The following is a 70,567-nucleotide window of genomic DNA, read 5'->3' as shown; positions in this document are numbered from 1 at the left end:
CTGACCATAAGGGATGAAGCCCATCACCTGGCAGGAGGGATTCCTTGAACAACACCTAGAAGCCATGTGTCACTGCAGGGACACAACAACCATCTGTAGCTCCAGTGACACACTTAGAGGTGCTAATCTGGGTGAAAAAGCATTTTAGCAGAGGATGCAGGCACACACTATGGGGACACCAGTGCTGGTGTCAGAGCAGCAGCAGATGTCACCCACTGGCCCCCAGAAATCAGGGGTGTAGCAGGATCCCTATCACTGCACCAGGCTGCTCAGCCTGCTGAGACAGGATCAGTCCCCAGCACCCACCCTGTGTGCCTCTGCCTGCCAGGCTGTTCCCAGGACGCAGCAGCCATACATCCCCTGGGAGACCAGATGCAACATGCTGGGATGTGATGCTGGGACCACTCCTTCCCTGGACAAGTCCCTTCCTGCTGGCTCCTTTGCCATTGCCACCCCTTCTGTTCACAGACCATGGGGCTAAAGACCCGTGGTCTGCACTTTGAGCCCATCGAGCCCTGACCCACCATGTGCTGTGAGCCAGCCGGGGGGCCCCCCATGCCCACGGCTTGCTCAGGCGCTGCGTGGGGATGGCAGGCACAGAGACGTGTCTGAGCTGCACTGCAGTCCCCCAGCTTCTCATCCAGGGATCCAGGCGAGCTAGGTCCCCTCTTCAGGTTCGCACTGCTGGCCTGGTGTCTCATGCAGGGACACTCTCAGCCAAGAGGACTTCACTGCGTCTCTGGGACCAGACCCTCAGCATTAACTGTGCCACATCCCCACATCCCAGCACAGCAGACAGCAAGTGTTAGTGCAGTCTCCGGAGGAAGGGGAGCACAAGACATCAGAGCCCCCCACTACAGACAGCCCTCTCTGCCTGCCTCGTCTCTCCCAAAAAGACAGATCCCTGGCAAAAGTAGAGGGATACTCTCCCCATTTCTGGGGATGGACTCTGCGCTGGTCCTAGTGCCCGGTGGACTAACACAGACCTGCAAGAGAGAGGGTCACAGGCTTTCGCCTGGGAACTCCTGCCCCACTCCCCCGAAGGCTGAGGATATCATATCATATCCCCTACCACAGTCTGTCCCTGCACTGTCTCTGCTGCAAGCGGGAGCAGAGCAACCATGCGACCAAAGGACCCTGTCCCAAACCTGCTCAGCACCGGGCTGCACTCACCTTCCCTTGCGTCCCTCCAGCTCCCAGGATCACACGTCCCTTCAGGCTGCAGGACCGTCCCAGCAAGCACATTGCGAGGAGGAGGAAGGAGGAGGACGTGGCGGATCAGGTGCAGCCAAAGGGCTCCTTGGCTGAGGTGCAGCAGGCAGGAGCTAGACAGCGAAGCAGCGATCCCCGTGGCATCCGCGCTGGAGTCCACGCTCAACGCTGGCCAAGCACGGACGGGGCTTGCTTCTGCTCTGTGTGCATGTGCCTGAGCTCACCGGTGACCACAGGCTTTCTAACCAGAAACAGGAAGGGCTCACAGGCCCCAGCCAACACACATGACGGTGGGGAGACGACAGATGAGTCGAGGGGAAATATGACAGTGCAGGGCATAAAAGCAAGCCCTGCAAAAGTGCCAGCGAAAGGGAGAAGCCGCTCAGTTCCCCGATCCACACCCATGAGGGCTTCTCTGCTTTCTGTCCCCCTCCTCCACCTTTGGATCTCTTCCCTTCCTTGCAGCAGACATGAGACACATTTCATCCCGTAACTGGTTATTTTGCTGTCTGCCAGCTCAGCAAGACCAGAGTCTTCTCTGCATTCATCCCACTTCTTTGCAGAGCTGCAAATCCCGGCTTCCTCTCTGCAATTCTTAAAATACCCATGGCATCAGCTGTATTTTATTTCATTTTCAAGAAAAAATTATAAGGAAGGGTGAGAAAAGAAGTCATATTCCCCCCTTCGGTTTTCAATAACTATGAGGTTTTTTTGTGAAAAAAACCTTAGTGACTCAAAAGCCACCTCTCCCAAGAATTTGGGGTAGTTATGGGAGCCATCTGGCTATATTCTTGAAAACAAAGAACTTTGCAGTGAAAGCACAGTTCACCCCAGGAACTGGCAGATAAGACCATGGTTTAAAGGGCTTTGCAGCCTCATCCTCCTTTCTAAACTACCAGGATGCTGGAGAGAGTAGGACCTGGCTGAGCATCGGGTGCTGAGCACTCCATAAACCCAATCTCAGTGCCCCTCCTCTGCAGGGCAACAGTTAATGGGGACCCAGACGTGGGGAACAGTTTGCGATGGCTGCTCTATTGGGCCAAGCTAATACAAGATGAAGTGTGGTTCCATACAGAGGTGAGGCCACTGGGGCTGGGATCCTCCAGTTTGCCTCTCTCCTCACCTCTCCATCCTCCCAGTGCTCACCCCGTTGAACCACCTTCCTCCTGAGCAGGCGTTCCTCATTTGCATCATGCTCTGGCCAGGCCTGCACAAGGAAATAGTCACCTTCCTCCAGGGTTTTCCCCTCCCTGGTGCTTACAGCCAGGGAGGCATGGTGGGAGACCACACCAATGCCCTCTCCTTTCTCTGAGGGCTGGTCATTAGCAGGACAGACACCAAAGACACTGTGACGAGGTGGGTTTCAGCAGATCATACTTTACCCTGTTTGCTTTTTGGATGTGTCTGGAGGGTGCCAGCTATGGCTGGATGGGCACCACCAGGTTGTACAAGCAGAAGGTCATGGGTCCCTGTAGGGTGATCGGTCCCTACCACACGCAGAGACCAGACTGGGCTGCATCGGCTGCTCTTGTCTTCCACAAAGGAGGATCCATGCTCACTCAGCCCTTGTTAGATTGTTTTAATTATATGATGGGCTAGCACCCATATGGGTGTCAGGATACACCACCTGCAGCCCCAAAGGGCCCTGGTTCAGGCTCAGCACTATGCAGTCCCATGCCAGCGGAGGGCTTGCCTGGCCACCAGCCTCTATGCACCCCTGAGCCATTGCAGCCTGAGCAGAGACAGGCAGAGCAAGGTATCGCACAGTCACAGCCTCACCACCAAGAGAGCTGGGGGATTTTCAGAAGTGCTGCCAACACACTGCCAGCAAATAGCCAAGTGCCTCTACGACTTTCAGGGGAATCCAGCCTGACCAGGACCAGAGCTGAGTCCCAGGAGGCTGCCTGGACCACGTCCCACCCCACAGCAGCCCAAGTCCCCCAGCCTGCTCCATTCTGCTGACCATTACAACAAAGCCAGGCAAACTTCCCAGCGAGCACGTGGCACAGCAACGGGATTGCCTCCACAGCTTGGTGTACCCACTGGAGGAACAAGTCCAGCTGTACAGGAAAGCACGTCCCTGTCCCAAGAAAAGGATATTTCCCTCTAAGCTCCAATCCGTGGCAGAAGTTAAAGCTCAGTCCTTTTTAAGCCCTCAGTATGTGAGGATGCTGGAGTGGGTTTGAAATCCCATGGCAGGAGGATGGAGATCTGTCCATCCACATGAGTCATCTCAACCCCATCATACTTAGTGGAGAGAAGTGACTCAGGCTATCCCCTGGAAACATTCAACATGGGGATGCACAGCCTCCCCAAAAACCCTCTGCTCTGTCTCACAGATCATCAAAAGCTGGAAGAAATCACTAAAATCCAGAACCCCTAGACTAGGTGAAACACATGAGAGACAGACCGAGCAGTGCAGAAACATCTGAAGCTGTGAAAGAAAACCTAAACCCAATGCCTTTGGTGGTGGGAGCTGGGCTACCAGCAAACAGGCAGGCTCCCTTAGGAAGCCTGGTCGTGCTGCCCTGCCCCAGCTCTCCAACATGCCCAGGCATCCTCCGCTGCCCAGCACACCCCGGCTTGGGTCCCAAATGTCATTGCCTGGAGCTGTGCTGACCATGGCCAGCCCTGGGGATGTCCCCTCTCCCACCTCCTCACTTTGCCTGAAGGACAGCAGTGACAGACCAGGGCAAGCGCAGCCCATGGTGCGCACACCCTTGCTTTCTCCGAGTTATATTTAGTCCGACTCCAAAGCCAGCCTCTCCACGCCTTCTGCAGCCCTGTATTTAGTTACAAATTCACTACACGGGTACGTCTGAGGTTTCCTGTGGTTGTTTATCAGCTCGACTACAGACGCTCGCAAAGAAAAACCCATGTATTGCACAGGAACGAAGCATGGAAAGCTGTTCCCCTGCCCGCGCTCCTCCTCTTCCCTCTCCCCCATCCCACCACCAGTTACCGCCCCGATCCCAACTCTTCCCAATCCTGCAGCGGACACCCCAGCTTGCTCCTGGTGCGAGGAAGGATCGTACAAATACCATCGGCAGCGGCGAGCGAGCTGTTCTGCGCCAGAGCGTCCTGAAGGGAGACGTGGCAAGTCCTCAGCCGTAGGGAAGGCACATGAGCACGTGTACTTGCAGCTTTTCATCATGAGATGACAGATGTCCTGGGGAGCAGACCAGAATTTGCCAGCCCCTCGTGCTGCCCTCCCCCTTCTCCCTGCAGTTGCCTTCGAATGAGATCGGTTATGAAAGTAGTACATCAGAGGCTTCGTCTAACGTTACAAAGCTCCGGGGCGGCTGCCCAGCCCGCATTTCCTTTTAGCTCTGGCGAGAGTGGCTGCAGCACAAGTATCAGATGTGAGCCAAAGGGGGATTTCTTCACTGCATGTGTTGAAGGGCCATTTCCCCCAAGCCAACCTGAGTATTTGACATTGCATCCTCTGGGCTGCTCAAAACTGCAGCCGACAGCTCCCGAAACACCGTGCAATTGCTCCTCTGGACTCAGCATCATAGCTTACACCAGGAGAAACTGGTGCTGCAGCAAAATCATCCAGGGGAGTCCATCAGAGGCAGGTTTGACATCCTGTTTGCACCTTCCTCCCTCTTAAACCATGTCCGTCTGCCAGTGGAGCAGCCGCTATTTTCGGCCCTGATCCTGACTTCCAGCCCAGCTGCACAGCCCAGGTAGGAAAGCAGGACAAATGCAGCTTTCCAGCCTCCAGCCCTCCTTACTGTCCAGGCAACAGCAGCTCCAGGCTCCCCTGAGAACCTGAACCATGGCCAAGGATAAACACTGAGGGCAGGGTCTGGCTCCATCTCACCTTACATCAGCCGTCCCCGAGCAAGGTGTCTCAGTTAAAATGAAAACTAAGCAAAACTTTTGTTAGGAAACTCAAAAACCACATAAAGATCACCTGCCTTATTTTTGGCCCCATTCAGACAGGTTGCTGGGATGGAGGTGACCTGCAGAAGAGGCAGGGGGACCACGCATGCTGTGGAGCAGCCTGGAGCCCTTCTGGACTGATTTTCAGTTTCAGCTCAAAACCTGGCAGGGCTTGTGGTTTCAGACAGCTCTGATATGAAACCAGATGCTCTCCCTCAGGCTCTCACTGCCAAGGAAACGCATCTCAAGCTCAGACTCTGCTTTCCAGCAACACTTCGCTGTGCCACTTGCCTGCTGGCTGCTCTGGCAAGGCACGTGCCTGCCAGGAGACTCATGCCCATGGAGGGAGAAGGTGAGAATGGCTCTTACAGCCATTTCACTAATAAAACACCTTCACAGCTCGCGCTGCAGCAGACGTTCATCTGCCCATCAGGACTGAATGAGCCCCGAAGACCTTTGCTAAAGCTGGCGTGGAAGTTGAGCGGCTTCCTGGACACTAACGACTCTTTGGAGACTTCCTTGCCAACGTCACATTTCATTCTTTCTAAGGAAAGAAACGAGTTTTCCGGAAGCATCAGCTTTTTAGATTTAGCATCTCTTTCCATTCCCAGGTCAGCTTTGGAAAAAACAATCAGAGGGAAAAAATAAGTGCATTTTGAAAACCACTGCCAGGTTTGCTCATGCAAACAGCCCAGGCAAGTGCTGTCCACCTGAGGGGGAAATAAGAGCGGGCAGAGCTCAGGCTCCTAAATGTGGCCAGCCTGGGAGAGGCCAGGCAGTGAGCCACCTGCTTTCATGAGGTGGAAGGGGCTGTGGGATGGCACAGCTGCTCCCTTTCTCCATACAGTCCCATTCCTTGAGCAGTATCTCCCTTGCCCAGTACCTTCACCAGCACAGTCACTGGTGGTACAGCCCCTTCACTCTATGGACATGCTCTGTGTCACCAGCTGTCACCAAATCCTTTACCTTTCACAAAGAAATTTGGGGTTTAAACAGCAGTTTCAGGGTGTGTTCAGCATCTCGTGCTGTGGAGCAAGCAGCTCCCACCGGGCTGCAGTGAGATGTGCTCAGGCAGGAGTTCATGAACACGGCTGAGCCGGTGCCACGATGTCACATCGCTGTTCCTTGCAGCGCTCTGGCAGTGCGGCCGGCGGTCGCACACCAGTACCCACCAGCCTCGCCTGACCATAGGCATAATCTGGAGACCACACCATAAGGGACCACCACGGGTGTACCTGTACCCAGAAGCCTCAGTGGTGAATCCAGCACTGTTTATAACTCAGGTCTTTTCTCCCCAGGCAATGCGACAGTGTCTCAGTGCCCAGCTGTGCGCAGGGACACAGTGCTCTTCCCCTCCATAGCAGAGGAGCTTTCACCCAACGCTGCTGGAAGCTGCACTCAGGTGGCCACATCTGCCCGACAGCAGAGGGGAGGTCCCTGGGGGGCCGGGGGGGCGAGAACAAACTGCCCATTGGCTTGGGGGGGGGGGGGGGTCACAGGAGGAGGATGACCAGAGCCAGAGTGACCCCAGCATGCTGTGCATGGCACCTTCCCCCGCTGTCAGCAGATGACCAGAGGTGTGCCCCTGGCGTTGCTCTGGCAGTGGGCAACGAGCAACGCAACAACTGCTGATAGGGAGCGCAAAGAGAGGCAGATTAGCAAGGAAGGGGCAAGTATATAACGTCGCACCAGGAGGACAAGGCCAGTAACGAGATTTAATTACATGGTGCAGGCAACAACAGAAACCACTGCTCTCAGTAGGACCATGAACACCCCCCAGTAACACCAGTCTGGACTGATGAATCACTCTAGAGACTCGCAAGCCAAACCCGTCCCAGCACAGATCACTCACAACAGCAGCTCCCTCGGAGCCCAAACTATGTTTGATGGACGGTGCTGTCTTCAAGGCATGTCACACCTCAAAATAGAAAGACGTGACTCAGCCAACACGGCATCTGCCTTCAGAACAGCCATTAACACCAGCAAAGCTCGCAAAAGCAAGAAAGGAACTGGGAAAGCAACGCTTGAGAGCCTCCACATCTGGGTAGGAGTTGTGGTCAGCGCTAGGAAAGCTGGACACAACCAAACTGAGAGTCCTCTTGGGTCAGCTCTTTCCCATACACTTGGAGCAGAGAAAATCAGAGCTCACCTCTGTCACCAAATCCCCACCAGGGCTGGGCACACGGGGGGATGCTGGGGAGGGGTGCTGCTGCTGCCCACATCCCAACAGCCAGCTGCAAACTCCTACGAAGGTGACTGATAAAAGGTCATTATGGCCCTGCCACAACAGCAGCTGTGCCCACTCCATGTATCAGAATGCAGTGGGTTGGTGGGAATTCAGTACACCCCAGCAAGATGGCACACAGGGCAACCCCTGCCAAAGGGCCCACAGACAGGTTTTATGTCAAGGTCCCTGTCACTAGCGGAGCGAGACCATGTCCTACACAAGCAGGACTGCTCTGAGGTAGCATTCACAGGACTCCCAGAGGGAAACCATCTGAACACAAAGGAGAAAATGGAAACTGCTCCAATGGAGATGTACAAGTTGGTGCCTGGGGATGGGGGACAGTGGCCAGTCACCTCCCCCACAGCCCTTCCATGAAGCAGAGATCATTTTATTTTTGAGGCAAAAAAGAAAGCCATGTTTCTGTCATGCAATAACTTGAACATTTTGTCCCCTAAGATCCAGGAAACTCCAGTAAAACTATTGCTAGCTGCCCTGTGCCATCTCACCCAGTGCCAAGAGGTCTTCTCTTCTGTCTGATTTGGGGCCACCCAGCCAGGAATACAGGCTATCCCAGAATGACGGACAGGCAACAGACAGTGAAGTCTCATAGCTCTGTCTCTTTAGGAAACAGGACTAAAAGAACCAAAACATATGGCAAGCTATTTTAGGGCAGAAACACCATCACAGCTGATCTTCCCAGCAGTCCTCCAATACTTGATGTCAGGAGAGCCCTGTGCCAGCGCTGGAGCCCCAGCACCTCACGGCTGGCGGGGAGAGGCCGCAGGGCAGAGCCTTGCAGAGGCCGGTGTCTGCTGCGAGCAGCAAGCTCCAGTCTTGCCAGAACAGCTTGAGGCTTTGAGGACTCAAGCTATTTCCTCAGGTCAAATTAACATTTGAGAGAAAGCAGTGCAGTTGAACAGATCCATGTGACAGAGCAGAGGCTGGCTATATATTTCACCAGACTGACCCACGTTTTCTTCCATTGCAAATGTAGGACATACTTTTAGACGTTCTGTAGGACCCTAAGCTGTAAAGGCTTAATTAATGTCTTGTGGATTTGGGCCATCCACAGAGGAACTCAGAAACTGTTTGAGAAAGCCTTGGTAGCCATGTACTTCGCAACCAAAGTACCAAACAACTACACAACTAAAAGTTTGTCTAATACTCGGAGGTGATAAATTAATCCTTGAAGCCCAGATGAATTTGCTTCTGTGTTCAGGCTTAGTCGAGAGACAGCAAGACAAACTGCAGCTAAGTTGCATAGACACTCAGAGAGCTTCCATGGGAGGGCAACAGCATCCCAGGGAGGTGAGCGGTCCTGGTGCAGCCAGAGGTTGCAGAGAAAAATACTCAGCAGGGCACAGGGGGGAGGAAGACTAAAACCTGCCCATTGCACAGAGTTGGCTCATCTACATTTTTCTGAAGCTTGGCCCCAAGCACTCCCCTTTTTATTTCCTTTCTGGACGGGGCTGCTGCACTCTCCTTGTTATCACCACGACCATCGCTGTTTATTGCCATGTCACTGCTGCAGCACTCAGAGCCCCCAAGAGACAGATGAGGCCCCAGGCCAAGGGGAGGGGAAGCCGGGCAGCCACAGGACTGCACAAACAGCCAGTGCTGGAGCATGCATCACCCCAGCCACCCCCAGGCTGCAGCAAAATCCAGAGCACAGCCTCCCTCCGGGGCTGGATGCATGAGCACTGCCTGCCCTATGGGACAAGGAGCTGGAAGGTGGGAGCCCCAGCGGTGCCAGGGCAAGAGTGGGCGATGGTCAGGACCAGCTGCAGGCAGGTGACTCCGTCCCTTGCAACTGGGAGTTGTTTCACACAGAGCAAAATGAATAAGCATGAGCTAGTGCTGAAACAGCCCCAAGTCAGTGATGTAATTCACTCACCCCATCTGGGCTGAGCAGCAAGCAGTTGCCGGCTGTCTGCGGGCCGTGCACGGGGGATGCGTGTGCAGCGAGTGGCTGGGGGCCTTGAACGAGTGCCAGAGCGGTAACAACATCAAAACTACCCACGTCTGCTCCAGGGGCGCAGGCAGCAAAGTCTCCACGCTCCTCCCTGGGACAGGCTCCAGGGCAAACTGCGTGTTTCCCACCAGGATCCTGCTCACTGGCAGGGTGCAGCAGGGGAAGCTTGCACAAATATTCCCTTCCTGCAGAGCAGCAGCACGTTCCTCTTCTCCAGCACCATCAGTGCCCCCTCCCTTAATTCACCCTGAGAAAGGAAACCAAACTGACCCTGTTCAAGGGCTTTCCAGGGTCTTTCATCCACAGGGATGCAGCACCCACACACACACGCTGCCAACCACTCAGACACTAAGCGCTCCCCAGTAGAAGCGCAGCACTGGGGACCAACAGAGCAGCAGGCCCCCTCAAAGGAACGGAAAGAAGACAAGACAGAGGGTGAGCACTGCACTTCCCCATGCACGGACCCGGGAGCAACACACCCTCCAGCACTCTACCTGCTTCTTCAGGGCAGGCACCGGGGAGCCCGGCGAGTCACACCTGCACCCGCGGTCCCATCCAGCGCAGCGGGGACGGAGCTGGGTTCCGGAGGAGTCATCGCAGGGTCTGCTCTGCCTGGGAGGAGGTCGGTGAGTGCCGGGAGAGCACCGGGGCAGCTGCCAGGCTCTGCAGCACACTTCAAAGTCTGCAAAGCGAAAAGGGAAGCGCTGGAGCTATTTCAAGACAACTTCCTCTTTCATCAAGAAGTCCCTCAAGGAGAAAGCTGTCCCCGCACGGGTCGCACTCGCCTGGTGCTCTCCAGGCGTGCAGGAGCAGGCGAAGAGGGCTCAGCTGTGCCCTGCCTCTAATCCCCAAAAACCAGCCACACAGGTCAGGCTGCTCTGGACGAGCCTGTCCCGGGGCAGACGCAGTGAGCCCGGGTGCTGGCACAGCCCCTGCCGTGCCACCGACCACCCCGCGCGGGGGCAACTCCTGCCGCGCTGCCTTCTCCCAGCCGAGGCAGAGAGAGTGCCTAAGGCTGCACACCCAGCACCTCGAAATAAACAGTGTTGCTACGAGAGACAAGGAGGAGTCTGTCCAGGAAGACACTTTTCCAGCTCCCCGTTCCAAGCGCAGAGTTTTGTGCCTCTGCCAGCGCCTCCCGCCCGGATCATCTCGCACACATCTGCTTTTGCTCAATGCCAGCGCTGCCCCCGCAGCTGCGCAGGGCAGCCCCTGCCTGCTTGCTGCCAGCACAGGGATGCAGCCCGGGCAGGGGACGCCTGGCCTTTTCTGGAGTGCGTCCTCGGGGAAATTTGCCATTGTTTTGACAGAGGTGTTGGCTGTGCGTTGGTCAGAGCAGGTCTGGCTGTGCTCAGCAGGGCATCACGTTGCCATCCCTCGTGACTCAGCGTCAGGAGTGCGGCTCAGGGCATGAACCCAAACGGGGCCCCAGGTGAGGCCGCTCTGGGCTGCTGAGGTCTGCCAGTGCCCTGACACTCAGTTAGGGTTGAGACCCGTTTGCACATTGGCGTAAGCCCAAGCCGGCACATGGGAGAGATGTGTGAACCCAGCTGACCCAGCCCAAATCAGGAGATAAATGTTTATTCCTATGGGATGCAGGTGCAGGGCTGGGGTGAACGCACCAGCTCTGTCAGTCCAGCCAGCTGACAGAGCATGCGCATGCCCCACACTTCATCTGTGCAAAGTGCTCAGGAAAGCTCAATAGCATGGGCTGACCCCTCCAGCTGGGTCACTGCCACAACCAGTGCCATCCCCGCTTATGGCCAGGGCCCTGATGGATCAGCTTAGCACCCCAAGTGTTACCTTGAGCAACGCTGAAGGCTCTGAGCTTCTTTGGAGTAAGTGGGTTGGGGGGAGAAAGTCTCCATAGAGGGACCGTGGGAACTGCAGCTGATACTATAGCACTTCCCATGTTCTTTGACATGAGAAAAAGCATTAGGTATAGTTACATACCTGGGCCCCAGTTTTAAAAATAACCTACTTCCTTCCTGACTGGGAGAGAAAGGCAGGAGGAGGCAGTTTAACTGGTTGTCAGCGTTACTTGCATTCAATTCCCACTCGTTGCACTGGTGCCAAGTTGCTGCGCTGAGCAGCATCCCCTTCCCCTTGCAGGCTGGCCGCCCCGTGCAGCTGAGCAGCCGTCCTGCGGGCAGGAAGGCTCCGGGGAAACAGCAGCAGCACACAACAGCAGATGATAACATCCTCATTTCCCCTGTCTTGTTTTCATTCACATTCGCTCCCATTCATGAAGGACACGCGCACGTGTCCTGGCCCCGGTACAGAATCACTGCAGAGCCCAGCGGCGCCAGTGGCCCCCAGCCCAGCCCAGTGGACAGCATGGTTGTGGAATATGCACGTGGGGCCCTGTTTGCAAAAGCTTTGTCCCTGCTAGCATCAGAATTAGCTTCTTCAACATGAGCGGACTAAGGTTTTGGGCATCACTGTTCAATAGCTTACTGTCCTCCGCCTGTCCATCTGTCCTGATGCCGTGTTGCGTCCGTCCTTCCTCAGCAGGAGTTCCCCAGCATGCCGGAGCTCCTGACAGAGGCAGGAACCGCCACACAGATACTGTTTCCCATGCAAATGCCACAGGAAGGTGAGCTGTGAAACCCACGCACTGACAGAAGTGGGGGTATGAGCCCCATGCGGTTGCAAAGGAGGAGCAAAGGGTGGCACCGGCTACACAGCAACCCTTTGTCGGCTGTGCTCTTGCTTTGGTGATGCTTCACAAGCATCTTTCGAGGCTGAGATCTCCCACTTGCTGCTGGATATTTTCACTCCTCACCTCTCAGCTGGCCACTACAGGTCCCAAACCTTCACCCTCCCTCTCATTTTCATTAGAATTGGACTCTCTCCTACTGCACAGCTACAGAAGGAGGATGCCACTGAGTTTCCTCAGCTGGTTCCTGTAGCGCACACCCAGCACCCCCCTCATTGCTATCAACTTTGGGATCCCAACCCAATATTCACTTAGCTAAAGGGACGTTCTGGAGACCTTCCCCTCTTGCCTTTTCTGTACATGCCATCTCTTGTCATAGCAGCAGCTGGATTTCAGTGTCAGCCCTCCTCTGGGTGTAGGGTCATATTCTCTTGTGGTAACACATGTAACAGGGAGGAAGGGGTTGGTTCTCCATAGTTTCTGTAATGAGCTGCTAGTTAGCAGCTGATGTCATTAGACACTGAAACATGTCCAACTGCCACCCTGAGAACAGGATGGGGAATTGCCAAGTCACCCCAGATAACCTTGCATCTCTGCCAACCTATGCTGGCAACGGTGAGAGGAAGAGCCAGGTATGACCCTGCTCAAACAAAGGCTTCAGTCAGAAGACCAAAAAAAAAATAAATAGGAAAGAACAAAAATAGAGAGAGAACCTCTTGTGTGGCAAGCAGCATGAACCAGGTACAAAACAGCTCTTTGTCCCTGCAAACGCTGTCCTCCGTGATTTACAGGAGCACCGTAAAGGGCCAAGCTTGTATGCTTCTGTGCACGGATGGGATACACAAGAGTTTTGAACCGATCTGAATCCCTCTCACATGGAAGAAGTCTGTCTCCCGAAAAAAATAGAAAGAGCTCACTTGAAGCACTAATTCAGGAGGGGCTTTCCAGCCCAGAGGGGAACTTGCTGCCCAGAAAGGGGCTTTCCTACCGTGGGAGCAGCGCGCAGCCCTCTCTCCACTCGAGATACTACAGCTGCCGGCACCTGAACTCGCGCCAGCAGCAGCAGCTCCCTGCCGCAACGCACATCGCGCAACCGCCGGGCCGTGACGCGCCGACGCCGGCTGGGGCTGGCTCCCTCCCTCCCGGCGGTCACGCTCCGGCACCTCGCCGCGGCACGCGGGGGCCACAGCGTCTCGCAGCCCCTCGCTCGACACCGGCACCGGTGGGGCTGAAGGAGCGCCGGTGGTGATGCCAGGGCTGGCAGCAAGTAGGACCAGTGGAGACCGGGGTTTCTCCTCCCCGTCGTGGCGCTGATGTTCGGTTCCCATGTTGGCCCCTGCTTGTCCTGGTTTCAGCTGGGATAGAGTTAACTGTCTTCCTAGTAGCTGGTACAAATGTTCCTGTTGAAGGGGAGCTCTGGACACCCCTCCTCCTGCCTTGGTTTCTATTCATGGATGCTTTAGTTTTCCCTGCTTTAATTTTCCATCATCATGTGGCTGCTTTAATAACACACCTAGCAAGTCAACCGAGTTTTTGAGGGAAGCAAAGGTATTTGCGTGAAGATGATGCTGTTTGAGCACCACTCCTAAACCACCCATCCTGCAGGGAAACCTCCTCTTGGCAGATGTCCACATGTCCAATGCTTTAGTCAATGGAGGGTTTTCTTACAGTTTATAAGGGAACAGGTCATAAACCAAGCAATATTTTCAAGTCACAACTCTATTTTCCACCTGAAATTCAACCAAATTCTAGTTTTACTCCAGCTTTAGCAAATACAGAAGATGGGGGATTTGGGGGAGAGGGAAAGCCAAGCAAACGGCCAGTTTGATGGTCTTTAAGGTGCCGTTTTCATTTGTCCAAACTAAGCCATCTCCAACACTTTTTTTTTTGTCTCGAAAAAATCCATAATAAGGAGGCAGAAGCAAGCAGAAGATAATAATAATAATAATAAATCATGGACTTTTCAAGTCTGAGCAGTGTCTCAGTATGTCCTGCAAGGGTGGAAAATGTCATCTTATTTGATAAAGACTATACCGGTACTAGAAGTAGAAGACACGACTACTAACCTACAGGTTAATTACAGGTTTGAAAAATCCAAGCAAAGTGATTGCGATAAGTGTGAGCAAACAGCAGATAAGAAACCAGCAAGCTTTGTCTTTTTGTCCCATCTAGAGACCAGCTCCCACCATCCTTGGGGCTGCAATTACACACCTGGTATCAACACAACCGCCAGCAGTGCAGGTGATGGAAAAACCCACTGCAAGTCAAGGTTACCCACTTGTGAGCAGGAAACTTTTGAGGCACCTGTAGGAAATGGGTCCGGCACTGCTGGTGGGTGCTGCAGCCGTCTCATGCCAATGAACTGGGCACGCCTGTGCTTGCACGGGGGTGTCAGTGATTTGCCCGTGCTGAGGAAGAAATCAGCTGCTTGAAATGGTGAGAGATCAATTTTTGTCCAAATCTTAAGTGCTGCATGCACATATTGCAAGGGCTATAGGTTTCTGCTGCCCGCTGCTTACACCTCCCAGGATCTTTTTCCCAGAATTTACAGCTCCCCCATGGGTACCAAGGTGACGGTTTTGGAATGAGATCAAATCCTCAGCTTATCGGTTCTGCCAGCAATAACATGCAACAGGAAACAGCTCTTTTTAATCACAGACACTCTGCTCCACTCGTTGAGCTGATAAGCTGAGTGGAGAAGCTGTTTCTACAGTTGTTTTTCAGGATAGACAAGCAGGGCTTTTGAAATCCTTCTTAAGCTTCCAACCTGCTGCGTAAGGCAGAGAAAGGGGCAGGTTGTTGCTTAATCCCAAGTCTTGCTTATGTGGAGAATCCCAGGACAGGGCTGGACCCAGAAACCAGCCCCCAGTGCATGCCCAAGGCATGGTGACCACCTCTGCTCCCCCTGCATGGCCATCCCTGCCCATTCACCCTGCCTAACCTCAATGTGTCCTGCAACATCCCCTATCATCAGCCTTCTCCAGCTGAGTCTATACGTTACATCTCCTCTCATAGGCCACATTGTCCATCGTTTGGCAGTTTGCAGAGGAAAGAGGGTGGACCTGGCTTTTTATGCCAGTGGTGCTCCTCGTTATGCTGGTAAAGCCTGGTCTGTGACACCTGGGTGGGATACAGCAGCTCAGAGCCAGCTTGTGACCCCCAGCATCCCCACAGCTTTTCCAGCAGGACAACCACCTGTCCAGCTGCTCCTGCTCCAAGGGGAAAATTGGTGCTTGTCCCTGTTGAACAGCAACCTATGGAGAGGTAAAAAATCTGGACTCAACTCAGTTCACTTTAAATTCCAGTTCTCTAGTACAGTCACCATCCTGCACAGCCTCACCTATGAAGGTAATTCAGATGCTTTTTGCTCCATCTCCCATCTCATTATTAAATAGATTGGAAAGCCCCACCAGCAGGACAGGCCCCGCACAGCCACCTTCCTCCATCCTCCCAGCTTGGCAATGAACCTGTGCTCAGACATGGACACTGGCCTCCCATCCAGCTTGTGCTGGATGCACCAGGTCTGCGTTTCCCTAGTTCCCTTACAGGCAGCACAGGAGAGGTGGTGGCAGAAACTCCACCAGGCTCAGATGGGTCCTCGATGTCCTCAGGGTTTGTTGTGCTGCCACAGGAGCAAAATCACATCAGCTTAAACTCAGTTTGGTTCTGACAAATCTTTCACCTCCCTGTTGTTTCCAGGTACTTGAAAAGGGTTGGTTGGTTTGTGCTGGCATTTTCCCAGCAGTTGAATTAAGCTAAGAGAGCTCCAGCTCCTTCCCCCGTTCTAAAGGCTCGTCCTTCACTTGTCCTTCTCCAGTCTTGCAACCTCACTTTTTCTCCACCCATTCCCAAAAGTCACTGCAAGAGGGAGCCCTTAGCTGAGTCTCAAAGCACCTTGGCAGTAATTTCTTCATGTCAGGTGATTTAAAGCATTTAACATTCCTGAGTGCACCTACCTACCTTGCATAAGGGGACCTGGCCCTGTGGCTGACAGTTATACTGAAGCCACCAGCTCCCAGCTGGGCTTTTCCCAGTTCATGCAAACATGCCTTTAACACTTTCAACATCATCCACAGATAGCTCTCCCTCTCCAGCAAGAACTTGAGCAGCTTTTCCTTGTCTCTCTCTCACTGCTAACATGCTCACAGGGTGAACGTATGCTGCTGTTGTGCTCCTGGAGCCCAGCGTCTCCTTTTCCTTTCCTAACGCTGAGATGCTCCTGTGTTTGCTGTTTGTCACCTGCTTTCATCCCAGCACCTCAGCTATGTCCTCCTCATAACAGGTCAGTGAGGAGCTTGCAGCTTAGCCAGGCGGGTTGGGCACCATATGTCCTTCTCTTCCTCCACAATGGGATGATCTGCACGTGTAGGATGAGGAAAATGATATTGTCCTCTTGGGTGAACCATGGGGAGATCTACTGATGTCAGGCAGTGAAAGCGAGGGATTGCTGACGCTATCAAAGATACAGAAAGTTGCCTCCTGAAGAAGCAAAAGTGTTTGCTGATACTAACCACTCTCTCTCACCTTTGTAGTCGTTAAGAATTTTTGCACTGGAGTCCCTTCACTGGCATTGACCCATCCCAGCTAGGTCTGTCTCTGCTTCCCAAAGCAGCTCCACATTTCTTAAACAGGGACATCACAACTAGGTAAAACAGGTTTGGTTTAAACACATGAACAACATGACAAACTATTTTATTAATTTACTATTTCCTTTTTCTCTTCCCATTTCCTCACTGCTGGGGATCTTTTTCGTAAAGTTCAACACCTTTGGGATTTTATTTCTTGGTGCTTTTTAAAGCCAGGGATGGAGAGCTGGGAAAAGACGACAGACAGGAGAAAACCACAAAGGAAAAATAAAAAAATTCATGACAAATGAAGCTTAAAAATTCCCCAGAGAAAAAACAGAATTTGGAAGGAATAGCTGAAGCATCTATTCCTAGCACCGTGCAATGTAATGATTGCGCCTTTACCCTTAAGTTATTTTCCCAGTTTTTTCAGTCCGCTCCATCTGCTGGCAGCCAAAATTCCTCTTCCCCCTCCACCATGGGAACACCCTAGCAGTCTCGGCGAGAGATGCGGCAGCTCCTCCAGGGCATCTCCGCGGGGTGAGGAAGCACCAAGCCCCGACACGCATGGGGCTGGCTGCGGTTAATGGTGCAGTGGGTGCAGGCGTCTCTGCCCCCCAAGCACCCACGGGGCTAACGTGGCCCCCACCTACATCCCGCCTGCGGGGAGAGCTGAGAGTGTGCTAGAGCAAAACCTTCACGGTTCGAGGTTTTTCACTGCAGGCTGCGGCTGCTCACAGAGCAAGGGGCTGCTTAGATTTCTCTTTTGTTTTCATGGGTTTATTGAAAGAGAAACTTTACATAAAGAGCATGCCTATGCACGCGCACCTACCTGCTCTATCTGGCCACCATGTGTTAATAACCAAACCGTACCTATCTGTATCATATTACATACTATACTTAATTATATACCTAGCAGCAGTGGAACTGTTTAAGTAACAGAGGTTCACACTGCACACAGACCCACACACACATCTATACTTTTTCACCATAGAAAGTTTGTGGAACTATTTTTTATGCTAAAAAGAAACGTGCAGTGCATCATTTATATTACAGCACATATATGCGTATACATACACACAAGCTGAATATGTATGTTATACAAATGATTCATTGATAGGTAGAGATAAGCAGGTAGATGGATAAATACAGTTATGTATATTTCCTGGCATGGTTTTATGCACAAGGGGTATTCAAAGGCTTTAAAATAACTAACAGACGACTCAGTTCATGCAGACCCGAGTCCCACGGCTTGCATATTTAGACACATAGTCATACCGGGAGAGTTCAGAAAATATCTCTCACTGACTTAAACTTTTGTAAACACATTCTAATAGAAAGTGAGAAACACAAAGATATCACAACCTCCTTTAGCTGTTTTGCAATCACCGATCAACAGCTGTTATCTACACCCACTCTGCCTGTCAGTGAATAGCATGACTTACGGGCTGTGTCCACCCGGTGGGTGCCCATCTCCACCAAGGGACCTCCAAGCTCCAGCTAATATTCACATGGTTGCTCAGAGCCATACCTAGGAAGAGAGGAATGGAGGGCAATGTAGGATCAGTCTGTTCCTCCATCCTGCATTGAGCATGCTCCTTGTCACAGGGGAAGGAGCCCCACTGCCCAACCCAGCCACCATGGCCAAGCTGGGGGGGGAAGGGGACAAGTGGACCTGTAGCCTAGCCACAGTGATGGGCTCCAGTTCTCAGCACACAGCCCACCAGGCTACTCAATCGCTGCAATGGAGGTAATTTGTCCTGAGCATCCCAGGGGCAGAGGACAGAATGGGAAGGCTGCTGGAGCACCTCAGCTTGGTGCCACAAAAACTGTTACAGGAGCATGAGGCAAGTTGCTCCTTACTGATGGCTTCCAGGAAACAGAAGAGTAGAGACAAGGTAGAAGCCAGACATCTTCACCCTTGCTTGCAGCCAGCCCAGGCTACAAGGTCCATTTCTCCTCACCAAAGTGTCTTTCCTTGGGCGATTTCTGATCGGGATAGATGCCTCTTCTGCTCTTCCTTCAGCAAGCAAGCAGAGAAAGCATCGTGAACACCAGCATCCCCCCCAGTTTTTTAAGGCTTCAACCCTCCTCCTACATCTGGGCAGTCTTTGGCCTGTGGGACTGGCACAATTACCCAAATGGTCTTGGTTACACACAGCCTTGAGTCACATGTTAAAGTACAGATGGCTCCTTAGAGTGGGAAGAGATTGGCTTCTAACTAAAGATTAGTACGTATTTCCTTTTGCGATGGCTGTGAAGTTAAACAGAGGAGGAAATCTCAGCTGTCGCTCAATCTCACCTCTACCCAGATTGTTTGCGATGGTTCCAGTGTGTCACATCTCGGAGGAACCACACAGCTCTCAGTCACCCAGTCCGTGGCAGGAAGGGGTTCTGATGATGGTCTGGAGCACAGAGAGATATGAGACTTTGCGTGCACTCAGTCCCTTCTTTCACCCATTGCCCAATTTCCAGGGACTGGCTGCAGAGTGCTGCATTCGCCACCACAGCTGGATCTACCCCATCGCTTCTTGTACCCAGTGCACCATTAAAACTAGCCATAAGACAGCAGCAAAAATTTAATCAATGTCTTTATGATTACAGTTCAGCTGACCACCTGGGCAGGAAAACCCTTAATAGGCTCAACTTTCTTCTAGGAACCTCTCACAAGAGCATTCTGTCCTCAAGCAGTTTAACCTGGGCCACAGTTGACAGTAAGTCAACACAGAGACCAACTATTGGAAAAAATGTGCACTGTTGCACAGGGAAAGTACTGATGATTGAGGGTCTCATTTTTTCCCTGCAAGTCAGCAGTCAGCCGGTGCCCACAGGCAGTGCAGAGGGGCAGCACTGCGTGACCCACTCCTGGGAGATGGGACAGAGCCTGCCATCAGCAAAGATCTCCCAGTAGACCGGAGTGTGGACCCAGGTCCTGGGTATCCTGACAGATCCTCCCCAGATTTCTGATTACAGGAGCAACATCTCAGCCTGCACTTCATGGGTATCTTACTAGAAAGTCACTGCAATCGTCAGTGCACGGGCAAGGTGGACTGAGCCAATCTACATCTCATCACCACTGAAAACAATGTTTGCATATGCATATGTCCCAGCCACACCAGGTCCAGACCTTTTCACCAGCCGTTCAGCTTCCTAAGCCAGTGGGAGACTGAATCAACAAGAAGAGAATTGCTTTGGCCATAGAGCGATCAGACAGGAGACCTGATGCAAGAGGGGACATGGCCAGAAGCAGGACCAGTCCTTGTGAGGACAAAGAGTGTTTGACTAGCTGAGCCACCCTGCTTGAGGTCTTCTCTGCGGATGGAAACACCAGCTAAATACACTGCATTACACTGGCCCACTGCTGTCCAGAAAGTTTTATGCAGTCAAGCCCAAGTTTTGGTTATCCTAGAGATGGGTAAACACCAAAAAAATATTTTTCATGCTTGCTTTGATTTGGAGTTCAGTTTTTACATGTACTTGCTCTGGCTGCAACCCCCCTTAGCCTTTGCATTCCCTTCTGCGAGTGCTGCAGAGGAGGTGCCTATGGAGGGGAGAGGGAATTACAAGGGCACAGAGGTGAATATTGGAAGAAGGCGAGTTCAGGATTGGCACAGAAAAGCCCACCCTGTTCCTCCCACAGTCGGCTGTCTGCACCAACTGGCACAGGCATACAGGCTGTAAGACCTGTGCTGCATCCAAACACACTGATAATTATGCAACTTTGCATCGTTAGCACACCATTACTGTTCTTGAGTGAATTTTCCCTGCTAGGAAAACTGTTCCTCATGCAGGCACAGGGAGCCTTGTTAACTTTTAATTGATCATTGATTAGCACAAGTAAGTTAAGGACAGTGGAGCAGCAGGCATTGCCAGGAGAGATAAAAACCCACCTGCAGCCCAGAAATATTTCACTTGTCCAGATTTGCTCTCATTAGTCCTGAGCATAGGTCAGTCCTGAGACAAACAGGGAGTCCGATACCCTTTTCAGTTATGGGTGCTGGACAAAACCCCTAAGAAATTAGCAAAATTCACAGAAATTTCCAATCTTGTCTACTTTACAGGTGCCTTCGTAAGAGCAGCTAAATCATGCACATGGGAAACAGCCTGATCTACCAGCCCAGAAACCTGCAGCCGCAAGAGGGAACTAGGGGAGGGAATTTGGCAGCAGAAGATATTCCCTGGATTTTCTTCCCCTTCTCCCTTTTCTTCTGAAAGTGCTGGATTATCGGTGGGTGTCTCAATAAACCCCTCTGGGTCAGGCAGATCCTGTCACTAGTGGAGGGCTGAACCTGGCTGTCGTGCTGTGGCTCAGTTAGCCCGTCACCAACCCGCAGGCAGGGAGCCAAGTTTGGGGCTCGCCGGCTGCCAATCCTGCCTGCAGGACCTGAGCTGTCCCCAGGTACCTCTGCTTCGGCTGAAGGTAATTTAAGATGCAGCCATGGGAGCAGACAGGCAGCCAGAAAGGAGGGGACGGTGCTTGTGGGGCTGTGACCTCTAACCAAGGAGACACCCTGGGTACATTAATCTTAATCGTGTAATGGTATGCGGGGACTGAGAGCTGCCAGGAAGCCTGACTCTGCTCTTTGCTATCTCTTGCTACAGCTGAGAGAACAGATGAGCACCTTTGAAATACCTCCTTGCAAGAGATCTCCTGGAAACAAGCCAATTCAGGTCCCATAACCCAAATCCCCAGGTTCTTGTGGGCTTCCACGCCCCATGTTGTCCCCCATCTGCTGGTCTCTTGCTGCGGGGCACCTAGAAATGCCACCCATTAAACTACACATTTGTCTACCAGGAAACAAAAGTATAAGAGGAAGGTTTTCCCCAGCAATCCCAGCAGACTAGTTGAGCACGAGGAAGGGACCAAAGGTGCCAAGCTGCACAAGCCTGTGGGCAGGTCCCTATGCCCAGGTGAAGTGCCCCATCGCCAACCAAATGCTTGGGCTATTTTTGCCCCAGCACACCAAGCCTGGGTGCAGGTTCCAGCTTTCTCCAGGCAGCCGTCCTCATTCTGGGCCTGGCAGACCTCTGCTCACCTCTGGCAGACCACATGAACTTTGCAAATAAACTTTTTCCCCAACATGACAGTAAAGCTAAAGAAAAATCAGTCTAAACAGACCACATTTAGGAATGAACGTGTTTTTTCCTCACCCAATGTGCTTCAAGATACAACTGTCATTATTTGGGAGTATTCATCATGTCCCACAGCAATGTCTCCATTCAAACAACTTGATGATGATCTACATGGACCATGAAGGTGGGTTCGATTGCCCCACCTGCCAGAAGAGGAGGGCATGTGTGTTTTCTTACTTTTAGGGGAGTATCTTAAACCCTGCAACAGTGAATCCAGGACAGGCAATCGCATTCCTGCCTATCGATGCTAATTTATTCTATATGTTTCTAATTAGCTGCCAGATCAGGAATGGCCACTTAAGGACCCCTTCTCTGGATGGGTGTTGGATCACATTGTTCTTCACCTCGTGCACTAGAACACCTCCGTCCCTGAAGCTATTCAAACATTGCCTGGACCCTGAGCAACCTGATTGACATTGCCTGTATGTGCTAAGCTTTGTGCTTTCTGCCAGCACTGAGCCACGGTGGCTCTGGGGTGTCAGACTCAGCTCTCAACCACCTCCTGTGGCACACTGGTACCTGACACAGGCATCCACACCAAGATGGCTCCTTGTGGAGCTGACAGCGAGAAGCCGTGGGGATCACACCAGTAAAGATGAGGAGCAGCTATGCACAAAGTGCCATTGGAGAAGAGTGGAGCATGGAGGGTCACTACTGATGATGGGTGGTGAGAAGTCACCCCGCAGTGTGTCCCCACACCACAGCTCCATGTCCCACCTCCCCGGCAGTGGAGCATGTCCCACTCCAGCTGTGCTGAGTCCAGCAACTTCGGCTGAAGTGGCTGTGGGGTGACAACCCCTGACAGAGCAGGGGACTATCTGAAACTGCCACTGCACCCTGGTAAATTAACACATACAAAAACCCCAAGGCACTTTTTTTTTTTTTTTTTTGCTAAAACCTATCTCATTCGGGAAGCCAACATAAGTTGGTGTTCCCAGCCTGAAACACTGAACACACCTTATCCAATGTCTTCCCATCTCTCACAGACACAGATGGACCACAGACCAGCTCACCTTTGATGCTTTGAGAGTTGCAAAAAGCCCTGTTGAGTTGATTTGACTAAGAAGCAAAACTACAAGAAACAAAACTAGTTTTGTTAAATAGTCTAGCCTTAATCCAGCCTTGCTTATTTTATCAGCGGCTCTTTGCTAAATCTTTTGTACTTACAAAACCAAAACCCTTAGCTATGCAGCACTTCAAGGATGAGACTTGAGCCTTGATCCTAAACTTTTCGTCATGCACGTTTTAGAACAAAGTACTTACTTTCTGCTTTGGATTTAAGCATGCACCTGCCTCCTTCCACTTTTCTTTTTAAAAAGAAAAGAACAGGGAAGGGGGATTTGGGCATTTTTGTTGTTGTTGAGAACAAACAACAGCAGATTATGATTCCATCTTGGAAAATAAAGTATTTTCCTTATTTGCCTTTTCAAAAGACACTTTTTATTTAAAAAACACGTTTTGTTATTCTCTAATCAGAGTGGAAAAATTAATACATAAAACAAAGTGCTGATTAACAAAAGTTATTCTCATCTGGTTTTTGGCTCGTCTGAGCTAAGCTGACTCTTCCCATGTTATTTATTTGATTATGACACCTCACACCTACCAACTAAGCCTCTTTCCTTGAATATCCACAGGAAGATAAGGTGACACTGGAGACAGTTAAACATTTGCAAGTGTCATTTCATATTTCAGAGTACTTCCAGTAGCAACAGCTCCATCTGCAAAGTCTGCATCCCCAAAGATGCAGAAGAGATTTCCAAGTCACAAATACCGTAATACCCAGCTGCTGGGCAAAAACTTGCTGCCCCCAAGCAGTCACCCTTCGTCCCAGGGCTCTGCTGTGCACTCTGGAGCTGGACCTTGCCCACAGCCCCAGGAGCTGCCAGGCACCCAGCTCTTGACATAACTCATATTTCTCTACAAAGCAACACAGCAAAGGGCAAGGAGCCTCCTAGAAAGGAAAGGTATGCACAGATCTCACCTTGCACACACAAGCTCTGCTAGTTTCTGTTCTCCTTAATCCAGCATGAAGCCAATTTTGGATTTACAACATCAAAACCGGCTTTTTGCTCACAGAACAGAAGCAGCTCAATTAACCTCTGCAAGTCTCCCTGTCGTGCCCTCTGGGACCAAGCTGAAGAACATAATGACTTTACGAGCCATTTCCTGCTCTCAGGTCAGCTACTCTGCAAAGGACCCCGGTGCTCCCTGCTCTCCTCCTGGAGATACGGAGCCTCCTCCTGCACCTCTTGCCTGCTCAGGAATTACTTGACTCAAACGCTGTATTTGTACTCGAAATAAATCAACATTTAATATTTTACAATTACTTAAAAAGTTCTTTGAACAGTATTTTACAGATCAGCACAGACATTACACAGATTTGGTGAGGCTGCACATATGTACAAAGATGACCTGAAAGAACCTCAGACTTCTTCCATTTCCAGAAAGCATCAGAGGTCAAAACCTTAGCCAGGATTATGAGTCCCTAGAGTTTGTGCTTGTTTTTCTCTATGAGATGGAAATTCTCCTCTCTAGTATTTCTGTAGGGCCAGCTGAAACCAAAGAGGTTTATATCATTAACAGCAGCAGGGATATATTTAGCCACGGATATCAAGTTCACAAATAGCAATGGTTTGACAGGATAAGGTGCTATTTTAAAGTATTAAACAAAAAAAACAGCGTCAAATTTCAGCCCCATTTGAGAAGACGCACACAAACCTGTTTGGGAAATGAAAAGTCAGTGGGAAAACGTTTTCCAAGTGCATGGAAAGAGCTATTAAAATCTGTCTGATCCATTGAGCCTACTGGACTTAAAATACTGATGTGCAGAAGTGCACAGCAGCGACCTCAGAGCACGCTCCCACATCGCCCCGCAGGCACCCTGTGAGCAAGGGGACAGCCCACCATGACCAGTGTCTTGGTGTCCCTGCCAACTCCATACTGTGAGCAAGGGATGGACGCTGCTCCATGCACATAGGAAAAGATGGGTGCTCATGGAGTTGGTGGGTGGCCGGGGAAGGCGGGTGCTTGCCAGGAGTCCAAGCTGGCTTCACATCATGGTGGAGCCAGAGCGCCTGCTTATGTTCAAGTGATGCTTCGCCCCGCACGAAGGTCTTTTCTTGGAGTCCACAAGGCAACACCATCCTTGGGATGGTTTATTCAAGTAGAAGGATGAAGCACAGAGGCCTCGGGAGCACGTTCACGTCTCGTTTTTGCTCATCTCTGGCCATTGGCAGAAGCTGCATCCAGAGCTGCTGAGGACACCAAAGAGCCAGCTAGCACCTTCTTAACCCAAGATATTCACCACTGGGCCCAGACCAAGCTGTCCCCAAACAAGAGAGGCAGTGGGAACAGAAGGCAGGTCCAGCAGCCAGCGGGGCCAGGATCAGAGTTGATGGCACAGGAGGGATCCACCAAACACTTCCAGGAGCGATGTAGAGAAATCCAGCAGACAAACCTGACCCACACTTCTCTGAGACAACCGAAGCCCCAGGGGCTCTGGCCCTTTTCCTGGCAGATTTAACCTCAAATGACACTGCTGCTGTGCCACCAGCCCTTGGGGACAGAGCCCAACCATGTTGTAACTAGCGCTAAGAGCTGACCATGTCCTGTTTTCTGGAGGATTAAAGGACCCGCACTGAACTGATCACGCTGTGGCTGAGCCCTGCAGTCCCCACCAGTATTAGGGGTCCCTTCCAGACGTTTACAGGGAGCACATATCCTTGGCATTAAGATCCTTTTAGCCTGCAACAGGCAGCATGCTCTTCTGCCTGTTACCATTAGTGCAATCACCAAAAACTACTGAGGAACAGCTTGATGGCTATGAAACTAGTCTCTTTTTTTTTTTGCTCATGGGGTCAGAATACCTCTAAATACCCCCAAATATTGCACCTTTCTGTACCTACAGCCTTGCAGAGAGAAGGAAGAGGGTGGAAAGCCTCTTTGCAGGGAAGGGGGAATCTCAAATCCTATTGTCGCTTGCAAGCGTCACTAGTGTTTTTGGTGCTGGGTCCTTCTCTAGCAAAGCTGCCTCTTCAGGTGAGCTTAAGGCAATCCTAGTGGTTTCCCTAGTAATTCCCTCCCTCCTATGAGTGTGAGCATGGTTCCTGCCATATTTCAAGCAACCATTGAGGATTCAGCCACTGGGATGTATCTAGCGTACAGTGCTGGGAAGCGAGATGCAAGAACGTGGGCTGAACAGTGAGTACATCTCATGGGTGGACTCAGAAATTCTGCAGAAATTGGAAGTTCACCTGCTGCAAGTCCTGGATTTACAGTAAAAACATGACAAGCTCTCCATGCCCTGGTATGGCCTATTGCACTCAATTCACTGGAACGCAAGCAGCAGTATACAACCCATGCTGGGGTCTTTCTGGGCCTCAGCTGGGTTGCTCTGCTCTGAACTATTTCTCTGCAAGACACCCAAGGTTCATAATTTAAAGGAAACCTTGAGAAAGCCTGTCCCCAAAGAACTGTCCTGAGCATCCTCGACCTGTCACAGGTGAAATGCCATCAGGACATCAGTTGGGTGATCTGCAACTCCACATGCATTGAAGGCCACCTACCACCACTCAGCCAAGGACATCCATTTTCCAAAATGTCCCCCCATGATCTTCCCCCAGATCACAGTGGCCTTGCAGTCACTGTCAAATACAGCCACAGCACCATTTGCTGGCAGGAAAATATCACTGTCTTTGCCTTGCCCTCCCAATGCCGGTGTTGGCAGTCCGCTGAACCAGGTGGACATCTCAAGAAAACCACTTTCCTCCCATTGCTGAGGAACCCTGAGAGATACCAGAACACAACACCAATGTTCCCATCTCCCAAGGATGGGCTAAGCCCAGACCAGGAGCAGCTCAGCCACACTAACGCTTTGGCTGCAGGATGTCTTGGACAAGAACAGCTGGGTCTCCAGCCCAAAGGACAACAGTCAGCTTCCTTTTTCTGAGCCTATATTGGTGTTGGATGGGAGTCTGGTCTGAGAGGACACAGGGTTCTTCTATGGCAGTGCTCCACTGAAGGTGGCAATGGGTAAACACAGGAGAGAATGAAACTCGGAGGGGTCCTGAAGAGGCAAAGAGGACCTTCTCAGTGCAGAGAGATCACTGTCCCTGGGTTTGTAGCACACAGAGATCTCACACCTGCAAGGGAACAAAAAGAAACCAAGATATAAGTAAGGTGTGTGGCTGAGAATCACAGTCCTCAGGTGCAGCAGAAATATCTGCAAACAGGAATCAGTGCAATCTTTAACAGGACTGGAGTATGAGTGCTGAGAGTTCAGGTCTTTAAGCTGGCTCAGATTGAGACCTAGAGCAGAAGCATTCATAAAAAGTAATTTCTGAAACTCATTAGGGAAAATGAGAACTTTTGCATCCCCCAAGTTTTGGGGAGAGGGAAGTAGTTCCTTTTCCATTTCATGCATTGAACTCTCCCACTGGCCCCCTGAGTTGCACAACAAACAAGTAAAACACTTCTCTTTGGGGTTATTTAAGAAATAAGATCCAAAATCTTTTTCCATTGGAGGCAGCATAACCTTGCAAAGTTCTGCTCTCTCTGAGGGAGAAATTAAAATGCTTGCACATTTTTAAGATTCGTGGATCAACTGGTTTGATCTCTTTGTGCTCATGGAATTATGTTGCCTACAGTGAGTTTTCAAATTCCATCACCTGGGGAGCCAACTTGATGCCCTAGGGACATAACTGCTGGATGAACAGTCAAAGGAACAATTCTTGCTCTACCCCAGTCCCTCCCATGAAGATCACGGGTTCCTTCTGCAACGGGTATGCCAAAAGTGGTGGAGAACCCAAATGAAGTTTAGAAGTTGAAGGCTCTGCTCATATGCCCAGTGCTTTTCAAACACCTCATTTAAGCTGCATAGCTTTCCTCTGCCTTATGACTGGTCTTGCTGAAAGAGCTGTCTTTACAGAGTTCAACAGTTGACTGGGAGCCACCCTTTAGACTGTGGCAGTTATGAAGGTAAACTACTGCTGGGATCTGAGCAGAACCATCCATCCCACCCGAGCTCAGCTGCACTACAGAGCCTGGAGCTATATCACCCAGCTTGGGCATCTGGCATAGATCCACCATGGTGCTCAGGACCTCGTCCCCCAGTGGTTTCATGGACGAGTCCTTACGCACAGGATGCACCATCCCAGGAGTGCTGACTGCAGCAGGCGGCTGGCCACGTTGCAGTTCCTACCTGGTTACACTCTGCAGGATCTTCTGCTCATCCTGGTCCAGACACACGGCGAAGGAGGACTGGAGACCGATAATCTGCACCTTGTCTACTTTTATCTGGGACACACTGATCTGCTGATAGAAAAAGAGTTCAAATGAGGGAGCTGCCACGATCAGTGCATTATCCCTGTGCAGGGAAGGAGAGCAGGGGAGATGGACACCCCTAAAGCAGGTCTGGTGGCCAACAGCAAACAGATCCCCCAAGGAGCTACTGTCTCCTGCCCTGCTTCCCTCCCAGCTGAGTCAGGCTGACATCCTGTTATCAAGTGTAAAAGCACCATGATTTGAGTTACCTGATTGAAACTTTTTTTGGATTTGGAGTTCTGCCTTTTGACCACCTCTGTCATGGTCAAGTTGAGACACTCTGTCTTTGAGGCTGTAACAAAAGAAAACTGTTATCACTTGGGGCTTCTGGGCCACTGGTGGGAACCCAAGTGGTCCCTCCACCCCTCAAAGCATCCCAGAGACAGTGGTTGTCAGCAGGACCTCACTGTCAAGGAAAATACAATATTCCTTCCCCAGTGCTAACCTACATGAAAAGAAAGCAATCAGAGAGGCAGAGGTAAATTTCAGAGTAATTTCCAACTGCTTTCCAAACAAAGCAGCAAAATGTAACTATCCTAGGACCTAGACAGGAGAAAACCCATTGGCCCATTGTCGCGAGGAAATTCTAGCTCTCCCAGCGTGGCCCTTCCTGCAGTCCACCTGGAGATGCTTTTTCGTGTCTGGAATTACAGTGACATCCTGTGGTCAAACTGCTGAATGTGAAAAACAGCAGAGACAATCAAGGGGACTGGGTTTCCATTGGAAGGAAGAGATTCATGAAGGAGAAGCTTCTCCCCAATGGGGAACTGAGGACACCCCCTGAAGCAAACCCACAGCATTGGCAGCACAAGCAAAGCTCCTGAACTAGCACAGAAACACCCAACTCAAAATGTATAGAGGAGGTGAGAAATTAATTCCTGCTGGTTTTTTTCCAGAGTTGTCTGAAAGGCTTCATGGATGGGGTAGCAACAGGAGGGATAGAGGTTTAGGTCAAGCTCTGGGAGGCATGTAGGAGCTGTCTCCTATTTGGCAGATCACCCGTTTGCCTGGACTACTCTGCTCACAAACCACATACCTACCAGACACAAAGCACACAAGGAGAGGAACTTAAAAAAAAAAACCCTCAGTTTACTCAGACCTGGGTGTCTGATGGCCAAAACAGCAGTTCTTAAGCAAGAATGAACAGGTATTGCTTCTAAATATACACACAGACTAAAAACCTTGCTGCTTTTAAATCCTTTGCAAAACCTTTGCTGCTTTGAGCCTTATTAATACCCCATCGGAAACTTGATTAGGAAAAAAAAAAACTTATGAAGCAAAATCACGTGGCAGCCAGCTATCTCTGAGTTGCAGGAAAGAAAACAGGCTGAAGCATCAGCTCAGCGAGAGCCTGCTGAAAGCTGCTGCAGACAGCAGGACAAGCAGCCTCTCCCTTGGGTCCTACTTCATTTGACAACAGTTTTACCTGTCTCTCCTTCTCCTTACTGAAGGACCGTTGCTCTGGAAAGCACCACTCTCCAGTGACCATCCTGCTGTTTGGACTGTCCCAGCCCTCTCCCGAATGGACATCCCATTTCTCTGGCTGGAAGCTTTCAGACAATGGGAAATCAAATGGCCTTCATCCCTGATGTGGTGCTAAGGACAGCCAAGGACTACAGTATACCTCAGGGAACACCAGGCACCTTCCATGTATTTTCTCCTGCATTCACACATCCCTGCTTTGCTCCAGCGAGAAGATCCACAGTATCCTCTTGCTCCACCAGTCCCTCCCATTGTTCCTTATGCAAAGCCACAAAGACCACCTCTACCCACCTAGTTCTTCATACTTCTTGCAGGCTTTGCTAAGGTTGACAGATGTGCAGACCTTCTCAACGTCATTCCAGTGACTTCTTCCACTGATGGCTGTCTGCAGAGACCAACCAAAGCCCGTGAGATGCCACGCTCCAGGCTGATGTTACCCTGCCTCCCACCCCTAACCATGTGGCTGAACTAGCTCAGATCTGGAATTACCTGGAGCTGCACAACATTTGAGTAGGCATTCAAATTGATTTAACCTTGGATTTACAAAAATTGCCCAGGCTTAACACTAAATAACTGCAAAGGGACCACCAAAATAGGAGGACTGCTGTGAGCAGCAGCAGATTGCTCCTTGGAAGCAAAGTCCACCAGTGTAAAGTGGCACCCAGTACATGTTCAGTCTATGGAAACTGACTGCACGTTCCCTATTTTACTGGGCTGAACAGGAGTGGAATGCCACCCCCAATTAGCCAGTAAGTAGACAATTAGCCTGAGTTTGGCTCGTCTGGGCTTGAATTCAGGGTCCTCCAGCACGACTGTCAGCATTTGCCTCCCTCAGCCCCCGGCAGAGAGAGATGTTTGCCCAGCACTGAAGTGGTTTTCTGCCCCATTTGTCTTTGTGCCAGTCCTGTGCACTCACCTTGCTGTAGGCGATCTGTAGTGTTAGTGGGATTGCTTCTCTGTCTCCATCTATGCCCAGTCTTTTGCTGCCTGGACCTGCACGAAACAAGGAGCAAATGTCACACAGTGGCCTTTTATGCCCATTCTTCAGCTGGCTACTGATACAGCAGCACACTCAGTACCTACAGAAAGGGAGAAAAAAATGGTTTGCTGAACACAGCTGTGGAGCAAAAAGGCAAAAAGAAAAGATGGCTTAAAAGCTGCCAGAAAGCAATTAATCCAGTGCACAAATTTCAACACAAAGCACAACAAGCAGCTCTGCAAAACTGAAAGCAGTGCTGGCTAAGCCGGTGCAGAGGGGTCAGTGCTCCAGGGAAAACACAAAGCAATAAAAGGCTGCATTGCTAACCCAGCTCCTGTTTTTCCGGGCATATTTCTGCCCACATTAAATTAGCCTTGAAATACTGTGCCTGACACTTAGTAACTTTTTTTTTTCCCCTGGATAATTTTTTGCAGATGTTAAGTGGTGTGCTGCCAGACAACCCAAGGAAAAAAAAAAAAAAAATCAAAGTCAGAAGGATTGGTGGTTTCACGAGTTATTGGGAAGAGGTCTTGGCCAAGCCTGTATTTTGGGGGAGCAGGGTGGTGACATTTCACATGGAAGATATTTTATGAGCTCTGTTTAGAAAGACAAGGCGAGATCACAGAAAAGCAGTTGGTTAAAAAAAATTAAGTGATGAGTTTAAATGCAGTATTATTGGTTGGCCATGAGATGTCTCTGCGAGCTGCACTGCACCAAACAGCATGTTGTCACTGCTACCCAGGAGGGAGCTGGAGACCATGCTGCAGGCGGATGCTTCTGCCATTGCCTCTTCTCTCTGATAATTTTATAAATTCCTAGCATAAAAGCTCATGGATCTCCCTTGCAGAAAGGCTCCAAGCACATGGACAAACCTTGCTTTGCCCAGTAAACTAAGGAAATGGAAAGAGGGATTTTATAAATGATGCTCCTGGACAAAACATAAACAACAGAAAGCAGCAAAAAGAAAAGATGAAGAGCTGCATTTGGCCAGGTGCTGATGAAAAGAGGGAAATGGACTTGAAGCTGTTTTATTGCAAATACGTTTTAGAGTTAACAGCAATAAAAACAACACGGCATTGCCACGGCTTCTTTGCTGAAGAGGAATGCAAGAATTATGATGCTTTACTTCCAAATTTGTGAAAAGATGTCTGGAGCTTTGCTCATTATGCAGCCTGGGGTCAGACACCTCTTTCCATTTATCTCCCAGCCCAGTGGTTTGCAGACCTCCACCCTGAGGCTGCAGGTGCAGAATCAGCTACAGACCTGATGCCTTGATGGCTCTTGTGGCCGCTGAGTGGCCCAGCTCGAGGGAATGGATGAAGACTTCAGTCATCTTTTCTCCCCCGATGAAGGTGAGCTGCCATGGGGAGAAGAGTGAAGACATGGTGGTGAGGAGACCCAGCCCGTGCCAGGCAATGTTCACCCCTCTTACTCCTTTCTACAGGAAACAGGTCAGTTTGGGAAAATCCTTTCATGTTTTCAAAATACACCTTTCAACAACTGCCTTGGGTGACACTTCCCTTTAGCTGTATTTCAGACTGTTTTAACAGACCACCACCAAGTAAAACAACCCAAAAACCTAATTTTTACTTAAAGAAAACTCCCTAATCCACTGGAAAGAAAACCCACGATGAGCCTAACAGCAGGATCTGGGCATCGCTTTAGGTGACACAAATCCCATGATCAGCAGCAACTCTGCTTGCCACATCCCCATTGCAGCCGGTCCTGTGCCACAGCACCAAAGCAGTTGTTGCAGCCACGCATTCAACCTTCCCCACCACGTCGGCTCCGTGCACACTGCAGGGTGTGGAAAATAGGCTTCATGGAGGGGCTTGGTTTGGAAAGCAGAGCCTAGAGGGACTTCCAGCAATGTAACCTGTCAGCACTGACAGGAGTCGCTTTGTGTCATGGGGAAAGGTGTTTGGATGGAAAATTGCTTGTGTGACTTAAGGGTCGTCTGGGCAGGACCAGCACGCTCTCAATCCCAGAGCCAGGAGCATCAGCCAAAGCACCGTGGGCACCCGGAGAATAAGAGGAGACCGAGCTCCACCGTACCAGCACGTGGTGGCTGTGCCACACTCCACCGCTTCACAGGCAGGTCCCAAGTTGGTGGCACAGGCAGAAGAACCCCTCTCTCCCCCTCGCCAAGATGGGGCTGAGCCCCTTTGCCTACCTCTGTTTGGTAGAGCTGCAGCAGGACGGGGCGCGTGGCGAAGCGGCAATAGTAGAGGATCATGTCTGCCAGGATGGGCAGCTGCTCCTGGGAGTCCTCCTGGGGCTCAGCCTCTGGCTTGGCAGACTGTGGTGAGAGAGTAAGTCGCAAGCCTGATGGGGTATGTGGTAACCACAGCCCAAGGGCAAGAACTGGCCGTCCCACCCCATTGAGGACAGAAACCTTCCTCCTGGCCACCAGGAATGCCCCCATCTCCATCCCATGTCCCTGTAGCACAGTTTCCTGTACAGGATCGTGGTGGTCCAGTGCTAAGCAGAAGCTCTCCGCTCTGCTCCCCTGTACCTCAGGGAAGGGGGATGCCAAGCCCTATCAGCTGGCATGCACGTACCTGACACAGGACATTCATGGGCAGGTTCATCAGCCCAAGAACGTTCCGCTCGTACCATGGGTCCAACATGCCGATGTAGTGGGAGACGTCGTTGGTGCTGCTCTCCATCCCAGACAAGGTGGGATCCTGAAACCAAACACACTGGGGTCACTCCAGGAGTCCCCCCAGGCTCCTCAACCCACATTTGGGGCTGGTGGAAGGGACACCAATGCTCCCCTCAGCCTGCCCCGCTGGCCTCCTCACACACCACTCTCGGGGCCAAGCAGAGCACCGGTGGCACCACAAGCCCCGCGGCGAGCAGGACACCTACCGTCTGTGCCGAGGCCCGGAGCTGTGGGTCCCCCAGGGACGGGGAGGGATGCATCAGTGGGGTTGATGGAGCCAAGCAGCTCCTCTTCACGGGGACGTAGAAGAACTGCAGCTTGAAGTACCTTGTCAGTGAAGGGCAGGTGCTCTCCTTGAGCCTAGGAGAAGGTGGGAGAGGGCTGGGTGAGCAAAGCTCTCCGGAGTGTCCCAGCAGGCTGGGTACCTGCTGCCAGATCCCCCGCACCACCCAGCTCACCTGAGGTTGCTGTAGGCTCGGGCCACTTTCCCCGAGATGCGGTCGGAGCCGAAGACCACAACGCGCAGCGTGGACACCTTGGCGTCCTCGTCGTAGCTGAGGAAGGGCCGTCGGTGGAGGCTGAGGTGCCGCGGGGTGAGCGAGGCCGGCAGCCGCTGGCTCAGGACGTGCTGCGGCAGCGAGTGAGCGCGCCGGGAGCGTGCCGGGACGCGGTGCTTGGCCTGGGGGGTGCACAGGCTCTCAGCCCGGCGCAGGGGCAGCGAGAGCGAGCCCATGTCTGGGCAGTCCTTCAGGTCCCTCCTCAAGACCAGCTGGCTTTTGCTCTTGAACAGTTTGTAGATCTTGTTGGTCAGCGTGTGTCTGTATTTGTGGTGGGTCTTCTCTACCTTCAGCTCCGACCTCCCCACCATGTCCAGGGAGCTCTCGTCGCTGTCCTCCGCATACCCGCTGTCCATGCAGTCCTTCAGACTGGAGACGAATGACTTCAGGGACTTTCTGGAGACCACCGTCAGCTCCGAGATGGAGTCCTTGGAGGTGGTGAAGAGGGACATTCGTGAGGGCTTAGATCCCTCCTCTGACAGCGCCGAGTACACAGAATCTTTGGAAATGGCACAGATGGGGGAAAGCAGTGAGTCCCGCTCGGGGAAACAGCCATCAGTTTCCACCTCCTCCTCTTCCTCTTCATCCTCCTCGTTCTCGGAGGCCATGGGCTCAACAACGCTGCACTCTTTGCTGAGGACATCATTGAGGATATCTGAAAGTTGACCAGAGGGAGATCAAGTCTGATACGGGCTCCAGCACAACCACTGGAAATGCGATGACCCCAGACAACAACACAACTACAGCGTGGCCAATGCTGTCTTTGATCCTGCATGGTTTCAAACAAGGAGCTGAAAACCTCCTACTGAACATTTTTAGATTTCCATAAGGCACTCAGATGCAATGCAAAACAAAACGTGTTTCTCTCCTTGAGGTCACATTCTGTTTGGGTTCTCGAAAGACAAACACCAGTTGGGGTTTTGCTTTCTTCCTACACATATTTCACAACGTGCTCACGTCTGATTCGGGTTTAACCAGAGGGCAGGAGGAAAGCAAGGTATTTGGCTAATCGAACCCCAAATCACCCCACTGCGGGTGGCCTCCTGGCAAGGCTGGACTCACTGCAAAGCCCAAACCAGAGCTCTGGTCCAGCTTGCTGGGGCCAGCAGGCAAAAAACACTAAACCTACACAGGAACAGAAAAGGTCTTCCAGGAATGGAGAAGCTGGAGAGACCAGCTCAGCAGAAGGAGAAGCCGCTGCTTCCCCTGCAAAACTGCTGCGGCCGGGCTGAGAGCACGGCAAAGGCACCTGCTTCGTGGCGATCCCTGCTGTGGGTGGGGGAAGAGCTGTAACAGCCAAGGGATCTCAACCCCACAGAGCCCTGACATCTCAGTGTGGTCAGGCTTTTTTAGCAACAATTATTTCCAGGGCACGAGCAAGGTTTACTCCTTGCAGACGAGCTTTCTACCAAACAAGGTCTCCCTTCCTACCAATATCGCCACAGACTCGGGTGCAATGCACCTCTTCCAGCTTTATGCAAGGCACAACTTTGCCCAGGAGATAAAGCCCTGAATGATTTGTCTCTGGCAACATGTGTTTTGGGGCCACCAGTGCCTTGTGCCTACTGCTCGGATGAGGTCTCTACTTGTGATCACAGCAGGCATCATGCCCAAGCTGACATGTACATCCTTTCCCATCTAGGGGACGCTGGCATCCACTGCGTTATCTCTCCCTCCAACACCAACCATTTGTTATCAGCTATTCCAGGCTCTGGCCACAGTTTGTGTCATATACCCGGCTGAACGTGGGAGCCCCAGCCAAGCTGAAATGCTGCTCAACAACCTCTGTGATGGGGGAGCAGAGGGCTACAGTCTCACTAGGAGGGATAGGGGATCCTCTCTGCTTACCAAAGTTATCCTGATCCCAGCTGTAAGTGTAGCAGCGAGCGGTGGGGATGGGGATGGTGTGGAGCTTGCGGGGCTGAGCCTCACCTGGGAAGAGAGGAGGGAGAGGAGTTAGTTTGCAGGGACCCCCAATACCGCTCCTGACAGCGCTCCTGGCCGGTGGGAGATGCCATCCACCCCACACACGTTTTGGGCAGCCCAGGTCATGCAGAACACCAATGCTGCTGTCGTTATCCCCATGAAGTTGCATGCAATTGGGACGAGGGGACATTTCACACCTCTAAGAGCCATCAGACACCACTGTTACCATTGGTTTCTGATTAAAGTTTTCATGTCACCCACAAAGGCTGGAGAATTTTTTTGTTTTGTCCTGTTTTAATGAAGGATGACGAACCATTTCTGGTTCATCATGTGGTTATGAAACAGGACCTGGGTTGGTGGTTTTTTTGCTGTAGTTGTTGTTGTGCTAGGTTGCAACTTTGCGAAACTGCTCCTCACCACTGCAGGGGCTGAGCTGGCAGAAAACCCTGGAGGAAAAAGAGGAGTATGGGGGGATTTCTCACCGGCGATGACAGGAAAGGATGCGGCCCCAGCGATGTCCCGCAGCACGGACTGCAGCTGCTCCCGGGCCAGGACAGGGTCACTGCTGGTGGCTGCAATCTCCTGTGCGTCGGCAGCACTGGCATAGATCTCCGAGAGCTCTTCCAGCGTCTTGGACTAGGGGGAGCAGAGCCAAGGCGAGAGATCGAGGGGGTCCCTCCACAGAGGCAACACACAGGTCTTTGGGCAGGATCACTAACTACCACTGAGTAACTCACTTCCTCCTACCCCTTTCATGTCCCCCAAAACTTTTGCAAAGAAAAAAAATGTGTTTGAAAACACCTAATGCGTTTTCTTCACAATTTTTTGCCCCTCTGCCCCCCAAACAGCAAAGCAAAGTGTTTCTCTGGTCAAATGAACGCTTTTGCTGCATTTCAAATCTGGGGGCACTTCCTCTCTCCACTTAGAGATGGGGAAAAGAGTAAAAGGCGAGTGACCCCCCACGTACTTCACAAAACACAAGTGTAGACCTCAGGTCTAACCTAAGAAGAGAAGGAAGAGACACTTTTTCCTACAAGAAGTTACCAAAACGTTTTTTCTTCTGTCGATCAAGTATTATTTTGGTCAGGAAATCCATCAGCCAACTGCATGAAACTGGTCCCAATGGCATCGCAGCATTACCCAAGTCAAAGCTCTCTGAGCCTACCTTCAGGAGGCGGTGTAGGCTGTCCAGGTCACAGCGGGTGCCAAAGTTGGCCTGGTAGAGGTGTTCCAGGAGCACGACGAGTGTGGCACGCTGCGGGTGCTCACTAGCGCTCAGCTTCTCAGCGATGGAGAGGAACTCGCTCTGCACCTCAGAGCGGTTGAGCAGCAGCACCGTTCTAGGGACAAGGGGACAGCGGTTAGACCGGGACAGCCAGGCTTGGATGCTGGTGGCACATGAAAGTCTTGGACAAATTCACATTAGACAGCAGCATCCTCTTGGGTTAGCCGGAGGGTCTTGGGGCTGTGCAGGGGTGCCAGGCCCATGCTGCAGTGCCAGCTATGGGCAGGCAGCGGGTAACAGATGAGCATCCTCCACCCTGCTCCTCGGCACCATCCCTCCTACCACATCTGCAATATCACCAGCCCAATAATTGTTCAATCAACCCCAGACACGGCTTTGGCCCAACAGCCAGTTGTCCTAACCGGACATCCAGCACACGCAATGAAGCAGAGGGTAGAAAATGCCCCTGAGGCATCTTCCCCCTGCAAGATGCAGATCAGAGCATCACTTCTGGGCTTTAATGAGAAGAGCCACATCCTTCAGCTGCATTTTTGCTGTGGACCACAACATGAATATCCACAGGCTTTGAATTCCCAAACCTGCAGCCCATCGAGCATGTGCTTCTGTTCATGGATGAGAGCAATCCAGCTCAGTGAGCAAAAATGGCTCTGAATTAAGGATGTGCTGTGGTGTGCTTGGTTCTAGAAAGCTCAGGCAATGGGCACAAGCTTTCACTAAGTGCAAGGTTCAGCTTGTGTACGGCTTTGTGCCAGGTTTTCAGGGCTTTTTATGCAAATACAGCCATTCTGCTGTAAGTCATCTGTGGTTGCACTTCCACCTGTATAAGCATGTAGAGCAGCAGAGCTGTACCGGGAAAGCAACACAGCAGCACCAGTGCAGCTGGGTGGGATACAGGTGCAGATCCAGAGCTGCACGGCATGAGTGGACAAGCCAAAACAGCAGGACACCCCTCCTGCACAGAGTGGAGGCGGCTATGCACGAAGGACTGTCCCTGCAGCTGGGGCTGGCACGGCAGCCAGGAAGGGCACACGCTACCCAGGCTCATTTTCCTATTTACAAATGAGGAGGAAATGGCAGGAGGAAAGGTTCGGCCCTCAAATAAGGTGACTGTGCTCAGAGCTGGAAGGCTTTCATTAATCGTTGTACTGGGACAGACTCGCTTCTGACCCCCCTGGGGTGGTGGCTCCCAAACACGCAGATCGAAGTGTCTGCTGGCTGTTCTCCAACATGTGCCAAGATCAGCAACTCCCTGTGGAGGAGACTTTGCCTTCCCCAGCTGTCTTCACCCAGATCTGAAGCCCTGCAGTAAGCAGGGCTGTGGGAAAACCGACACGGGGAGCCCACACACCCTGACCCGCAGCTGTGGAAATGCCACAGCCACTTTCCTTGCCTCTTCCCACAGCTCAGCCCAGCTATCCATCTTTCCTCCCCGGCACACCGTTACATCTTAAGCAGCGTGAGACTGGGGATGCTACAGAGTGGCACCAGCAGCGCCCATGGCCACACTTACACTGTGGAGCTCTGGTAGTTCTTCACAGGCAGCCCCTGCTCTGTCCTCACCAGCCTCTGGAAAGAGATCCCTGGGGGAGAGAGCAGAGGACATGAGACATGGCACCACTGCAGACCGCTCTGCCTCAGGAGCACATCGAATTTGTATCCTAACACGGTGCTGACCTGGCTGAGCTGCTGCCCAGAGCAGACATGGCAACACCAAAAGTCCTTATGGGGACAAGGCATGGCCACCATGTAAGGGCAGCAGCCCAGGAGCAAGGGAGCCATGGGATGTAAAGGGTGAAAGCCCAGAGCGACGGGAAAGCAACCAAAGGACAGGACAGGAGAGCTGCTACATCCCCAGTCCCTTCTTCCTCACTGCTGATGTAGAATGTGAATTGCATGGATGATATTTAGCAGCTTCTGCTACTTGCTTTAGCACCCCAGGCCCTGGATCTCACTTATGGACAGCAGGTCACCACCACCTTCTCTCCCGCAGGGATGGAGCCCAGACTGGCCCCAGCAGAAGACAGGCTGGCATGGGCAGCCCAAGTCCCTGGATGCCTCCCTGGGACTGTCCCCAGGACGCCTTAGGGAACCCCACCCAGGTGACATTGGATGGACCTGGACTGGGTGGCAACAGTGAAGCCCGTGTACACCCCAAACAGCAGGACTGGGGTACATCTTGGGAAAGATTTTATGGTGTCCACAAGATCCAGCACCCTTATTACTGCAGGCAGCCACATCCGAACCCCAGCTGCTGCTCAGCAGCCTGGGAGCAGCACCCAAGGCGGGGGGGTTGCCCAGCACCCACAGGCACCTCGTGTTGATCCACACAGGCCCCCTGCTTACGGCAGTGTTCACCCCTCTTGCAGAGGCATCAGCCCCTGTTTGCAGATAAAAGCTATTGCATTCTTAGCAAATATCGTCAGCAGCTTGTTTTCAGTTAATATTTACCCTCATCTCAATAAAAACCTTTTGCTTCAGCCTCGCAGCAGGTCACAGAGGCCATGCAACAAGCGTATAAGGGCTTGGCCAGCTTACCAGCAGAGGACACATTTTCATTGTTCCTGGCTCCAGCTGCGGGGACAGGCTGGGGCGAGGGGCAGCACCAGGCTGCCCAGCCCAGCAGGCCAACACCTCCCACATGGCATCTTCTGGCAGGGGTGGGGGAATCTCATATGCTTGTAGGAGGGGAAAAACTTTTGGACCAAAGTCCCCAGCTCACACAGCCTCAGGCACCAGTGACAGTGGTGATGGCACAAGAGCAGGATGTAGCAAACCACCCCCAGCACTTGGGCTTTCCCAGGGGTCTGTAAAACACAGCCTCAACTGCTGTCACAGTAATAAGTGACCAGGAAGGAGCTGAGAAAGTCCACAGCTGCAGCAGCAAGGGACGAGCATCCTCACGTCTGCACTGGTCCTGCAGCTCTGAGCTGGAGGCTGGACACAGCACAACAGCCCAGCCAGACCTTGCCTGGTGGCCATGGCCATTTATGCTGGTGGATCCTTGAGCTGGGGGTAAATCAGCTAGTCCAGTGCCAACACTGCAGAGGGTTTGGGGGCTTTTTTCTTTAATCTTTTTATTCCTTTGAAAGCATCTTTCATCCCACCTGCACCTAACAAGGTCCCATCTCCGCAGGATGTTGCTGCCATGACAGAGACCCTATGTTTCACATCCCCGTCAGGGCTCTCCAAAGCAGCTGCCTGGTTTGAGGACATGGGGAAGCACCCCCAGCCTCAGCCACAGCCCATGTACACATCCAAGGCCTCCCAAGTCCTGCTCAGAGCCAGTCTTGCTGCCATGGCCCTGCGCAGGATTAAACAAGGGCTGAAATCTGCTCTGTGTGATAACAGCTCTCCATAAGCCACCAAAAGACGGAGAGATTAGGAGAAAGGGCCTTTTGTAAATAATTGGAAGACCTGCTCCATTGGGAACAACAGGACATCTATGAGGAGTCCTTAATTAAAAGGAGCACTGCTGCTGCCGATAGATGTGCCCAAAGCCGTATCACAAGGTAGTGTCTCAGCTGTAAAGAAAGAGCCAGGGAGTCCCTCAGCCCTATGGAAATCTCCACGCAAGGGCAGGCTCGAAGGCTCCAGCCACCTTGATGTCGATGAATGGACCCACTGTTATCACCCCAGTTACACCACTGAGCATCTCAAACCGAGCATCTCAAACAAAGCCCAGGGCTGGGCAGGAGCAGCCAGCACGTGCTTTGCCATGGAAAAGACCCACCAGACTGAAAGGCAGCCAGGAAATAGTTACACATTTTGCTAATTCACCCTGGTCCAGAGCTGAGAATCTCTAGGAAGCTCCCACCACCTTGCACACAAGGCAGCCACCAAAAACACAACCCTGCCCTGCTCCTCCAGAGGAATCTGGTCTCACCCTGTGCTGGACCACCAGGGAAAATCATCCAGAGGATGGAGGGCATAGGTCCTCACCTCCTAGAAAAGCTGGGATGCACAAGGTAAGCGTGGACATCACGCTCAAGAGATTCATGAAGCAAGTGGGGTATGAGAAAGCAACACCAGGACAGTCTCAGGAACAAACACGGGGCACTCATGGCAGTGAGCGTTTTTGGAGAAGCAGGGCCAGCAGCATGTGAAAACCTCACGGCAGGGCAGGAGTGCTTACCGGGGGCCTTGAGCTCATTGCTGATGAAGGTGAGCAGCTCGCGGAAGATGTCGCAGTAGGGCACGGGCCAGGTCAGGAAGCTGTGGTATATGCTGGCGGCTTTCAGGAGCAGGTCAGAGCCTGGTGGGAAGTGAGGAGCCTGTGGGGGACGGGGAAACACGGTTAGAAAGGCAGCAAGGACACAGGCCTCGAGCGCTGTGTAAAAACTTGAGGGTTTAGGCTGGAAGTGGGAGAAGGAGAAGTGGGATCGGAGCAGAGGTTCACCCTGTGACACCCCGTCCTCTCCCAAGGAAGGGTCAAAGGATCCCCACTGGGCACAGCTTTGAGAAAGCTTCATCCGCTCTGCACCCTCCCAACCTCCTGGCTGCAGCTCACGTGCCAAAGCCTATATATAAATTTCTTTTTAACAACCACAGATCCATACAGATGAATCGCATTACAGCCTGTGCTTTTGCAAGATCTGGCAGCAATGATTTCCTTGGGATAATGATGCATTGTGCTAATAATAATAATCAAAAAAAGTATTTCCTGTGAAGGCTCCACTCCTCCTTTTCATTAGCGTTGCCCATATATTTTGCACAAGTATAAAGGGTAATGAAAAAAATTTGCCTTCTCTGCACAGAGATATTGTCCGTCTCCCTTTCTGATTAGCCCGTCTTTAAATAAAAAGCTTAAAAACAGTGCAGCTCATTTTTTTCATCTCACAGCTTGTGCAACGGTTGCTTGGTCTTGATCCCTGTAGATTCGTAAAGGATCTTTTTTTGAGATGAATTGATCAAAGCAGACCATGATGGTTCAGACGAAAGCCACCCCGATTTCGGTGACTGTTCTGTGTAGCTTCACGGGGCCCCAGACCCCATGCCTCCCCAGGGGCTGGGATCAAGCTACATGCAGCAGCCTCAAGACTTACATACAGGACCGCATAGTAGAACAGCAGAGCCAGGGGCATTACGAGATCGTAGTCGCACTTCTCCTGCACCTGTAGGAAACAGCCCGAGGGCAGAAGGATAAACTGGGTTGCTCACCATGAATGTTACCTGAAAGCATCCTTGGAGGTGCCGGGAGGCTCCCCGGCAGTGCAGCCGAGCGCCCAACCTGCACCGTCACACCACCGGCCCCAGCAGATTCCCTTGTCTCCATGGGAAAATAACCCCTAAAGGCCCAGTAACCCACATGGATAGGACAGGCAGATCTGCACAGGCTGCCACTCTGCCTTTATGCTCGAGAAGCCAGATTTGGCCAAGCTCCCAGCCCTCCAATGCTCCTGATCCTTGCAGAGTTGCATGAAATTCTATGAAAGTGGCTCAAAGCAGGCAGTTTGGAGAGTCAAGCAGGCAGCGCATCCCCTGCAAGAGGCTAGCAAAGCTTGGCCGCACGGTGCAAACCACATATTTTTGGCCCAGCCTTTGCCAGTGAATAGCCAGCAGAATTATTTCATCAATGGACACAGTGATGACTCAAGGATACACTTGCAGACACTGTCTCCCCGTGCTCATGAGCACAGCACGAAGTGCAATAAACCCTAATGTAATAAAACACTATCTGCAACTAGATCAATTCCAGCCATTAAAAAAAAATATAAATAGATCAAACCAAATTGTGCTATCTTAACTAGTATCAGCTCCGCAGCCTGGCAGCTAGACAGCCTTTCTTTCCCAAAAAATGAAAGGCAGCATTTACCCCATCACATGAATCCCAGTGCTGAGGATTTAGGAAACACATCACTGTTTCCTGCCACATCAAGCGATTCCTCTGAGGTCTTCCGAGCCGCAGCCTGGGGTGACCCTGCTTGACTGACGATGCCTTGAGCTTCTCCGGCACATGACGAGACCGTGGCAGGCCAATACGATCGGCCCCACTGCCGTTTCGCCTCCCTGTTCTGCTTGACCTGACTGTCGCCTGCCGGGCTGCTACATGGCACAAACCCTGCCTGTGGTCCCCAGCGTCCCAGCTCCACTCCTGGCTCTGCAGGAAGCCCGGCAGAGCCGCAGCAAAGTTTCCATCAAAAACAACAGGAAACCTTCAATTTGCTCTGATTTGGACTAGCAGCTCCCAGTTTACGCCAGGGGAAGGTCTGGGGAAATCTGGCTCCATCCGCGCAGCCCTGTGACCCACACTGCCCCTGCACGGTGCCAAGCAGCACTTTGGGAAATCAAAACCCTTCCCTGTGGATCTGCAGTGGTACCCAAAGACCAGATATTGGAGCTGGTTTTTCCCTTGTAGGTCCCACATGCTGAAAGCCAGCAGGACACACAGGGTTGCTCCCACCAGAGCTTCAGACCTGCCAACCCAACATCACCCCACCTCAAGCTCCAGTGCTCCAGCAATACCTTACCACAACTCAAAATCACCTACCAAGCTCTGCAAAACTCCATTTTGGTCAAGCCCCAGAGCTGACACCGCCTCAAAGCCCACAGCCCTTCTCGGAAGCCTCCCGACTCACCTCTTTGGCCTTGCTGAGGATCTTCTCCACGAGGATGAGGTAGTTGCCGGCGTCTCGGCTCACCAGCTCCTGCAGGCTCCAGCAGTTCAGGCACAGCCCGGCTGCAGGGGAGACAGAGCCACTGTCACTCACAGCCCCATTCAAGAATGTTGCAGGAGGGACCAACAACTGGAAGGGGTCAGGGCAAAGGTATTTGCCACCTGCATCAGATCACAGTGGAGGAAAAAACCTCATGCCCTCGTTCTGGACAGATGTAATCTCACCAAATGGTGCCTATCTCAGCGGCATCGCTTCGTACCTGAGCACCTTCGTGCTCTCGCTCACGCAGCCCAACGCACTCGGCTAGGTTGGATGCCTCTTCCCCAGGGAGGCTGGGTAGCTAACATGACTGCGCTGCCACGTGCGTGCTGCAGAGGCCGGAGGCATGTGCCTGGCAGGGGTGGACACTCACCTTCATTCTGCCTGAGCACAGAAAACCCACCAGTGTGGCCCCTTGCCCTGCCTCCCCCAAGCTCAAATGCCCCAGATGCACTATCCCAACTATAAACTCACTCAAACCCTGCAAAATTCAGCTCCCCATCAGGCACACATCCAACCCCCTCCAGCTGCATCGCACATGAGAAAAGATGCTGCATCCCCCTGAACAGCTTCCCCACACCCTGGAGATGCACCATCACATCAGCATCATTGTTAAGGGTGCCCAGCATTTATTCCATCTCTTAGCACCTTCAAACTATCATTAAATGTATTAAAACCCCACCAGAAGATAGCCAGATTGAGAGAGGAGAATTGCCATGCAAAGGGATGGAGGGTCCTTCACCCCAGTTGATTGAACCCCTCCTGGCCTCCGTCTCCAGACATCTGCCTCTCGCTGCTGGGACCCAACCGGTGACAATGGCCCAAGGTGTTTCCCGAGGCCATCGCTCTTCTTAGCGGTCAGGGCCACCTCCCAGATGGTCTTAGAGGAAATGATCTGCGCAAAGGCTGCCGGGTGCCTCCATTCATCCCGGCCCTGCATCCCAGGGGAGGAGGCGGTGCTCGCCGGCTCCGGCAGACCAGGATCTGCAGACCAAGGAGGGAGCAGCACCTCCTCCTCCTCCCCCCCCAGGGACCTGGGCACCACACACAGCCCCGTAGAAAAAAGTTAAGGGGAAATTTCGAGCAAACAGCCTAACAAATATCTGAGAAGGGTCCATGTTTGCATCTCCCCCATCCCACATTGCCATGGATTTTTTCACCAAGAGTGGATGCAGTGCAGACACCACATAGCTCGGCTACAGCCCATAGCATGGTTCAGGGGGTGCTGGCACCGGGGCTCTTCCAGTCTCAGTCCAAAAGCAAAACCAAGAGAAACAGAGCATCTCTTACTGCAGGGAAGTAGGGCTAATGATCAGAGAGGAAAAATAAATATAAAACCAGCTGCTTTTCACTCACACGGTCTATTAAGCAGCACAGAAACATAAACATCAACCCACGTGTGTTGGCTGTCGCGTTGGAGCTAACAAGGAAGAAACGATACCGTGAGCTGGCAAGGGGACAGTGGTATTCATCACAAATCTACAGGCCATGCTGTCTGTCCCTCAAACCTTATTCTCAGCTGCAGAGGCTAAAAATTCATCAAACATACAGACATGCTATAAAAATACCTTTACACACCTTCTAGGTGTTAAAACAAGATGAATTTGAACCAGGGGAGAGGTCTGCCGTGGCACAGCTGGGAGAAGGTCAATGCCAAGACAAGCAAAACTAGCGCTAAGGTTGCAAAACCAGCCTTCACTTGTCCCCCCGCCATAGACAGGCATTTGCTCACCAGGACACACACTATTTTTCTGTGGCTTTATGCCCAGCTTGTAGCTGAATAAACAGGGCAGGAGCCTTCCCCCATGGGAAAGCTCTCCTGCTGCCACACAACTTTTTACTTTCAATGAATCAACATTTTCCAGCGGAGAAGGATCCTGCTGGAAAGTTTCCAAGAAGCTCAGAGGCACTCGCTGTTAATTACAGTTGCGATTTTTAATTTGCCTCTGGTACTCTGGCACCTTGCTGGGTTTGCTGACACCCAGAGCGCAACCGTAGATTGTGGCATCTTGTCAGCGAGGGCATAGCCACAGCAACCCACTAAGTCAGTGATGCTCCAGTTTTCCTTCGAGCCACTTTCACAAGCCAGCACGATGGCACAAAGCCATGGCTCTGCCTAGGATGACTCCGGCAGATTCCTCAACTAAATCAATATTGTCACAGAGCATGGCATCCTCCAGGGAAATCCCCAGCACCTGTGAGATAGTCAAGAAAGCAACCGGCCCAGCAGAAGCGGTCAACGCTGGCGGGAGCTTTGCTGACCTCGGCAAGAAGCACCTGGGCTCACACGGTGCCTCGAAGCAACCCGTCCTGCTTCGGCCGGGAGGATTAGTTCACCCGTGAGAGCCCAGCCCCGCTGCGGCTGCCCAGGGCGAAGCCTGGCCACGCAGAGCAGGATCCACGAGAGCAGCGGAGCCGAGCCTCGTGGGGGTGCATCGCCAGACGAGGAGAATGCCGCTTCCTGCGTGAGCGTAACCACAAATACAAATAGCCCAGCAAGACGCAGGCTCTTTCCTTCCTCTCACTTCTAGTGAGGGAGGAGGAAATTGCGGCAGCAGCGGCTCGCTGCGTTATTCTGCGCTGAATGGGGCAGAGGGAGAGGCGCTGGGCTGCTTCCCTGCGGAGGAGCTGCGGCAAACCAGCTGGGAATGGGGACGGGCAGGTAGCAGGGACAAGGGCAGGGCTCCAGGGAAGCATCGTACAACTATAATCAGACCTGAGGTCTTCTGACCCATTTTGGGGTCTTCTACGGGAACTGCGAGCCGAAGCACAAGCATGCAGCCAGGTATATTTGAATAACATTGCTATAAGCAGAATTTCTGCTTAACTCATGGTCATGGCAAGGCACTGGGATTACCCTGGGATTAAGCTAAACAGTGCTGGGAAGCAGCAGGCTGCCAGGGTCTGAGCTCCTAAATTTGGCAAAGCAGCATTAACCAAAGACACACCAAAACAGCTGCATCCTGGCTAAAAATAGTCTCAAGAACAAAATGCAGCTCGGAAATCATAGACACAATAAACAAAGACCATGCGGCAAAGCAAAGTGTCTGGCACGGCCAGGCATCAGTCAGGACAGGGGATCCAGCCATGGGTGGGAATTCCCTTCCCTCCGCACACTGTCCAGGTCATGAGCATCCACTTTCCAACCACTGGGAGCAGAGTTAGTCCCTGCAGCCATATCCCCTGCATCCAGACTAAAAAAGGTTATTTGGGCATGGACGGTGATGCTACTAATGTGCACAGGTCAGCAACAAAAGCCCCAGATGATATTAAAAGCAGAAAGGAGCCACCTGCCTGCAAGTGTGCATCCCTCTGCAGATGTCCTGCGTCCGCCTGGGACACAGCTGGGTGCTGCGGTAGCACCAGGGGACTTTTATGAACTGCAGAGCAGCACTTGGTTTATTCCCAGGCCAGGGAGAGGCTGCAGCCAGGTGAGAAGCCAACTCCAGAAAGTTTTATTTGCAGCCACTCCTCTGTCTCAATGCACGCGAGCAGATGCTCCGCTGCTGCTTTGCTGTGATGGTGAATCGTGCCACCTCTCCAGGTCAGGCCACAAATCACAGGGACAACTCAGGAGCAGTGTTTTACACCAGGTCAGAGCAGCACAGAGCATGAAGTCCAAACTGGGTTCATTCCACTGTGCCAGGCATGCTCAAAACCAGCAGCGCCAGACCACGCCAGGCACCCTCCCTGTCCTGGGGTGGAGAAGGGTAGGATGCGCACAAGGGCATGCAGGAAGATTGAACCAGGCTTTCTTCTGGACTTTGCACTTGCTCTTTTAATTGCCAAAAACCTATTTCTCACTATGGGATGCAAGGGAGGCCCCAAATCTGCATGGAGCATGCAGCTCCGGGATGCCTTGGGATGTCCCCAAGGCGAGTGGAGGGATGCGCCCTGCCATCACTGCAAGCAGGAGCTGTGCTCCCTGTTACCCCCACTCTATAGAGTTGTGCAAGCACTGGCAAGTCTTGTGTTGGTGGGGAAACGCTTCACCTCACTCACCTAAGCCCATAGCAAGACAGAGTTTGCAGAGCTCAGGCACATGCCTCTTGGCTGCGGCAAGTGAGAAGTAAAACCACGCACACAAACCGCTCAACTCCTTTAAGGAGAGCGGTCCATGCGGGAGCTGCTGGGTGATCTCCGGCTCTGGAGGTGTTGAGATCAGCTTTTAAAGATGCACCTTGGGCAGGCAGCACAAACCAGAACTTCACCTTCCAGCCCCTAAATCCTATGAATTTGTCACAAGAGGCACCAGAGGCCTCCCAGCAGGGGAGTGGGAAGCCCCACAGCTAAAAAACCTGCTTACATCCACCCTGCCCTCATGCTCATCCATCAGGTTTTGCTCCACTAAAACAGCGACCCAGCACTATTTATTTTTTCTTTATACATGGAGAATAAGTCAGATTTATCTGCCAGCAACATGGGCAGCCCAGAGAATATCATGGCCCTGGCTCTGGGATGCTGGGGCTGCTACACACGGACCTGCAGCAAAAGCAGGATTAAGCTGTGCTTATCCCAGCATCCTACACAGCATGCTTAGACTGAGCCCAACGTGACACAGACCCAAAAGAAAAGTCTCCCTTTGGGAAAGCAAAAGCCACAGCAAAGCCTCCAAGCAGGGACCCAGCACCGGGCAGAAGCTGCAGCGAGACCCCCGCTCCGGGAGGGAGCTCAGGCGCAGCGCACACTCTCGCTTTGATCACTATCGATGTCGATGAGGATGCCTGCAGCGTGCCAGGAGCCGGGCAGCAGCGGCCCCGTGGGCGGCCTCGGAAGGATGAGGCTTCGCGATTTCTTTTCTGAGAAGTGCACCGAGATACCCTCCTCCCAGAGCAGCTCCTTCCTGACCTCAGTGGTTGATATTTCCCCTCCACCGCTTTTCATAGGGGCAACTGTCAAGTCGGAAAAAAAAAAAGAAATAAAACAGAAATACCACATGCCCAAGCTGCCTTCGCCCACGGTGCCCAGGATGGGCATCAGCTCCTCGTGCCATCAGAAGCGACGCAATTGGAGGGGTGAAAAGCAGACACCTCCATTTCCTCCCTCCCCCAGACTCACTCCCACCATTTCCACTACGTCCTCACCAGAATAAAGTGGTTTTCTCCAAGGGACTGCCCAGAGGAAGGGCCGACTCGCAGCAGTTTGTAAGTAGGTGGGTTGGAAGTGCCCAAAGCACAGGAGACAGCAAAAGCCCCGCAGTCACAGCATCCCGTTGGGATGCATCCCACACTGAACAGCAGTCCAACCCGCAGCTTCCACATCCTGCTTAGAGCCCCCTGAGCAGGGCACAGCGGCACCTCCCAGGGCTGGAGCCACCCCAAGTGCTTCCACCCAGCCTGGGCAGTGATTTCAGCAAGAACACCCACCACAAGCCTGGAGAAATCAGTTCAAAGGTTAAAATTTGCAAGGTTTAGCAAGGTTTAGTGCACCTTAATTCTGCACTTAATGCTGGAAGCATTTCAGACACTGAATTTCACTACTTGGTGAGTAAGTTGGAGAAGCCCCACACTAGACTTCTGTTCATTCCCCATGCGGGTACTTAGATGACTACAATTGAGCAGGATCTTAAGCTTCTCTAGATCTGAGCAGACAGAACTCCCTGGGCACCACATGAGACTTATCATCGAACACTCCTCTCCTTCTCCAGCTCACCAGTGACTTTCATCCATCCTCCCTTACCAGCATCCTTCATCCTCTCCAACTTGTGTGCAGCCCCGTGGCAGAGACACAACAGCTCCTTCCCATCCCTGGGACCTCTCAGGCACTGGGCTGCCCTACAGCCTCTCCAGCAGCTCCCCATCCACCACGATCCTCCAGCCCCTCTCACACCTCTGACACCGCAGTACAGCATCCCCAACACCGCCAGCAGACAGACCCAAGCCCAGCACTCTCCTTCACCAAAGGCTCCCTGTTTCACTGCTCACCAGCAAGAAACAACATATTTTTCTTCCTTTAGCACACTCTGATTTGACTATCATCTCTCTCGAGCAACACAGAGGAAAGCAAACTCTCTGAAGAGGGTCTCCGTGAGGAAAAGAAGGTTGCCTTTCCTAGCACTCTTCTAACAGGGTTTTTTGTGAGTCAGAGACAATTTTTACTTGGTTCCTCCAATAAATGCTACAGTTCAGGAAACAGTTTCTGTTTAGAACCCAGAGCTGACCACAGGCTCATCCAGGGTATAAATCTGTAATGGCCAAAGCACTCACACTTCTCCTCTTTGCTGACTTCACAGACCTCAGCTATGCAGTCACTTATGCAAGGTGGAAGCAACGCATTGGAAGCGATTACTCACCCACTCTGGAGCAATCTCCTGCAAAATTATCATGTAAAAATAAAGCAGTAAATAATTTAAAAGTGAACAAAACTCTAGCAAGATCTCAGCCCAAAAAGCTGCAACATGGTGTGGATTATTTTTGTGTATGGAAATGGTAAAAAGGAGGGGAAAGCAAATAAATTGGGAAATAGAAGTGATATAAGAAGTTAAAAACGAGAAAGGAGAAGGCTATGGTACAGTTAACAACAAGATGGAGGGATTCATTGACTATATGAGGCACAGAGCCCTGCCATAAGTAACAGCCTGGATCTGACACAGGAGAGCAGTAATTAATCCGTTGCTTATAACACAGGGAAGGCAGAAGAATGTGAAAACATTTCTGCTCTGTTTTTGAAAAGAAATAGGATACACTGTTAAGGGGTGTAGGTACATCTGCGCATTATGCTCTGTTTTCCCTAAATCGTCTATGTTACTGCAATAACGAAATACTTCCTACTCCAACTGCAAGGGGGTAGGATGTGAAACAGCAGCTTTTCAAAGCAAACATGTTAAAAGTCAGCAGGGCTGGACAGCCCACACGGAAGAGCACTAAAGGCGTTGGCCAAGAAGTGCTGCCCTGGGGGCTGTCCAGGAGCAGTACCCTGGGGCTGGGGCACAGCAAAGCTATTAATGTCACATCCACCAACGACTGCAGAAACCAGGTTCGCCAGTCACACTGAAGATTTTTGCAACAGCACAAGTGCTTTTGATGAAAGGGAACTTTCTGATGTGTAAAACGCCTGAGATTCTCCCAGGAATGCCAGGTCATTCTGCCAAACCCCACAAAACCCACATGAAGAAGACTGAAAGCCAGCAGGCAAAGAGATGGGGGAAATTCATTAGATATGAGGAATCACTGGGCAGCACAGCTGCTTCCAACAGAGCCCACCACCAGCCGACCCCTGCCCCATATAGTCTGGTCTTTGCTAATGAGCCGGAAAAATTATGAAGTCGTTTTTTAAAGACTACCCTAACACAAACACCAGCGCTGAGGGGCTGGGATTAGAGAAGGGCAGTTTGTGAGTGACACAGGAATTGATTAATTATAATTACAGGAAGAGGTGAGTTATGCAGTGCACAATGAATTGCTTGGCGAGATGAACTCCTTTGGACACACACTGTGTAACAGTACCAAATGCAAGGTCGCATTTCCAGGAACCAGGAATGCAGGTCACACTTCAGGGCCTGTTTCCCAGAACGTGGGGAGACCAAAAGGACCCAGGAGTCCTGGTCATAACTGCATGAACCAAGACCCAGGGTGATGCTACAGCATGGGAAGCTGGCATCACTCCGGTGGGTGTGTGGAAACAGGCACAGCGAAAGGGATTACTCCAGTATTTGGCAGCAGGTCGGATACCATTTGCATCTCTTTGTTGACTTATAGGTAAACAGAAAAGCAGAGGGGTTGAAAGAACTGCACAGACAAAAGGAAATCTGAATTTGACAGCCCCCCAAATTAATTTAATTTCTTTCATCCACAAGAGGATTTGGGAGTGATATAATCGCAGCCTACAAGTGTGAGTATGAGGAAGAGAGATCAAAATGACATTCAAAAATGACTTCTGCTCGTTGCTGCTTTACCCTCACCACCGCCATCCCAAATGCCTTCGCAGCTCTCTGAGCATGGCTCACATCTTTATGGCCACCATGGTATCTGATCTAGATTTAAATAAAGTCGATAACAATATCTCCACACTTGCTTCTGACAATGTAACAGAGATTACGCCCACAGGTTTTGAGGACTACATGCATCAAAGCAAGGCAAGGCTGGCTGATTACACAAAGGAGTCTTTCCTCATGGCAAACGAAGACTTCTCTCTCTCCATCTCATGCACAGACAACTGGCAAGATGCACGACTTCTCTGCTGAGTCTTTACATATGTAAGACCTAACATGACTTGTTGCGGTAGGAAGATGTACCAAGACGCTGAACAAGAGGCTCAGGAAGACTGACTAGGTTAGATTCCCACCTCTAACTTTGAACGTTGGAAGGGAGAAAAGGCCTCTGAGCTTCCAGTAGCACCAGCAGCTCTCGCTTACCTAGGTGCCCAGGTAGGCCAGCAGATCATACAGACAGAACAAGCTTGTGGTTAACAGGTCACCTACCAGCCCATCTGCTGGAGACAGCATCTCTGCTAAGCCCATGTAGACATCTTTCCAGTGCATGGTAGATCCTGTCTTCTGTGCACGTGGTGTGCTGCATTTTAATTCATCTCCTAAAGAGAAAGAAGGAAGAAAGTTATCATACCAGGCCCTCAGTTAAGTGCAAGGAAGAGAGCACCGCAACGCTTCTACTGCAGTGCAGACAAGATGCTCCTGGCGAAGCATCACCCTGTTAGTGCCTCCTGTCACCCTTGCCAACCCTAAAGCCAACGATGCACCCCACTCTGCTGTCATCTTCCTCTCTGCTCCCCCAATCCCTCTCAACATTGGCAAAGGAAAGGAGGTGCACAGGTCCACAACCTGATCACAAGAGGCTGTGGGGCCAAGGCATCCTTCCCCTGACCTGCTGCAGGCATATCTGCCTTCTCACAACTTCCGTCTGCGGGGCAGATCAAGTCACGCTCACGTGTTTGTGGCAAGGAGGTAATCTTGGGTTAGCCTCCATCGAAGATAACACTGCAAGAGATTACAGCTGCAGCACCTTGCAATGGACTCAGATGGGAATCATAGAACAGCCGAGGCTGGGAGGGATCTCAAAAGATCATCCGGTCCAACCTGGGAAAAGTGACAGCAGAGCCCAAGCTCCTGCTCCTTGCGTTAGGCATGGATTGTCCTTGACAGCTCGTGTCCACTGGCAATGGTCACAAACCCACTCCCAAGTGCCAACCTTGTACCAGCCAGGAAAGCCTCCAGCACTGTCACCTTGCTGCCACACAGCCAACATGAAGAAAAGGTCCACGTGCCCCTGTGGCAATGCAGGAAAATACAGAGGGGACCTCAGTCCCAACATCCGAGGACATTGTGAAACTGCGGATTGCATGCCTGGCTGCAACCTTTTCACAACATGGCTATGTACATCTCACCTCTCCTCCACGGCTCATGGTGCAAACCTAAACCTTGGGCTGGCAGAGACTGTGTTGGGGGGAGGAAGATTTTGTCCCACCCTATTCATATGCATCTGTCTGGGACACCATGAAAATACAAGCAACTTGCCCAGAAGGTTTAATTCCCAAATGTGCCCCCACTGTGAGCAATCAAACAGGTTTCCAGGCAGAGATCCCCTCCTCCCCTGCAGCGCCAGCCCTGGCATCCAGAGGGACCCTGGGGCAGGTGTCTCTCCTCTCCCAAACCACAGGGATGGGTCCATCCCACAGGCTCTTTGCCTGTTGGTCAGAGGCAACACAAATCCACAAAAATAACGCAGGAAGAAGAAATAAAGCCTGCCAGTGCTACAAATACCACCTGCCAAGGAGGTCTTTGCTTTCATCCCAGACAGCACATTCCTGTGCCTATGCCACACACTCACGTAGTTCCCAAAGCTAACCCAAAACGTTCGCTTCTCCGCTTATTTGGTCAACGCTTGATGTTCAGTATTCAGCGGTGGCTGTGCCCATCACAGCTCCCCACCTCCACCCTGGCAGGAGCAGAAGCTGCTGTGATCTTGGCAGAGGCTCCACCCGGTCCCTCTGCTTGGTGCACTCAGCATGGCCACCTCCACTCACACTTAATTCCCCCAAAAGGGCTCAGTAAAATCGAGCCCAGCTGCTGGGGCTCCCCCAAGAGCCAAGGGAGCAGCAAGGCCAGCTCCAGCCCTGCCGCTCAGTCCTCCCTACGCTGGAGAGAAGCCATCAATGACTCCAAACGGGTCAAAGCAAACACACAACGAGGAACCACTGACCTGCCAAATGCAAGCTCTCTCTTTACCCCAAAGAGGCTCATGGGCTCCTGCCTCTCGTGTCCCGCTGCCACAGCCTATTATTATGGTCTTCACCGAAAGTTTTATCCATCCACAAATGTATGCGCGAGGAACACCGAGAAACACTCCACCACGGTGCTGAGGACTGAATGAGCGGGGAATCTGCACATCAGCACCTTAGTCATGACTTGTGGGCAAGAGGAAAGCAGTGACTAAGAGCACAGCATGACTCATAAGCACCCTTTACAACACCCAGCTCACACAATACACCTCCCTGCACGTCAGCTTGTTTTAGAGCACAGCTTGGTCCTCAGAGGGGAACACGCTCCTCACTGCGTGCTTGGGGCGAGCCCCGTACTGGCCCAGCCATCCCTTCTGGATGCCTCTCATATCCCAGCACAGAACAGCCAGGGAATTTAAGGACAAAATATGGCAAAGACATTACCATAACTTTCAAACCACAAAACACAGTCTTTGGGGTTTTTTTTCCCTGGTGTGCTACAGACCACACATGAATCTAAACCTCTTCTCCCAAGGCAGTGCTTATGGAAGCATTCTTCATGGGAGAGGACTCAGTTTGTCCACCACAGCTGAGCAGAAACTTTTCAGCCTCTTCTACTGTTTATTCCCCAAACTCTCCCTTCCTTCCCACCCACACTGAGCAAAATGACAAGGCAGGGGACAGTTCTGGAGGACGTAATTAGACTTTCCAAGGAGCTCTGTTAAGCATCTCAAGAACACTAAGAAAAACAAGTGTTGAGGTCAAGGTTTTTAATCAAAAGAGCTCCTAAACCTAGAGCTGCTTTGACAAAATTGCAAGGTGCAAGGTATTTGGAGCAGGTGGAAAGGACAGTGCAGTTTTCTGTGGTGAACTGCCTGTGGTCATGTTTCACAACACACTCAGGGTGAATGCTGTGAGCAGTCATGCTCCGACAGCCTTTGGGGACACCCTCGTCACCGAGGCTGGCTGCTGCTCTGCGTACTTCCAAGCAGAGCAACACGTTGCAAAAGATGTGGGTTTCCCTGCCTTCTCCCCAGGTGTCAATAACACTTTCAAGAGAGAGCACAACCACCACCCAGGGAAGAGAGAAGGGCTTTGATGGACCAATTGAGACAAAACAGCAGGGAGAATAACAAGAGACTTTCCAACATCGGACCGTCACAACTCTCCTGACAGCAGCTCTGCAGGCAACGCAACACCGTGCCCACACATCTGTTCAGCCCCTATGTGAAGCACCTAGAGATATTGCTCCTAGGAGGCAGGAACAGAGGGGACACCACAGCAGTTGTGGGGAACATCCTCAGGCAACAACCAAGTATCACCTTTGGACAAAGCATTAACCACCTCTCTTCAGAGAGCATATTGCACATGGAAAAGTATGGCCAGATCAACTGCCACTCCTGCACTGCAAAGTCTTAGCAAGAGCTGAGCAAAGGAAGCAGAAGGGCTTTATCCCACCACACCTCACTCATGCATCGGACCCCAGCCCTACAAAATCTAGCTATGAGACTTCAAGCCCTGGATGTTGTCTCAGATGAGATCAGTTTTCCTTCTCCAGTGAATTTGCACCTTAAAAGCAGCCTCCAAACACCATGCAAACCATACAGTCACCATTTAAGAGGCAGCGAAGCCAATGTTTGGAAAAGTTAAGCAATTTTTCTGCTGTCCCACAGTGACTTCTAGCACAGCTGGGAGAGGAAGGCAAATCTCCAGCTCTCCAGGCACATTCCTTGCCCTGCATGCCATCCTCCTGCCACCAGCAGTATCAGCACAGTCAGTAGGGACTTCTTGCAAGAAGATAGCTAGATCTCACCTAGACAGAGTCCCCATCATCTCACACCACTCTGGTCCATACACATAGCTGGCCAACCAAAACAAACATCTACCATCGCGTGTTCCAAGAAACACCTTCCTCTCTGTCTCTCCCACGCAGGACGGCTGCCTGTCATCAGCAGGGTGCATCTGCAGACCACCCTGACGAAGGTGGCAAGAGGAACTGACAGAGACCAAGAAGGGAACTGGGAACCACAACTGCACTGATCAGAGCCCAAGGAGGTGGCTGGCTCGCAAACAGCTTCAGGACAAGGCAGGCAGAGAGCAAGGCTTGCTCTCTTTAACATTACATGATGCCGGTAACGTTATGGCACTGTCAGCCACAGCGATGACAACATTTAAGCCCTCTGGTTCTAATAATCCCATGTCCTGAGGGAAACCAATTTGCCTTGAGGTTTTGCCCTGGTTTTGACAAATGGCCAACAATTAGCAACGTCACGGGCACGGGGCAAAATTGAACCTACCCCCTCAGAAGGCCCGATTGCCCAAAAGACACCTGATAACTTTCAAACAAGACAAAAAAATAATGATTAAAGCAAGTGAGAAAAGGCATAGCACACCAAAGCTCAGTTTGGAAAGTATCTTAAGACTATTTGTGAAATTGTCCGCAAGATCTTTGGAGAATTTCCATCTGAGATTGCTTAGTTAGAAGTCTTCATTCATCTCTGTTTGTCACAGTTAAAATGTAGACAGATGAATTAAAATGTTCCTGATAACTAACATCAAACAGGTAAACATTTATCCCTTGGCAGAAAGTGGGAATTTGCTGATCATTGGTTTTAGATTTTCACTTGTCCTTCTTTGAGGCACAAGGTTTGCAAAAATCCCAAAGTTTTCAAAGAAGATGAAAAAACCCACCACCACCAAAAAAATTTCCTGCTGTGCTGTGAAGCCCGAGACCACAGAGAACTCTCAGGGTGTCACAGCTCCATGACACGGGCTTTCCACTCAGCTGGGACAGACTGTGGTTCCCCCACTTGCCTTCACTGCCCTGGAACCTTTCCCTTTCAGGGTTTTTCTCCTGCTCAGTATCAGAGCAAAGGAGAACATCTCAACTCCTTCATGCTCAGGATGATGCTGCCCGAGGAGCAGAAGGTCCCTCCGCACACAGCAGCCAAGTCGAGGAGATGCCTGAAGCCAGTAGCAGTTCCCACATGGTTGGGAGAGGGCACATGAGAAGCTGAATCGGGGGTAACAGAGGCTTTTCTGCAAGGGAAAGTGCTTTTCTTTTATTAAGGTCCACATGAGTCCTATCTTTAACATCCAAAGGACTTCTCTGATCTCCTTCTGTAGTGGTGGAGCCCAGGACAACCACCATTAGAGAGGGGAAAAGCTCAAAGATCAAGTCCAAAGTTGGTGTTGCCAAATGAAGTAGTGAAGCGAATCAGACCACCCCCTCCTGGGACACCGGCCACCTCCGATCCAACCAGCAGGGCAAACCCCTGCCTGCCCACCCCAGACAGCTCCATCATGATGCCCTGGGGAGGCACCACCCCCCCAGCCAGCATCCTGCCCTGCTCTAATCCCCACCTCCCCCCAGGAGAGGAAACCCAGGCAGCCATGTAATAAACTGAGATCTCCCCCTCCATGATAGCAAATCCCAGCAGCATCTCCTCGAGATGCCCGTTGGCAGGAAAGGACCTGGCTGAAAGTCCTCTACCTTCCCAGAGGGGACCCTGCAGCAGGGAAGCAAGGTACCGCTCCACCAGCACTGGAGAAAGCCCCCGGGTACCTTCACAGCAGGATAACGCCCTTTCCTGCCCCGATTGTTCTGAGGCTGCTGGCCGAGCATCCCGTGCAGGAAACGGGAGAGGAAAAACAAGCCCCTTGGCCCACGGGATCAGCTCATGAACACACTGCCCAGGTTTGCTGGCAATCACAACGGGTGGAGGGACATGGACTCCATTGCAGAGATGCTAACTCACAGGTTAGTGTGAGGAGATAGCTCAGTGTTTGGCTTGCTCCTGGGGTAAGGCTTAGAGCACTGGGGAGAAAAGGGCAAGCAGCCTGATGAGACTAAAGAAAAAAGGAGCTCGGGCTGATGCTGCAATAGAAGGAAACCCACTTAATTGGGAACGAAAGCAAACGGATTTTAACCAGAGCTTTTTTTCAGGGCAAGATCCTCATACAAGCACCCCAGCAAGGTCATCATCTCCCTTGAGCTACACCTCAGCTTTCTGCCTCCTCCATTTCATCCTCAAAACGGGCAGTGGGCAACAGGCAGCACGGGAGCTTTGGGAGATGCACCCCCATTGCAGCGGAGGAGCTGGATACGCAGCTGTGCCACGCAGTGGAGCAAGTGCACGCATGGTACCTGCTCCTCCAATGAAAGTGTCTGTTTTTCTTAGATTACAGAAGAAATCTTGGGTTTTAACTATCCTTAGCTTGCAAGATTTTACTGCCTCCTCTACACCCCATATGGGAGCCAAAGATAGAAACTCAGAGCTGAGAGAGGGAGCAGCCGGAGAAAGTCTTTGTAGAAATTGGGGCAACAAGGGGAAGAACCTGCAATTTTTAAGATTCAAATTTCAGCCTTCGTGTGTTTTCTACTCAAGTAAGTGCTCTGCAAAGAGCGGGGAGATGAAGGTGATAAGATGTTCGTTCAAACCACACAAAGGCAGCATATCAAAAGATCCAGGAGGCAACTGGTTTGACAAACATCCTTTCAGTGTGCTCGCAAAGGAGCGCATACCATCCAAACACCCCGGCACCACGCGACTTCCTTATAGGGCCTCAGGTTCCTGTCCCGCTGAGCAAGGACAAAAGTTGCTCTTACCCCGAGGAGCAAGAGCATACCGAGCCACGGCAGGGACCATGAGTGACCTTCGCTCCTTGGACTGCAAAACCTCACCTCCAGGGAGTCTCCGCTCCTCAAACCAACAGAGGAACAGGCAGCAGAGAAGCAACATGGAGAATCTTTTCATAACCCAGCTGCCAAAACCCAAACCAAGCCCTTACTGAACCCTAGCCATAGAAGAACTGACCAAAACCAACCACCGATGAGGCCACAGAGGGCAAACGCAAAAGAAATCCACTTAGGTGTCAGCACCCACATTTCTGCAAATCCACCCATACACCTACTCACCCACCCAAGCCGTGTTGGCTTGCCGAGATCATCACCACTATCGCTGACAGATAGTGGTAGAGGCTTGAGAGCAAGGGACAGGACTGAAAAATTTGTCTTAGGTCTGATTTCTTGAGAAGTCAGTCATAGCAGTGCCTGGGCACCTGGCAGGACTGCCCCCTTTTTTTGTCTATAAAGCAAGCAGCTAAATTACTTGGAACAGGACAGATTACAAACGTGAACCACAGCAAGGTCCCCATAATGCTATCTGCTGTACTTATACATAGCAAAATACAACCAACAAGCAAACAAAAACAGGAAAAAAAGATGTTATCCCCCTCTGTTGTCTTCCTCCTTTTCTTGGGGTGTGGAGGGAGGAAAGGAAGAGGACACCAGAAATTAAGCATCTTCTTCCAGGACATAAAGGAGAATCTGAAACAAAGAGCTGTAATTTAATGCTGTCTGAGCAAGCCCAGCTCAATCACCTCGTACCATCTAGTTTGACAGTGGGCACAGGAGAGACATAAGGGCACATGGACATCTCATTCATGCTCTACTCCAAGGTGGGACAGGAGGAGCTTAGTGATGGATCTCTGAGCAAGCCACATCCCAGCAGGATTTATGGGGTAAAGAAATCACACAGGCTGGTGGGAAGGGGCAGCAGGACAGGACCACCTGGCACAGGACTGCAAAGGTAGGCTAAGGGGTGAACAAATGCAACTGGGGCGAATGCTGTGAATATTTGCTGCCATCAGGATACCAGTGGATGAACCGGAGCAGACACAGCTCCAAGGAGCAGTGCAGACTCAAGGGCTGGGTGGTGAGGATCCACAATACAAGTGTGCAGGAAGCAACATGTGCCAAGGAGAAGTCATCCAGCCAGAAAGGCACTGAGTGGCACACTCATGATAAAGACATCAAGACCAAGGTGGTTTTTCATAAGACCAAAACCACCGAAAGGTCATCAGGCATTGGTTTGAACACGCAACACAGGAAAGTATTTGGCCTCCTGGACACACAGGGTGTCTGGGGAGGTTCAGCAATCACACTGATATGCAAGAGTACAGCCAGGAATGAGCCATCCTGCTCAGCACTGGCAAACTCCACATTCGAGGTGTCCAGCTACTGGGATGCATCTCTGCTGGGAAGGATGGGACTGTCTGCTGGGAGATCCCACCAGCAACTGATGCAGCCTATGTCTTCAGTTGCTCTGGAAAGATGATTTTCAAAGCAATTAGCCCTCTACTCTGGGATGGCTGGAGCAGCACACGTAGGAAGTCTTACTGTAATAGATGAGCAACAAGCCATTATATGAACTGGCAACCTTAAAATTGCTGTGGGATTTGCACATAATGCAGGATTCTCAGCAAACTGCAGTATTTGGAAGTGAAATGGGAAAGAGAGGTTTAGACAGTGATTTCATCTTAAAGCAGAAGATAAAACTCATGGCACAAGAAAACCTGCTTCTGGAATAATAACAGCATCTGTGCCTACAGGATAACCATGCTAAGGGGCATTACTTCACTACAGGGACGGCGCAGGTCGTCTCTACACACTAACAGTAGGAAATGAAGATCTGATTTATTAGTGGTAAATGCTGTCTCGGGAAGAAGGGAGGTACCAGCCTGGCAGCTCCCTTGAGATGAAGATCTTCAGTTCACAGCAGTGCTACATGACTTGAGTCCTCCTCGAGCAGCAGGGCAATGTTGTTGTCTTGCTGAACTGCAAAGCCTCATTTACACCAGAAAACGTGAGAACTGGAAAGCTTACTAAGACACAGAGATAGCTCCTTGTTCTCACCGTGTCTGAGAACCAGGCTGAATGAGAGACTCCCACCACAGAGCAGGGAAAGCACCTAACGTACAAAAGTGGTTTCGGAGTCCTTTTAATATCAAACAGCACCTACAGAAGGTAACACAGGAGGGGCAAAGCAGCACCCAGGTTTTATGTCCGGGTTTGGCTGCCTGCTCCCCTCTGCGTGCTGGCTGGGCAGTCCTGCAGTGGGCACAGCAGGTCTGGAGGGGAAGGGGGCCGGTGGGGTTCTTGGCAGCAGTGCAGGAAGGGGGGCTCAGCCCAGCCCAAGAAATCAAAACATGAGATGTGATTCATCTCACCAAGTTGCTGACACCTAAATTCAAACACCTCTTTGTGAACCACTTACCTGGGGCTGCTCAGCTTGTGCCAAGGGGTATCTAAGGTGTCGCTTGTGTCCTGCCAGGACATGCCTGTCCCTCTCCACTAAATCCAAGGTGATTAGCTCCACTGCAGTCACCCAGCTTGTGCCTGTGCAGAGCTTGACTGGATGAGCCCAGCCATGGACTTAGATCATGAGACGCTTCTTTGCGGAAAGAAGCCCAAATTAATTCACAATACACATTCACGAAAGAAAATGGCTCTGCGGGAAGGTGCAGTGGTGGCCATCATATAGTCCACAGCCAGGGCACTGAGAGCATCCCTCAGCAGCAGACCATAAGACAGTTTGAAAGTGAAGTCCCACCTAACAATGGCACATCTGTACGGTCACTTCTGCTGCTGCTCCATCTGTCAGGCTGCTGACCATGGACACAGCATACCAGCACGCAGCAGAAAAAAAATGTCTGTGGTCAGAGGGAAATATCTCCAGCTTAGAAAAGAGCTTAAAAACATACTGCAACCGAAGGATGGAGCATCATCCAAGCTGGGGGTGAGGAAAACAACCAAAACATTCAGGAGAGGCAGAAATAAGGGAAACTGTTCTGCCATCTTCCTGTAATAAGCAGCCTCTGGTCATCAATTTTGTGTCTAGTACTTTGCCTGCAACAGCAAACCCACCAAGAAAGCATCTAAGGTGTCATACAAGCCTGGAGAGATGGAGCACTGTGCGCCCCAGGGCCGTGCTGCTGGGCACTGCTGCAAGCAGGGGAGCCAAGCAGGGGGTAGAAATTACAAATCCAGACAGGGACTCTCCCTAACACAGGGCAGGATTGACTTTTTATTGCTCAGTGTGACTTTCCCAGGCTGGCACCACAGGCCACACCGATGCTTTGCTCTTAGGGAAGAGCGAACACACTGAAGTGGGGAATGCAGTGAGCTGTGAGACCGTGCCGCAAGGCAGGAGCAAGACCTGGGGGAGGGCGAGAAAGGGAGAGGGGAACAGAACAACCACGAACCTCCACACACACACGTGATGTCAGAGCCGGCAGTGCTCAGCATCACGTAGCCCCGAGCGATACCACCACCAAAAAAAAAAATACAACGCTCCGTGCATAGAAAGCGGGACTGCTGCGGTCATGGGAAGCAGGTTACCCAGGGTGCGGGTCTGCATGGACGCCGCAGCTCTGCCACTCAAGCAACACCTCTCTGCAGAGCCACGGGAGGAGGAGAGGCTTCCGGAGCGGCTGGGGATAAATATTTTGAACCTCCGGTGAAGTAGGGCAATTGGGTTTTGGGCTGTAGATCCCACAGTACCAGCGCTTTTCAGTGGTAACCACAAGTGGTTTATCACCCCAGCTCCCTCCAGTACAGCTTTGCTCTGTTCACTAAGTACCCCCAGCTCAGGGGATCGGAAGAGAAAGCCAACAGGAAGCTGAGAAATGCCTAAGACATGTCAGCTCCACACAAACACCGCCATCCAAGCCCTTCATGTTGCTGCAAATGGGAGTTATTTAATGGGATTTCCCAAATTCCATCCCCAAGATTACCTGCATTAGCAGCCGGAGCTTAAGGCTAACACTTATGAGATGAAGACGCTGTGAACTCCAAAAAAATAAAACCAAGACATGCAAACAAATGCCAACTCCAAATTGCAACTGCTAATTGCTTCAGAGACTCAGAGTTGGAGGCTCCACAGAAAGAAAGAAAGAAAAAAAATATCAGAAGCAGGGCCCTAATACTGCACACCTGAACTCTGTTTTGCTTTGGGATCTGCTATCCTTGAGCTGATGAAGTCTCAGACATGTTTTACAGCATAAGGAACCGGACTCACACCACTCACTGACAGCCAGCTAGAAGCAAACCCATATGTGCTCCAGGCATTGGGTACGAGCTGTCAAGGATGCAGCTTTACCATGTCCCACCTGCAGGTCAACACGTGGGGTGGCCTTAGGACCAGCCCCGATGATAATGGAGATGCTGCTTTAGGGTCAAGTTTTCAGAAGGGCGTCCAACAAAAGCACAAAATTACATCACAGTAGGAGCAAAAACAGGGCTGCAAGAAACTTAGCAAAAAGAACAAAATAATCAGAGGAACTGTTTTGAGGCAAGCAAACTCCTTGGTGAATTGGACTGGATTTCAGCAAAATGCATCTGCTTGGAGGGTGCGCAAGGTGAGGAGTGAAGAAAGGGGGGGTCTCAAGGACTCAGAACGAAACCTTTCAACTCATCATTTCGAAACAGTGTTTGCACTCATCTGACTGTGATTCAAAAAGTAAAAATCAAGCCAGAAAAAAATGAAACTTCTCATTTCTGATCAAATGAGACATTTTCCTCTGCTCACCAGTGTTTAGGTTCACGTTGCAATGAGCAAGCCGCCACCAAAATGGCTCTCCCTGGGACCAGCATCACACCAGTTTTCAATAACACTGGCTAGAAAAACTGGTACTCGTGCTGGTACCTGCCACCAATGGTGCTTCTGTGCTGGTTTGTCCACCTCCGGCATCCCTGCGGCAGCTGTAACCCCAAGCGCTGACTTCGCTCCTGCGCCTCAAGAGCTCACCAGCCATTGCCACTCAATTATTCACTCCCTATGGAAACGCTTGTGGCTTCCTCAGAGCTGTGGCAAGACATTAACCCCATGGCATGGGCAGGTGAAACGTCTTGCCCAGGTCAGAGCAGTGAACTTGGGGCATCCTGGCTGAGCATGCTCAGAGGAGGAGAGATGGGTGCTCAGCTCACACCCTGACAAATTTTTTTATGAATGGAAAAGCTTTTCAATCATTTCCCAGCTGGCTTCCCTGCTGGGAGGAGCCGACCGGGAGAGCTGGGCTCCCCTGAGCCCTGTCGTTGACTCGCCAGATGGTTTGAGAGCAGGAAGGAGCTCAGCTCAGCACCAGCAGCACTGGAGTATTGTTTATCTGCTGGTTCCTGTTTTTAGTTTTGTCTCTGTTTTCTTTCTTTGTTCTAAAATTGTGTTGCAATGGCGATACTTGATCTGAATGACACAGGGATTGCTTTGAAGTAAGAACCAGCCCAATGCTTCACGCCATTGAATTTTCTTATCTAATAAAAGAACAGAGGTCCCAACCCCAAAGCAAACCATGATCAGATTAACCCCCACACCCTTTGTTTTTAAGCTGAATCGGAGCAGAGATTGATTAACGGCACTCGGGAGCCCCTGGTACGAAGGCACACCCCGTGCATGTCCAATCCTCCCGAATCTGGGGGTGTCGGCAGGGATACATTTCCTGGGATGAAGCAGGCCTGCCACCAGCTCCCCACCCTAGAAGACTGGTTCAAGTGATGTTGAGATTTGTCCCCAGCATCTGTTTGGGGGTAGGGAGCCAATCAGCAAACTATCATCCAAGTGCATCCTCATTGCAAAAGGTAACTACAGGGGCGTCACTGGAGCTGATGCAGGATCTGCTGACGCTGGGCACCCAAATCCTCCCGCAGTCCCACTCGCCAGTGTTTCCTCCGACTCTCAAGCGTGAGGCAGACGTGAACGGGCTTCATCAGGAGGATGCTGCTAGCAAAGACCCCTTGGCCATGCCCTTCACGGGCTCATCACCTGGGTCCTTCTCTTTTCACCGAGACAAAGGGACAAACAGCGGTCAAAGAAGCGGCCCGGGGGCAGCTTGGGGATTTGGCGCTCCTTGGTTTTGGGTCCCAGCAGGCCAGAAAAAGCCCTTTAGCCCCCAGAGACAGCAGCACCCCTGAAGGACACGGGGACACCGATGCAACAGGCTTCCCCTGCGTTCCCATCGCAGTGCTGACACCCTTGAGCAGAGCCAGCCACATCCCCCTCCCCGTGGGGGGGCCTGGAGCGTTTTGGGCAGACCCGGCACGGGGCTGAGGCTGACCGCACCCTGCGACAGCGGCGGCTCTCAGCTGCTGAAAGAACCAGCCCTCGCAGCCCCAAGCCACAAGCACAGATGGGAGCGAGTTACACTCCAGCTGCAGCTCACAAACACACGTCCTGCCGCTTGCTGAGGAGGGGCCGGGCTACGACAAGCTGTATTTTTAGCAAACCCGGACTGAGCCCCAAAAAACCATGACAGCCCAACCGTACTCCTCTCCGTGCAGTCCCTGCCTGGCTCTGAAGACTCTGACCTTGGTTTCAAGCCTGCGGGTCCCCCACTTCCATTCTGCACCCTCGCGGGGTGGGTGCCAGCCTCAAAACTCCCCATTCCCATAATTTTTTCCTCCATTCCCAACTCCATGCCCAGCAGTACCCATAGTCCTGCTCACCACAGCCACCTCCTGGAGCGGCCTCAGATCAGGGTGATGCATTAGAGCCCTGCAAGGGGCATAGGTTGGGGCAGAGCCCCTCCAATGGGACATTGGACACATCCCGCTTTATCGGAGAGCTGCAAAAAGAGAAAAGAGCCCCAGTGCTTGCATAGCTTTTAGAGTTCAAAAAATTTACAGTTTCCAGGCTGTGCTTGGGAAACCACGTGTCACAGCCCTAAGGCTGAAACACTTGATTCCCAAAGCTCAGATTAGCGCCAGTTCCCCCCAAGAGCCACGATCTTTGGGAATTATTTACCCCCCCCCCATTCCCTCAGCACCAGACCTGCACCTTATTTAATGCCCTTATCCTCAAATCACTCCTCCAAGGAAGAAAAACACACTACTGTCCATGCAGTGATGGGGAACCGGGGCTGATGGGGAAAGGCAAAGTCATTTTGCCCAGGTCACCCAGGAAGGCTGTGGCAGGACAAGGGCCATACCAGTATCCCAACAGCACCTTAAATCCAGAGCATTTCACCCTCATAGCTGCTATAAAATCCAGTCGCCATATTTATCCTGTGCTTTTCTCAGCTTTTCCACCCTTTCAACTTCATCTGCAACACTCACAGCTCAGGTCACACCTGAATTTAGCTGGTCACTTGAGGACTGTTTCTTGTTTCTGAGAAGTGCCTAGATGGTCTTTTTTGAATTTTATTTTTTTTTAAAGAAACAGCACACGTTCAAGCAAAGTGAGGCCACTGCTCCACCAGCACATGGCTTTGGGAGGCTCAGAGCAGATCTGGGGGCCTCCCAGCCCAGCACTCAGGGGCTGGCAGCAGCCTATTCCTCTTGTCTCTTACCTCCAGGGAGACCTCAAGTTGTTTCTTTGCTTTTAACTTCAAAATGCTAACTCAAAATCACTGTGAGGTTATTTTGACAGAGTTCGAACTTGTGTCTCACATCTGCCAGTTCCCAGCTTGCCTCCGGGAGGGATCAAAAGACCCAGAAAACTGATCGGGTCACCTCCCTGGGAAGCCCACCTCCCTTCGGGAATATGCTCCACTCTCCAAATTAACTGGGGAGGTGTAAAGACCTGTGTAATTAGCTAGCCTGACCCCTCTGCCTTTGGCAGAAAGGCCAATTAGCAGGCAATTTGCCTCTAGCAGCGGGGGGTCGTCGGTAGATAAACAATTGCTACTTTTTTGGGAGAGCAACTCTCAAGTGGATTAAGTGCGAATTGCTTTTGGTCACAGCTTTGACATTTTGCAGCTATTTCTGCTCTCCTCCCCCAGCTCTTTGCCTACAAAACTCCTTCCAGTAACTGCGGCATTTCTCTAAACATTCTCTAAACACTACGATCGTTTTTACAAGCACAAGCGCTGCTAGCCCCAAATCACTATAGGGTTTTGCTCTTCCTATCAGCCAGGCACGACCCAGCCCAATCTGAAATGAGTTAGCAGGCAGGGTAACAAGATTAGCACATGTAGCATCCGTGGCTGGTTTTGCCTGCAGCCGCCCTCGGATCCCCTCGAGATGCAGGGGCAAAGTGGTTCCAGGAGCCGAGGGATGCAACACGAAAGCCAGCCCTTTCCTCCAGGCAGCAATGCAGCAGCCCGTTTGGGTCTGTCTGTTGAAGCTGGCATCAACCCTGGCTTTTAAAAATTGCCGAACGCCCTCCTCCCTTCAGAGCCTTTAAGGAGTTGTCTCCTGTTAGACACGACACAATAAAAGTTAACATGGATAAGTCACTTTAGGAAGCCTGTGCTAAAAGCACTGACCTCCCCTCCATGAGCACAGGCTTTGCAGTGCTTCACCCCACTGCTCCCAGCCAGTGACAGGGCACGCAATGACCAGGAAAGGAGGACCAGACCCTCTCACGTCCAATGACACCAGCTGATGGGACAGATCCTGCACTGGACAGGGTCTGGAGCAGCCGGAGGTCTGCCCTGAGCCTCCCTCACTGTGGGCTGTGCCCAGGGGAGGAGCAGGGTCGTCTTCCCCAGATGCCATTTCACAGCATGCAGCACCCCTGCCATACCAGCGGCTGCAAATCTGCCTGGGTCCAATGCTCAGCTGAACTCTGAGTCTTCTCCTGCATGTCCCCTTTTATAAGTAAAGCCTTGGCAGTCTCGAGGAATAGGAGACCAATGCAGAGCCACCTCCTGTAGATCTGCAGGACCAGAGGGGGACAAGCCAGCACGACACATCTATCAGTCTTTTGCATCACCCCACTCAATCACGGGTAAATCAGTAATTTTAGTTTTAGATGTTTATACCAGCAAATGAAGCTCCCTATACACAAGGAGCTTAAGTATTGCCTGGTTTAGCACTGCCACTCCTTCTCTGGAGAGACCCTCCTCCCCTTGTCCCCAACATTGGTTGAGTGACCCCCACTTTGGTCTCTCCATGTCAGAGTTGTCCGTTTGTAAATGGGATGACGGCAACAGCAGCACATCAATATCACCAGCATCCATCAGCCTCCACAGGGTGCCCCAGCACCCTAGCACCGGGTTCCCAGGTTGCAATAGATGACAAGACCCCCAACACTTGCCTCCCTCCCAGACTGCTTAGACCTCAAGCAAAGAAAAAGACAGTGTTGTCTAGTGGTTACAAAGGGAACCGAAAGTCCGCAATAGAAACCAAGAGCTCCGGTGCCATGGCATGGTGAGTGACCTCTCTGTGCCTCAGTTTCCTCCTCCAAAAGCAGAGACAGGGGCTCCTGCTGCAGCATGCTCCTTTAGCCACTGGCTGCAGAGCAGTGGCAGATAAAGGTGAAAGCATAATTTTCTTTCATCTTGCTATTTCCTAATGTAGCCTTCACAATCCCATTTATAACTCTGGCAGGTAAGGCTGGCAGAGCAGGACATGTCAAAAAGCAGATTTATACACAAAAACACACTAATATTTCACAGAGGTTACTTCTAACCCACAAGAACCGCTTGCCTTAACCAAGATACCTTGCCACCGGCACCTCAAGAGCAGAGTACCCAGATACTGCTCAAAAAGTTTGAGGATGGGTAAAACGATGACACGCAATCAGAACTGCTCAGCAGCAAATTGCAGCAACAAAGCTACACACGAGAAAACCGCATGTTCTCAACATCAGTGCACGCAGGGGAGCCGTGGATTCAACCGCTAGTACCAGAACTGCCTTGGAGCTCAATTTTTTTAAAACCCAAATTCCTAAGAAACAAAATACAGAACTGCCTTATCCAGACTATTGCAGCAGCAGCAACCACTCAGCTCAGTAAATCTAATTAATGAGCCAGGAAAAGTGTCATTCGTTTGCTAACTACTTCACCCAGGGTTGCCAAATAGACAGATAAAGGATTTAGCTGGGGCCTATTCCAGCCAAAGGAGCTGGGAACCTGGCAGAGATCGCAGAAGATTAGAGAGGGCTGAAAAGAAAAAGAGAAGGGGGGGGAAAAAAAAAAAAAAAATCGAAATAGATTAGCACTTTCAAAATGCAAGCATGTAAATCAGCTTACGTTTTATATAATGCCACCCTTGTAAGCGTCTGGCCACGGGTCTGATTACAGCACTGCGCAGCAGCACACGAGAAGTGGCGGCTGAGCTGAGTTTTATTTGGGCTCGGGAATCTCACGCCACCAACTCCCTCACAAAACCAGCAGTTTTGTTTTTACCAGCTTTGTAAATTCTCATAGGAAGCCAATTAGGGGAAACCTGGGAACAGAGGAAGATTCATAATTGCAATTAAGGCTTCAAAGTACTTGTGCCAAGCACGGCCATTAAAATTAGAGCTGGGGAATTAAAAAAACCTTTGAAACAGTGAGCTTTCAGATACCCCCCAGGCTGGGAGAGCTTCTCACTCTCATAACAAGGGAACACCTGGCAGACAGGGAGCTCACCCCGAAGGGGACCCAAGCAGGATGGGCTCCAGGCTGCCACCTGCCCTGCCAGCGCCTTCGCCAGGGGAGCTCGGAGGCTGGTAGGAGGCAGGCACAGAGTGTGCGTGCATTTACCTCCTGCCTTTGGTTTTGGGAAGAAAGTTCAGTCCTGTATACGTGAAACCTTTCCCTGCTGAAAATTTTGGTGTCAAAGCCTATGCTTCATCTACGTGATGCTCTTAACCCCTAGGACCACTCCTAAACCATCGCAGCATCCCTGGCAAGGACAGAATGGCTTCGCAGACTAGGCTGCCTGCTGGGATACGAGAGATTTGGGGTTAAATCTACTGTCAAAATGATCCAACGTTTGTCACTAAGTGCTATAGACCGTGATCCTTCATACCATCACAAATGAAGGTGTCCTCTTAGAAGTTTAGCAGTTTCAGCAGTAACCTGGATACCAAGAAACAGTGTCTAAACAGTCCAAATAACTGTGTTTGCATCACGGCAGAGCTGCTCTGCCTATCTGCAATCAAACGTGCACCACAGCAGCTCAGTAGGCCACCATGAACACTGCTGTGGCTACACCGACAGATCTGGCTCTGCAGACACACCTACAGCAAATCGCATGGACTTACACTGTCATGACGGGATGGAGGTGGCTCTTCTGGTTTTACTTTGACTTTCAAAGACAAAAGTTCCAGTTCAAGGAGAAATATCACCGGGGAGATGCTCTCCATGCTGGAGTTTACCCCCACCCTCTCAGACAGAAAGCTGCAGCCATTTGTCTTGGCTTGAGATTCACAACCCAACCAAGCAAGTGACGGGAGCTGAACCACAGCTTCTAGTATTAGCAACCCCAAGACAGGCAAAACCTGAAAATACTCTATGATCTGCCCAAATCAAACATGCTTTAGTCCATACCCTGGGCTTGGCCATTTCAGTGTGGAGTAGAGCAGAACAGCCCTACTCATAGAAGTTCAGTCCTCCAGCAGCAGCTGATCTAGATCAGGGCCTTTTGCATGTTGGAAGATGTCAATGATACACACAGGACTGGCCAGATGCTTCTAACCAGGGCTACAAACCTCTTACATGGGGGTTTGTGTGTGTGTGTGTGTTCGTGTGTATTCCATAATCTTCCATCTATCTAAATATATTCCATAATCTTATAGCTAGTCCTTCTCTTGCAGAAAAGCTCAAGTAGGGGAAGCACAATTTCCAGGAATAATGCATCTGCACTAGGACATCTTGCAGCTCAGCACTGCCAGTTATGGATTGCCCCCCTTCACATCCCTCATCGGCAGAAATGGTGGTGGCAGCCTTCGCTGTGGCCCCGAACATGTGGACTCACTGCTCCAATATGCCCTTGGCAGGAAAAACGGTTGAGAAGAGCCAAAAGGAGAAAAAGCAACTCACCCAAGGTGTCAGGGCAAACCCCTGGTAGATCTGGGAAGAAACCACAAAGGTCCTGCACCAGCTGGAGCACCGGACTCACAACCCCTCTGCTCTGCCTGTTCTCACTGCCAACACTCACAGACACTTCCCTCATGATGGCACCTCCTCTCTAGACAACACTCCCAACAACAGCTTTTCTTCCAGCCCCTCCCAACCTCACCCTCTCTCTTCATAGACTGAGAACATCGTGCTGCAGCAGAGAGCAGAGCTGGGGTAAAAGATGCAAAGGCTGCTCTCCTCGGTGGGTACGCATGCTCTTCTTTCCACCAGACACGCCAAAGCCCCTGGAACTACAGCAACTCCTGTGCCCAGCACAGTCTGGAGGAGGAAAGATCTGCTGTCG

The 70,567-nt window shown here is 51.5% G+C and overlaps 2 protein-coding genes across 5 annotated transcripts in view; both read right to left on the bottom strand.

Moving 5' to 3' along the window:
• Positions 1-9,939, bottom strand: part of PIK3R6 (phosphoinositide-3-kinase, regulatory subunit 6) — a 36,064-nt gene extending 26,125 nt beyond the window's left edge. The window contains exon 1 of one of the 3 annotated variants that reach the window (XM_010579441.1): positions 9,794-9,939. The gene's annotated coding sequence lies outside the window, so the exon portion shown is untranslated. Of the gene's footprint in view, positions 1-1,173; positions 1,255-4,253; positions 4,310-9,793 lie in introns of those variants that run through there. The other 2 variants (XM_010579442.1, XM_010579440.1) reach the window with 2 other exon arrangements.
• A 16,116-nt stretch (positions 9,940-26,055) lies between these two features.
• On the bottom strand, positions 26,056-53,722 carry PIK3R5 (phosphoinositide-3-kinase, regulatory subunit 5). Of its 2 annotated transcripts, none has more exons than XM_010579438.1 (19): positions 53,640-53,722; positions 51,905-52,014; positions 43,408-43,508; positions 41,875-41,943; positions 40,965-41,103; positions 38,343-38,412; positions 36,752-36,926; positions 36,069-36,222; positions 35,509-35,592; positions 33,562-34,315; positions 33,310-33,463; positions 33,000-33,125; positions 32,612-32,737; positions 31,702-31,795; positions 30,376-30,452; positions 29,751-29,844; positions 28,187-28,269; positions 27,856-27,965; positions 26,056-26,797 (listed from the first exon to the last, which is right to left on the bottom strand). In XM_010579438.1, the coding sequence occupies exons 2-19, from the start codon at positions 51,999-52,001 to the stop codon at positions 26,656-26,658; spliced, it is 2,649 nt and encodes an 882-aa protein (XP_010577740.1). In that variant the 5' UTR covers positions 52,002-52,014; positions 53,640-53,722; the 3' UTR covers positions 26,056-26,655. The 2 variants fall into 2 exon arrangements, with proteins under 2 accessions (XP_010577740.1, XP_010577741.1); XM_010579439.1 differs by having other exon boundaries at positions 26,739-26,797; positions 29,747-29,844.
• Positions 53,723-70,567: the final 16,845 nt, after the last annotated feature.

The sequence above is a fragment of the Haliaeetus leucocephalus genome, unplaced genomic scaffold (genome assembly GCF_000737465.1).
Source record: "Haliaeetus leucocephalus isolate CR32 unplaced genomic scaffold, Haliaeetus_leucocephalus-4.0 Scaffold657, whole genome shotgun sequence".
Taxonomy (NCBI): Eukaryota; Metazoa; Chordata; class Aves; order Accipitriformes; family Accipitridae; genus Haliaeetus; species Haliaeetus leucocephalus.
Note: the sequence above shows the minus strand (reverse complement) of the source record. Positions and strands in the feature narration are given on the sequence as shown.

Bases quoted from the DNA above. Each gene is read 5' to 3' on its own strand.
- PIK3R5 (XM_010579438.1), bottom strand. From the start codon at position 52,001: ATGCAGCACACCACGTGCACAGAAGACAGGATCTACCATGCACTGGAA. The intron at 33,464-33,561 runs GTGAGCTGGGTG...ACCTTCTCCTAG, and splicing joins CGAGCCTACAGCAACCTCAG to GCTCAAGGAGAGCACCTGCC. The intron at 29,845-30,375 runs GTGAGTGCACAG...TGGTCTCTGCAG, and splicing joins TACAGATCGCCTACAGCAAG to ACAGCCATCAGTGGAAGAAG.